The following is a 72,089-nucleotide window of genomic DNA, read 5'->3' on the forward strand; positions in this document are numbered from 1 at the left end:
TGGCACTGCATGGAAGTCCTTTACTGTTCTTCATTTTTCTTTTATCCATATAAGCTTCTCTGATTCCTTGTTCTCTCTTGCTCTCTTTGTTGCAGAATCTAAGTTTTAATTTAGAACAACAACAAAGTGCTGATATCAATTTTACTGAAGGATTATCATGTTATAAATATTTCTAAATCACCCTGTCCTTGTGCTTACCTTAGCCCATTGGACAGAGAAAACACAAGTATTTTTGAGCTGCTTCTCATTTAGGGTTTTATGTTTACTAAGAAGCCTCTGAGCTCTCAAGATAGGAAGGTAGGTGACACAGGGGTTAGAGCCCTAGAATTGGAATCAGAAAGGCCTAAGTTCAAATCAGGCTTCAGAGAATGACTAGGTGTGTGGCCCTGGACAAATCACTTAAACCCTCTTTACCTCAGGTTTCTCATGTATAAAAAGAGGCTGATAATAGCACCTACCTCACCTGGTTATATTGTAGAGGTAAAATGAGACCATATTTGTCAAGTACTTTATAACTGTTTAAGCTATCTGTATTCCATGGGCTCTGGCAACTCTGAAATTCTGTGGTTTTAGGGCCATTCCTATTTCTCACCTTTTATGATGTAAGGGCTTTCTTACTTATGATATCCTTCTGCCCAGTTCTCACGTTCTCAGCTCTATGGCTATTGCCAGGCCACACTCCCAGTGTAATTACACTGGCTGTCACAATATGTTTTCTTAGACTCTGAACATCTTCTACTTTCCTGATAAACAGTCCCTCTCATCTCATGTTCTTGGACCTCATCCAGATTAAACTTCTTTGCCATCTGCTGTCTGCCTGCATTTTTTCATCTTTAACATGGGACCAACAAAAGCCCCAATCTTACAGGATTACAGTGGGGAATCAAATGATACAACAGACAGAAAGTGCTTCATAAAATTTAAAAGCTAGATAATAGTTGATATAGTTGTTGTCGATGTGGATGACATAAAAAGTGCAACACACAATTCAGAAACTTTTTAAAAATACTGACTAGAATAGTCATGAGACCAACTAAGAAGGACTTCGACTGATTTATGGAAGCATAAAGGAGGGATGAGCCATGATCGAGTAAGAAAGTTACAGACTTACCTGAGCTCTCCCAAATTTTCCTTCAAAGTGTTAAAATAATGCCTCAAAAGGAATTCTAAAGAGGTAGAAGAAACAAAAAGAAACAGATTGGGTGAAACAATTTTCTGGTCCAAGACAACTTAGAAGGTTACCATACAACGTGTCTCTCATAGGTGAGACCATAGCTCACTCCAGCACAGGCCACACCCAGGCAAGCCAGAAGTAGAACTCAGGGATGATTGAATTGATGATGACAGGGGGTTCCAGAGCTCTTAACCCACAGACAGTAAATGGGTAATACAAGTGATCAGAAGGTGATTAAAAGAGAGTCTTTGCTAGCACCGAAAGCAGCACTGTTGTCTATTGTGCATACACAATGCTGCATTTCAATCCCAGGGCAAGGAAAAGCACTATCAGGAGAGGAGGGCTATGGTCACACCTACATGTTGGAAAAGAGTGCTTGTGGTTGCTCATGAATCAGAGCACAGGAAAGGAAAGTTGTGACCACACCTCTCCTTAGATCATACCACCCTGGAAGAACAAAAAAATTGTAGATATTTAGAACCACCTCAGACAACAGCAGCATGAAACACCTAAAGGTAGATCAGTGGAATAGGTGAGGTACACATGACACAGTAGTCAATGACTATAGTAATCTACTATTTGATAAACCCAAAGACTCCAGTTTCTGGGATAAGAACTCACTATTTGACAAAAACTAGGCACAGACCAACATCTTATACCCCATGCCAAGATAAAGTCCAAATGGGTATTCAGTTTAGATATAAAGGCTGATACTATAAGAAAACTAGGAGAGCAAGGAATTGTTTACCTGTAACATTTATGGAGAAGGGAAGAATTTATGATCAAACAAGAGATAGAGGGTATCATGAAATTGAAAAGTTTTTGCATAAACAAAGCCAATGCAACCAAGATTAGAAGGAAGCAGAAAGCTGGAAAATAACTTTTATAACCAGTGTCTCTGATAAAGACCTCATTTCTAAAATACATTGAGAACTAAGTCAAATTTATAAGAATACAAATCATTCCCCAATTGATAAAATGGTCAAAGATATGAATAGGCAGTTTTCAGAGGAAGAAATTAAAGCTATCTATAGTCACATGAAAAAATGCTCTAAATCACTATTGAGTAGAGAGATACAAATCAAAACAACTCTGAGGTACTACATCACACCTATCAGATCGGCTAACATGACAAAAAACAAAGATGATAAATGTTGGAGAAGATGTGGGAGAGTTGGAACGTTAATTTATTGTTGATGGAGCTGTGAGCTGATCCAACCATTTTGGAGAGCAATGTGGAACTATTTCCAAAGTACTATAAAAATGTGTATATCCTTCGACCCAGCAATATCACTTCCAGTACTGTATCCCAAAGATCATAGCATGGGGACAGGACCCACGTGTACAGAAATATTTATAACAGCTTTTTTTGTGTGTGTAGTGGCCAAGAGCTAAAAATTGATGAGATGTCTGTCAATTGGGGAATGGCTGAATAAGTTGTGGTGTATGAATGTAATGGAATACTACTGTGCTTTAGGAAATGATGAGCAGGCAGACTTCAGAAAACCTGAAAAGACTTATACGAACTGATGCTGAGTGAAGTAAGCAGAACCAGAACACTGTACACAGTAACAGTCACATTGTGCAATACTTATTTTGATAGACTTAGCTCTTTTCATCAATGCAAGGACCTAAAACATATCCAAAAGACTCACGATGGAAAATGCTATCCACATCCACAGAGAGAAATACGGAGTCTGAATGCATAGCATTCAGATCATAGCATATTATTTGATCTCTCTCTCTTTTTGGTTATTTTGTTTTGTTTTCATTCTCATTGTTCCTCTCATTCATTCTAGTTCTTCTATACAACATGACTAAAGTGAAAATATATTTAATAAGAATTTATATGTAGAGCTTATATTGGATTGCACACCTTCTTGGGGAGGGAGTCAGAGAAAAGTTAAAATTTATGGAAGTGAATATTGAAAAATAAAAATTAATTAATTAATTTATAAAAAAAGGACACATAAGATAAAACTAGGGGCATGGAAAAAATATACTATGGATCAAAAGAATCCAAAATAAGTAACAGTTGCCATCATGCTACCAGAAAAAGCAAAAATAAATATTCAAAATATAAAAAGGAATAAATAAAGTATTTTGTGCCAAAAATCAGCCATAGACAACAAAAAGCAATATCTGGAATAAACTTATATGCACCATATGACTTACCTTCCAAATCCACATAGGAAACATTATCTATGCTTAAAAAAGACACAGATAGTAACATGATACTTAAAGCAGACTTCTATCTCTTTCTGTAAGTTATAGACAAGCCTAAAAGAAAGATAACAAAAGGGAAAATATGATATTGAACAAATTTCTGAAGAAACTAAACTTAAAAAATTTTTGACATCTTCTGAATGGGACAATGAAAGAATATACATATTTCTCTGCACTACATGGGAATTATAGAGAACTGAACATGTATTAAGGCACAGAGATGTTGCAAACAAATATAAAAAAGGCAGAAATAATTAACATATCCTTTACATATCATAATTCAATAAGGTTAGAGTTTTTTTCCAGTACCAAAAACAAAAGATAATGATCCAAACTAATACTCAGATTTTAAATAATGATTAGGCTAATGCACAAATCACAGTAAAAATGACTATGTAAAGGAAAATGATAATGATGAAAAAATTCCCTAAAATTTCTGTGATGCTCCTAAAACAGTCCTAAGGGAAGGGGGAAATCATATCCTTACAAAAATACATTAACAAAAGAGATTATTAATAAACTGAATATACATTTAAAATTGGATACTAAATAATCCAAACATAAGCATGAAATATGTAAATAGAAACAAAAATCATAGAAATGACAAAAAGCTAGTTTTTAAAAAATCAAAATTAATAAACAGCTAATGTTATTAAAAAGAAGAAAGCAAAACATTAAATCAATATAATATCAAAGAGTAAGGCAAAATCACAGCAAACCCAGAAGAAATAAAAAGAATAGTCAGAACATATACATATGTGTATATATGTATATGTTCTGACTATTCTTTTTATATAAAACATTTATATAATCCAGTTGTACGCTGACAAAAGGGAGAACACAAAAGAAACAAATATCTTCAGAAATATAAACAATCCAAACTATGAGAAGACCAATGAGAAATCATAAGTAACTCAATCTCTGAAAAGTAAATAGGTCTATTTGTAAAAGAACTACCAAAAATATTACTGTATCTGACAGATTAACCAGAAAAATCCATGAGACTTTTAAAGAACAATTAGTACTCATCACTCACAAAATATTTTTAATTAATTTATTTTTAGTTCACAACATCCAATTACATAAGCTTTCAAGTTCCAAATTTTCTTGCCTTCCTCCTCCCCCTTCCCATGACAGCGTGCAATCTGATATAGAATCTACATATCTACATATATATTTACATTAAACAAAATGTTCATTTTTATTATTATTAATTTGTTTTCAGTTTTCAACACTCACTTCCATATGTTTTAAATTTTCTCCCCCTCCCACCTGGGGCTCAGAATATCCTCCTGGTTTTCTGAAGTGAGGCTGTCTGTGACAGCTCCAGTCCTGCACTGGTCCCCTTCAGCCACAGCAAGAGGTACTCCTCTCATCAATCTTCCTAGCCTCCCAAGCTGAGAGACTGCTGTATCCCCTCTGATGATCCCACTATTCCAGGATTGTTCCTGGGGAAATATTCTCTATGTTTTTCAGTGTCAACAAAGAGAAGATGAGAGCACTTACAGTTTACTCTACCATCTTGGCTCCTAAAAGCTCAAGTAGGTGACTTTCAAACATTTAATCTGTGGACTGATAGTCTCAGAAGTGGCTACTGCTGTTACAGGGAGTCCTGTACTTCTCTCTCACTCAGTTCCTCTGGACTCCAGTCCTGGGCTGATATGTTTTAGAATCTGCACTGCTGCTTTGCTCCAGCCCACCCAGGGTCATTCCCACTCTGTTGCAATATGGTGGAGTCCCTACTGGTACAGCCTGTGTGCTCTGCGCTCCCCCAGACCCAGGTAAAAGATCCTTCCTGTAGACCTTCTGGGCTGTCTTGGGCTAGAAATCTGTCACCCTCTGTCTCCTAGTGGATTCTGCCACTCTAAAATTTGTTCAGATTCACTTTTTAGAGGTTTCTGAAGGAATTTGTGGTAGGGCTCAGGTTTGTCATTGCTTTCACTCCACCATTTTGGCTCTAAACAAAATATTCCTAAAAACTGAAAAATAAAGAATCCCATTAAAGTTCTTTTGTATAACAAATATTGTCCTAATACCTAGACTAGTGAAAGGTGAAACTTGGAAAGAAAACTATAGACCAATATTATAAATGGATGTTGACTCAAAAATTAAAAAACAAATAAACAAACATAAAATCCTATCAAATATGTTACAATGATTTATCCAAAAAATCAATTATTAGGATCAAGTGGGATTTATGCTAGGGATGCAATGATGGTTAGATATTAAGACCAATCATGTTCAAACTTTAAACATCCCAAACCATATGATCACTGTGAGCACCTGGCTATTGCCAAAGCAGTCAGGGTTCATTTGAACTATTTTTCTTCTGGTTAGGAAGAAATTGCCCATTTTGTTTCTTATGCTCTGTGTCCAGTTATAAACAACAAATATTTCTGGGTCACCAAAGTCTTCTCTGATGTTTGTGTTGCTGGCGTATTGCAAGATTTGGTGAAAATGGTTTTTTAAATTAATTTATTTATTTTTAGTTTTCAACATTCATTTCCATAAGATTTTGAGTTCCAAATTTTCTTACCCTCCTTTTCCAACCCCTCCTCAAGACAACATTCAATCAGATATAGACTCTACTTACACATTCATATTTAGTTTACATTAGTCATGATGCAAAGAAAAATTAGAACTAATGGGAAGAACTGTGAGAAGGATGAAACATAGCAAAACAACAAAAGAAAAGGAAAGCAAATAGTATGCTTCCATCCACATTCAGACTCCAAAGTTCTTTCTTTGGATGTGGATAGCATTTTCCATCATGAGTCTTTTGGAGTTTTCTCAGATTCTTACATTGCTGAGAAGAGCTAAGTCTGTCAAAGTCAGTCATTGTACAATGTGATTACTACTGTGTAAAATGTTCTCATGGTTCTGTTCATTTCTCTCAACTTCAGTTCGTATAATTATGTTTTTCCAGGGTTTTCTGAAGTCAGTCTGGTCATCATTTCTTATGCACAATAGTATTACATTCATATACCACAGCTTGTTCAGCCATTCCCCAATTGATGGACATCCCCTCAATTTCTAATTCTCGACCATCACAAAAAGAGCTGCTATAAATATTTTTGTACATGTAGGTCCTTTTCATATTTTTATGATCTCTTTGGGATACAGACCTAAAAATGGTATTGCTGGGTCAAAGGGTATGCATAGTTTCATACCCTTTGGGCATAATTCCAAATTGCTCTCCAGAATAGTTAGTTGGATCCATTCACAACTCCACCAACAATGTTGCAATTTTACCACATTTATCATGTTCATGTTTTGTCATGTTAGCCAATATGATAGGTATGATGCCATAACTGAAAAGTTGTTTTAATTTGCATTTCTCTAATCAATAGTGATTTAGAGCATTTTTTTCATATGACTATAGATAACACTAATTTCTTCCCTTGAAAAACTGCCTGTTCATATCCTTTGACTATCAATCGGGGAATGACTTGTCTTCTTATAAATTTGACTCAGTTCTCCACATATTTTAAAAATGAGGGCTTTATCAGAGATACTGGTTGTAAAAATTCTTTCCCAGTTTTCTACTTCCCTCCTAATCTTCATTGCATTGGCTTTGTTTGTGCAAAAACTTTCAATTTAATGCAATGAAAATTAAATATTTTGCATTTCATAATGTTCTCTATCTCTTGTTTGTTCATAAATTCTTCCATTCTCCATAAATCTGACATAAAAACAATTCCTTGCTCTTCTAGTTTGCTTATAATATCAGCCTTTATATCTAAATCATGTTTGGTGAGAGCTTTTGATCCCCTTGTGGAGACAGGGCACACAATTCTTCTACAGACAGGGCTAAAGAACAGCGTGGGGCAGAGAGGAGGGAAGATCTTATGAGAATCTAATTAGGAACAGTCACATGTAAGAGAGATGTAATATTAATAATCCCCAGGGATTTCCAAGTTTCCAAAAAAAGAAGCCTCACCTTAGGTGCACAATAATTAGGGCAGAGGAGTCAGGAGAATTGGAGGTCGAGTACTGCCTTAGGCATTCCCTTGCTATGTGGCTTTGGGAATATCACCTGAATATTTTCTGTCTCAATTTCCTCAGCTATAAAATAAGAATAATAAAATCACTTTCATAAAAGAGATACTCTAATAATCAAATGAGCAAATATGTGTAAAATGTTTTGGAAATCTTAACAGCACTATATAAATAAGAGCAGTAACTGCTATCACTGGTACTGGTGCTATTTACCTCTATTACAACAATGACGATGATGATGGATGATGATGACAATGATAGTGATGATGACTACTACAGCTGACCATAATATTACTATTTACATCCCGGTAGGTCTAATTGAAATAAACCATTCATGCAAATACCAACGTGAGTCTGGGAAAAATACAAATATTCAACAGTATCCTTAGACATTCTTGTTCTGCCTAGAGCCACAGCTGCCTCTTATACCATCTTTAGGAGGATACCACAGTCTTGGCTCAACAAAGGACTGCTACATGCTGAAAACCACCCCTCTACTGTCTTAGGGAAAAAAGGAAGATTCTGAAGAAGGGAGAAATGCCTGTGTATTAGTCTGAAATGGATCATCCAAATTCAACGTGTTCACAATAAATTTCACAAGAGAATATATTTTTCTTCTCCTCAAATTTTTCCATCCTCTGAATTTCCCTCTCACTATCTGGGACATCAACACCACTTCAGCCACCCTGAGCTGCAACATTAGAGACATCTCATGACAAGGGAGCTTACACTTCATCTTGCCTGGAACCTCCACCTTGCTTTGTAATCACCTTCTCTCCTTAGTTTCTCAAGTTCATCCAGGTTGTCTTGTTTTCCCTTACTATAATGTAAGCTCACTTAGGGCTGAAACCGGTTTTCTTGCTTATTTTTCAAACCCTTCACTTAGAACAGTCCGTCGCATGTAGTTAACACTCAATAAATGCCATAAATCAAATAATTCCTCCCATCTCTCTCTCTCTCCCTCCCTCCCTCCCTCTCTCCCTCCTTCCCTCCCTCTCTCCTTTCATCCCTTGCTCCCTTTTGACAACCAGTCTCTGTGATAAAGGCCGCATTTCCAAAATATAGAGAAAACTGAATCGAATATATAAGAACATAAGTCATTCCCCAGTTGATGAATGGTCAAAGAATATAAACAGACAGTTTTCAGAGGAAGAAATTAAAGTTATCTATAGTCATATGAAAAATGTTCTAAATCACTATTGATTACAGAAATGAAAATCAAAACAGCTCTGAGGTACCACATCACACTTATCAGATTGGCTAACATGACAAAACAGGAAAATGATAAGTGCTGGAGAAGATGTTGGGAAATTGGAACACTAATGCATTGTTGATGGAATTGTGAACTGATCCAACCATTCTGGAGAGCAATTTGGAATTACGTCCAAAGGATTGTAAAACTGCATACCCTTTGACTCAGCAATATCACTTCTAGGTCTGTATCCCAAAGAAATACAAATGGGGACAGGACCCACATGCACAAAAAATAGTTGTAGCAGCTCTTTTTGTGGCAGCAAAGAATTAGAAATTGAGAGGATGCCCATTAATTGGGGAATGGCTGAACAAGTTGTGGTATATGAATAGAATGGAATACTACTGTTCCATAAGAAATAATGAACAGGCAGAATTCAGAAAAACCTGGACTTATATGAACTGATGCTGAATGGAGGGAGCAGAACCAGGAGAACATTGTACGTGGTAACAGCCACATTGTGCTATGACTAACTTTGATAGACATCTCTTCTTAGCAATGCAAGGATGTAAGACAACTACAAAAGACTCAAGATGGAAAATGCTATCCACATTCAGAGAAAGAACTATGGAGTCTGAACGTAGATTGAAGCATATTATTTGCCGCTGCCACCCCACCCCCTCTCTTGCTGTTTCTTCTGTCTCATGGTTTCTCTCATTGGTTCTAAATCCTCTTCACAATTATGGCTAATATGAAAATAGATTTAATATAAATGTTTATGTAGAGCCTATATCAAATTACACACTGTCTTGAGACTGGTAGAGGTGAGAGACGAGGAGAAAATTTGGAATTCAAACTCTAACAGAAGTGAATGTTGAAAACTAAAAATAAATAAATGATTTTTTTTAAAAAACATGCTACTAGCTTTATGTTTTACTTCTTTCTATTTCGTTAATCTGTACTTTTCGGGGGCAGAGCCAAGATGGTTTTTATTTGACTTTTGACCTCTTTGTCAAGGTAGTTCTCTGCTTCCAGTGGGGGTGAGGGGGTGATCCTCCCACAATCTGTGGGTCTAGACCTCCAGAAATGGCCACTACCACTGCCACTGCTACTGCTGTGGCTGCCACAGGCTCCTCTGCCCCCTCCACTGCCCTGCCACACTACTCTCTCACACAGATCTAAAAGTATTTTTCCACTGATCTTCTTGTCCTTGGTGTTTTGGGGTCAAAAAGTCTGAAAACTGCCACAGCTGTCAGTGATTCAGTCCCCGCCCCCCCCCCCCCCCCCCCCAGCCACCCAAGGTCTGCTCAGGCCCTGTTTGTGCTCACAGCCCATTGTAATTGATGCTTTCTGTTGACCTTCCAGGCTAGAGATTTACGTTACATCATCATTCTGTGGGTTCTGCAGATCCAGAATTTGTTTACAGTCATTTTTTACAAGTATTTGGGGGGTTTTGGGGGAGAGCTCAAGCTCTCTGCTTTTACTCTCATCTTGGCTCCACCCTCAAAAAATTTTAAAGATATAAATTTTCACATAAGTACTGCTATGTCTTCATCCTGAATTTTTGTTTTATTTTTTGCTGTTATTATCTTTAATAAAATTATTGTTCCTATGATTTGTAGCATTCATTGTTTTCATCTTTTTTCAAAGGTATTTTATTGAATATAATTGCATCATTCAGTGGTCACAAAAAGATGCATTTAATATTTGTGCTTTTCTGGATTTATTTTTGAGCATTTTATACAGTTATAAAAGGTACAATAGATAATGAAGTAATATGAATAATAAGCATACATAGGCCAAATGGTATGGAATCCAAATTTCTAAAAGAGAAGTTAAATAAGTTAAAGGTGAAAATATAAAGTAAAATTATAACTCTGGAGAATCTCAAACTTCACCTGTTAAAACTACATAAATCTAACCACAAAATTAACAAGAAAGAAATTAAGGAGGTAAATAGAGTTTTAGGTGATTTGGATATGATAGATCTCTGAAGAAAACTGAATGAGGATAAAAAGAAATATGACTTTTTCCAGAAGACATGGCACTTACACAAAAATTGACAACAATATTAGGGCACAAAAACCTTACAATCAAATGAAGAAAAGCAGAAATATTAATGAATCCTTTTCAGACAATGATGCAATAAAAATTGCATTCAATAAAAGGCCATAGAACAGTAAATTAAAATTAACTGGACACTAAATAATCCAATCTGAAAGAATGAGTAGGTCAAAGAAGAAATCATAGAAATAACAATTTCATCAAAGAGAGAGATAAGAATGAGACAAAACACCAAAAATGTGTGGGATGCTGTTAAAGTAGTACACAGGGGAAAATTTATTTCTCTAAATGTTTGCACCAACAAAATAGAAAAAAACCAAATCAATGAATTGGGCATGCAACTAAAAAAGCCAGAAGAAGAACAAATTAAAAATCCCCAATTAAACACCATATCAGAAATCATGAAAATTAAAGGAGAGATTAGTAAACTGGAAGTAAGAAAACTATTCAATGAATAAACAAAACTAGGAGCTGGTTTTGTGTGGGGAAAAAACTCACAATTAAATAGATTGGTTAATTGGATTTTTTCTAAAAAAGAAGAAAACCAAATTATGAGTATCAAAAATGAAAAGGGTGAATTCACCATTAATGAAATAGAGATAAAACAATCATTAGAACTTATTTTGCTCAATTTTATGACAATAAATGTGACAACCTAAGTGAAATGGATGAGCATTTACCAAAATATAAATTGTCCAGATTAACAGAAGAGAAAATAGAATAAGCTTAAGTAACCCCATTTTAGACAAAGAAGTTGAATAAGCCATCAACGATCCCCTTAAGAAAAAATCCCCAGGACCAGGTGGTTCTCACAGAACAAGTGAGTTCTACCAAATGTTTATAGAAAAATTAAATCTTATATTAGGTAAACTATTGGGAAAAGAGGTGAAAGAGTCTTACTAAATTACTTTTATGACACAAACATAGTGCTGACACCTAAATGAGGAAGAGCAAAAAAAGAGAAAGAAAACTACAGATCCGTTTCCTAAATGAATATTGACACAAAAATTTTAAATAAAATACTAACTAGGACCTTACAGCAATATATTGTAAGGATTATACACTATGATGAGGAGGTATTTATACCAGGAATGTAGGGCTGGTTCGGTATTAGGAAAACTATCAGCATAATTGACTATATCAGTGACACAATCAACAGAAATCATATGATTATCTGAACAGATGCAAAAAAGTTTTTTTTGATAAAATACAGCACATATTCCTACTAAATATACTAGAGAGCATAGGAATAAAGGGCGTTTTCTTCATAAATATAAATAGTATCTTATGATAAGCAGGAACTTGGGAGAGTCACCTGAACACTTTCCAATGAACATAATAAAATCACTTTGATGATAGATTTACTCTAAGAATCCAGTTAGCAAATATGTGTGTGTATACATATGTGTACACACATATATGGTATTTTGGAAATCTTAAAGCACTATATAATGAGAGCTATTTCTATTATCACTGGAGCTGGTGGTATTTATTGCTATGACAAAAATGATGACGATGGATGATGACAACGATGTTGACTACTACTACTGATCATCACCATATTATTATTTATATCCAGCTGAGTCTAATTGAAATAAACCCTTCATTCAAATGCAATGCGAATCTGGAAAACAAAGAACTGTCTCCTTTGAGGCAGTTGTTCTGACTAGAACTATACCTGCCTCTCATACCACTTTTAGGAAAATACCACAGTTTTAGCTCAACAAAGGACTGCTACATGCTACACCCCCCCCCCCCCACCTCACCTCCTACTATCTTACAAAAGGAAAGGAAGAGTCTGAAGAAGGGAGAAATGCCTGCATGTAGTCTGAAATCGATCTTTCGAACTCACCATGTTCGCAATAAATTTCGCATGAGAACATATTTTCCTTCTCCTAAAATCTTTCCATCCTCTGAATTTCCCTATCACTGTCTGGGGCATCAATACCATTTCAGTCACTCTGAGCTACAATATTGGAGACATTTTATGACAAGAGGGCTTACATCTCATCTTGCCTGGAACCTCCACCTTGCTTGGTAATCACTGTCTCCCTTCAGTTTGTCAAATTCCCCCACATTGTCTTCTCTTGCCTTGCTAGAATGTAAGCTCCCTTAGGACTGAGACTGTTTTTTTTTTATTTATACTTATAAACTCATTGCTTAGAACAGTACCTTACATGTAGTGAGCACTCAATAAATTTCATAAATTAAATAATCAAATCTGCCTCCCCACTCTCTTCATCTCTCTCCCTCCTCCCACCCCTTTCCACTTGTCTCTGTCTCTCCATCTCCTACCTGGCATGTCCTTCTGAAAACCAATTCTCAGAAAAAAACTCATGAACAATATATTTTTAAGTTCTCTTTCTATTAACTTCTTCTTCACTTTCATAAACCTCATCAACGCAACAAAAAATCAAGCCCTTATTTATATGTCAAATTGCAAGTTGTAACTACTCAGACTGACAATTTAAGTATTTACTCTTATATTTGTATGTATGTGTCTATATATCTAGCGACCAATCATCGGTGAATCAATAACCCTTAATGGATTGTTTAATTGCCATTGATTTGAATAGCATGGTCTTTTTTGACATCTAGTGTCCAAAAGTGATATTGCAATATCATGAAAGGTTTATAACAGAAAATATTTTTCTATCTCTATAATCTATATACTATGGATCACATGGCCCTCACTCTCCCTCAGCACCCATATCCAATTAGTTGTCAAGTTTTATAATAACTACCTGAATGATACCTCAGACAAGCATCCTTATCTCTCCACTTATATAACATCATTTCTTTTCTTCTTATGAACTGCAAGAGTGTCCTAACTGGGCTCTGTGTCTAAGGTAGGGCAAAAATCACACAGGAAAAATTATCTGTTCTCAAAGAAGACATACACAATAACATAATATTGAAAGCAGGCTTCAATCTCCTTCTATAAGTTTTGAATGAGTCCAAAAGAAAGATAAACAAAAGGGAAAATATGGAAAATGATCAATCATATTCAAACCCAAAAGATCACAAACCATAGGAAAACTCTGAGCCCTCGACTATTGCCAAAGCAGTCAGTGTGCATTTTTTTTCTTCCAGTTAGGATCTTTCCCTTTTGCCCCTGCATTGTTTCATGTGCTCTGTGTCCAGTTATAAACAAAGAATATCTGTGGGTCACCAAAGCCTTATCTGGTGCGTGTGTGATGCTGGTGTATAGCAAGATTTGGTGAGGACATTTTATCCCTTTAGGGAGACAGGACACACAACTCTGCTGCAGTGAGGGCTGAAGAACAAAGAGGGACATAGAAGAGTGAAAACCTGATGAGAATCTAATTAGGAATAGTCACATGTAAGAGAGATGTACTAATAATTTCCCACTCCCTCACCTGGGTATTTCCAAGTTTCCAAAAAGAAGCCCTACCTAAGAAGCATGGTGATTAGGGCACAGGACTTAGAGTCAGAAGGACCTGAGGAGTCTTGTCTTAGGCACTCCCTTGCTATACAACCTTGGGAAAGTCACCCGAACACTTTCTGCCTCAGTTTCCTCATCCGTAAAATAAAGATAATAAAATCAATTTTATGACAGCTTTTCTCTAAGAATAAAATAAGTAAATAAACAGAAAGCACTTTGGAAATCTTAAGCCCTGATCTATTTGACAAATTCCAAGTTGTCACCACTCTGACTGAAAATTTTAGAATTTATTCTTATATATGTATTATGTATGTATATATGTATGTATGTATCTATCAATCAGTTATCATCTATATCTCTATCTTTTGACTGATCAACAATCATTACTGGACTGTTTCATTTCATTGAGTAAAATAACATGGTCTTTTCTTGACAGCTAGTGCCCAAAAGGGATATTGCAATATCCTGAAAGGTTTATAACAGAAAATATTTTTCTATCTCTATAATCTATGTATCACATGGCTCTTACTCTCCCTCAGCTCCCATATCCAATTAGTTGTGAAGTTTTGTAATAACTACCTATCAGGCAAGCATCCTTATCTTTCTACTCATATAATCTCATCTCTTTTCTTCATGTAAACTGCAAGAGTGTCCTAACTGGGCTCCCATGCCTTAAGTCATTTCTCCTTTCCAGCCTCCACTCAGCTGTCAAAGGGATATTCTTGCTGCATGGTTCTGATTTCCTCATATTTATTTGTGGGATTTCCATTTCTTGTTTTTATTGGAGTGTTGAATCTATATGACATATATATATATATGTGTGTGTGTGTATACATACTTGCTGCATGGTTCTGATTTTCTTGTAACTATTTGTAGGATTAGTATTTCATGTATTTATTAACAAGGTTATTTGAGTGTAGGACTGAAATTCTACGTATCCTCTTGCTGAATTTTCTGAAACATTCATTAATTTATGCCAATCCCACACTCAAAGAAGAGGGCATGGTGATGAGTTGAAATGATGGGAGTATACAAGAAAAATTAAGGGGATGAGAAAGATAGATGCATTAGGAGAAAGGGGAGGGGAGAGAGAGAATAGAGTAAAATATCTCACAAGAAAGAAGTGTAAAAGGAAGAGCTTTTACAGCAGGAGAAAGATGGGGCTGACAAGCAATGCTTGAGCCTTACTCGCACTACAATTGGCTTAAAGAGGGAATAATATACACACTCAGCTGGGTATTTAAATCCATATTACCCTAAGTAGGAGGGAACTTGGATAAGAGAAAAATTGGAGGTTGACAGAAAGAAGGGTGGATTAAGGTTTGCACCTGTCAGAGGCTTAAAAAAATTTTGAGGAGGGAGAGAGTGAAAGGAGGAAGAGAGAGAGAATGCTAAACAAGTGATGGAAGGTAATATACAATAAGCACAACTGTGAATGTGAATTGAATGAAACCACCCATAAAATGAAAGCAGAGAGCAGAGTGGATTAAAAACCAGAATGTTTGCTGTTTACAAGAAAGAGACCAGAAGAAGACACACACAGAGTCAAGATAAGGAACTGGAGAAGAATCTAGTATGCTTCACTTGAAGCAAAACAAAGAAGCAAAGACAAGTAAATGACAACAAAAGTACCAGGTGTAATACCGTCATGACTTTAAAGTAAAAGTAAAAACAGACCTAATTAAAAGAGGTAAGCAAAGAAATGACACTTTGCTAAAAGGTATCATAGAGAAACTTCTGGGAGCCAAGATGACAGAGTAAGCAGCAGACCTCTGTCTCTCTTCCATTCTTATCCCCAAACACCCATAAAACAGTGCCCCAGAACTGATCCTGAAACAGCAGAGCCAGTGGAAAGATGGGGTAGACTAGTCTTTTTGATTCAGGAGACTTAGAGGACTGGCAAATAAGGACTGTATCATTCACATTAAAGGGGAGTACAGTTCAGGAAAAGAATCATCCCAGCAAGCCAGCAGCAGGCTCCACCTCAACAAACGAGCAGGAAATCCTGAACTGCAGAGTGGCAGAGCAGACAAACTCTAGCACTAAAACCGTCCATGTGCCTTAACACAGCAGGAAGAATTGACAAATTCTAGCTCAGAGACCCACCACATGTGCTAGAACCCAGGGTGGTCAGGCATCCTCCAGCAACAGACCTCCACATGCTTCAGCACAGCCCCAAAGAAACACAGAAAAACCCCAGCTGCCCTCAGCAAATGGCAGATATCACTATTGGACCCCAGCTCATCACCAGAACCTAGAGCCTCCAGCAGCTGGTACCTGAGGTCCTAGGGCACAAAACTAGTGACCAGGTCCCTGAACCCCAGCAAAAGAAGCTTGAGAAAGTGACCCCTATGATCCAACAGAAGAGACCAACTTTAAAAGACATGGCATAGGCAAAGAAAATTAGCAAAAAGCAAAAAAGAATACTGACCACGTAGAATTATCATGGTGACAGGGAAGATCAAACACAAACTCAGAAGATGACAACATTGTCAGTATACCCAAAGCTGAAACCATAAAGGGGTATATGAACTGGTTTCAAATCCAAAAAGCCTCCTTGGAATACCTTAAGAAAGATTTTAAAAGTCAAATAAGAAAGGTAGAGGAAAAATTGGAGAAGAAATAAGAGGTATGCAAGAGATAGTCAATAGCTTGGAAAAAGAAGGACAAAATTTGAATGTGGAAAATAAGTCCTTAAAAAATACAATTGGCCAAATTGGGGGGGGGGGCAGTGAGAAGAAAACAATTCATTTAAAAGTAGAATTGGCCAAATGAAAAAGGTGGTACAAAAGGTAACTGAAGAAAACAATTCCTTAAAAATTAAAATTGGGCCAGTGGAAGCTAATGACTTTCAAACATTAAGAATCAGTCAAGCAAAATCAAGAGTGAACAAATAAAAGAATACTACACTGGAAAAACAAATGACCTGTAAAATAGGTCCAGGAGATACTATTTAAGAATTGTTGGTCTACCACCAGAAAGACCTCAGTCAAAAAGAAAGCAGCCTAGACAGCATCTTTCAAGAAATTATTAAGGAAAACTGCCCTGACATCCTAGAACCAGAGGGTAGAATAGTCATTGAAAGAATCCACTGATCAACTCCAGAAAGAGATGCCAAAAGGAAAACTCCAAGGAATATCGTGTCTAAATTCCAGAATTATCAAGAAGAAAATACTGCAAGCAGCCAGAAAGAAAATTATATATATATATATTGGAAACAAAGTCAGGATTATGCAGAATTTAGGAGCTTCTACATTAAAGGATGACATGGGCCTGGAAAATGATATTCCAGAAAGTAAAAGAGCTTGGATTACATTCAAGAATCAGCTATCCAGTAAAATTGAGTATAATCTGTTAGGGGGAAAGATGAATATTCAATGATATAAGGGATTTTCAATCATTCCTGATTTAAAAACAAACAAAAAACAGAAATGAGCAGAAAAAAATTGATCTTCAAATATAAGACTTGAGAAGTATAAAAAGATAAACAACAAAGAAAAAAAAGGTATTATGTCAGATGAAGTAAAAACAGCAGGGATAGCAATCCCGATCTCAAAGTAAAAACAAAAACAGATCTAATTAAAAGAGACCATAAAGGAAACTGCATTTTGCTAAAAGGTACCATAGAAAATGAAGTAATATCAATACTAAACATATATGCACTAAGTGGCATAGCATCTAAATTCTTAGAGGAGAAGTTAAGGCAGTTAGAGGAAGAAATAGATAGCAAAACTATAACAGTGGGAGACCTCAACCTCCCCAACTCAAAACAAGATAAATCTAACCACAAAATAAACAAGAAAGAAGTTAAGGAGGTGAATAAAATTTTAGAAAAGTTAGATATGGTAGACTTCTGAGGAAAACTAAATGGGATAGAAAGGAATACGGCCTTTTCTCCATGGTAAATGGGATCTACACAAAACCTGATCATGTTCCTGATCTCTATCAGGGCATAAAACCTCACTATCCAATATGGAAGGGCAGAGATATTAAATGCATTCTTCTCAGATCATGATACTATAAAAATCATACGTAATAAAGGGCTATGGAATGATAGACTAAAAATTAATTGGAAACTAAAGAATCTAATCCTAAAGAATGAGTAGGTCAAACAAAAAAATCATAGAAACAATCAATAATTTCATTCAAGAGAATGACAAAAATGAGACAACATATCAAAACTTATGGGATGCAGCCAAAGCGGTTCTTATAGGAAATTTTATATTTCTCAATGCTTACATGAATAAAATAGAGAACAAAGAGATCAATGAATTGAGCATGCAAGTAAAAAAAACTAGAAAAAGAACAAATTAAAAATCCCCAATTATATACCAAATTAGAAATTCTGAAAATCAAAGGAGAAATTAATAAAATCACAATTAAGAAAATTATTGAACCAATAAATAAAACTAAGAGATGGTTTTATTTAAAAAAAGTAATAGGAAAACTATCAGCAAAATTGACCAAATTAATAAAAAAAAATGAACAGAAATCATAATCTTAATAGATGCACAAAAAACCTTTTGACAAAATACATCTTTCATTCCTATTAAAAACCCTGGAGAGTATAAGAATCAATGGAGTTTTCCTTAAAAATGATAAAGCAGCATCCATCTAAAACTATCAACAAGCATTATGTGTATTGGGGATAAAATGGAATATTTCCAGTAAGATCAGGGATGAAACAATGACGTCCTCTCCTCTCCTCTCCCCCCCTCCTCTTCTGTGTTCTCCTCTTCTTTCCTTTCCTTTCTTTTCCTTTCCCAAAACCTTAAACCTTACTGTACTCTATACATTGCACCCATACATTGGACAACACCAGGCCCCCTGCTCAAGCTCCACTTAAGGGTTGTTTTCTGGACCCTCCTTCCTGTCTTAAGAGTGATTATCAATAGTAACTGTTGTTTCCCTCAAAGCCTGATGTCGTTATTTTTCTTTGCCTCATTAAAGGGGCCATACCTTGACTACTTCTTAAACAAGCTTATTCACTGAATGGGCATCACCTCACCCTAAGTGAGTACCTGAATAGACCTTGGCCTAAAAGGGTCAAGGTCTCCCAGTGCATCCTGGGCCATCTCCAGTCATCCTGATGAATATCTAGTCACTGGATTCAGATGGCTATGGAGGAAAAGTGAGACTGGTGACCTGCACAGACCTCTCTCACTCAAAACAAAGTCAAGTGCAAATCATGTCATCATTTCTCTGATGACCTGGTCTTCTTTGGCAAGGGAGGATGAGTACAACAACCACTGGATCTGTATCCCACAGAAATCAAAAAAGGAAAAGGATCTATATGCACAAGATAATTTATAGCAGCTCTTTTTAGGGTGGAAAAACCTGGAAAGGCTTACATGAACTGAGGCAAAGTGAAGTGAGCAAAACTAGGAGAATATTATATAAAATAATAGCATTACTGTACAATGATCAACTATGAATGACTGCTATTTTCAGTAACACAATGATGCCAGAAGATTATGAAAGACTTGGGATGAAATGTGATATCCACCTCCAGAGAAAGAACTGATGGAATCTGAATGCAGAACGAAAGATGCTTTTAAAAAATTCTTTATTTTTTGAGGGGGTTAATATGTGTTTTTATTCACAATACAGGTAATGTAGAAATATGCTTTGTATGACTATTCATGTATAAACTTTATCAAATTTCTTATCTTCTCTAGGATGGGTAAGGGGAAGGAGGGAGAGAATTTGGAACTCAAAATTTTTCTTTAGTATATATTTTATTTTAATTTTTCAGTTCTTAATATTCACTTCCACAAGAATTTGAAATTAAATTTTTTCCCCATCTCTCCCCAACCTCCACCCCAGGACAGCATCCACCCCCTCCTCAGCCTATCCTCCATTCTCTTACCCACCCTTCTTCCATCCCCAGTCCCCTCTATTTTCCTGTAGGACAAAATAGGTTTCTATGCTCCATTGCCTGAATAGCTTCCAGTTGCCTGCTAAAACAATTTTTAACATTCATTCTTAAAGCTTTGAGCTCCATATTCTCTCCCTCCCTCCCCACCCACTCTCATTGAGAAAACAAGCAATTTAATACAAGTCATACATGTGTAACAATGGAAAACACTTCCATAATACTTACGTTGTAAAAGACTAACCACGTTTCCCTCTGTCCTATCCTGCCCTTCCATTCTCTCCCTTGACCTCTCCTCCCACAATAGTGTTTGCTTCTCATTATGCCATTCCCCAATTTGCTATCCCTTTTATTATCTTCCCTCTCCTATCCCCTTTGCCCTTGCCTTCCTGCAGGGCAAAATAGATTTCCATATCCAATTGAGTCTGTGTTATTCCCTCCTTAAGTCAAATCCTGTGAGAGTAAGTCTCAATTTTTTTCCTTTCCCCTCCCCTTTCTTCCCCTCCATTGCAAAAGCTCTTTCTTGTCTCTTTTCTGTGAGATGATTTGCTACATTCTACCTCTCCCTTTCTCTTACTCCTAGTACATTCCATTCAACAGTAAATTTTATTTTTTTAGGTATTCTCCCTTCATATTCACCTCACCCTGTACCCTTTGTCTATATATATGTGTGTGTATATATATATATATATATATATATATATATATATATATATATATATATATATATATATATATATATGTGTGTGTGTGTGTGTGTGTGTGTATATATATATATATACACATGCACATATATATATACACCTATGCATATATAATATATGCAAACATACATACCCATAGAAACTTACAAATATATACAATATATAATTATATAACTACCCTAATATTGAAAAAGATCTCAAGAGTTACAAATAACATCTTTCCATGTAGAAATATAAACAGTTCAACTTTAATGAGTTCCTTAAGGCTTTTCTTTCCTGTTTACCTTTTAATGTTTCTCTTGATTATTATATTTGAAGGTCAAATTTTCTATTCAGCTCTGGTCTTTTCAACAAGAATGTTTAGAAGTCCTCTATTTCATCGAAATTCCACTTTCCCCTGAAGTATTATACTCAGTTTGCTGGGTAGGTGGTTCTTGGTTTTAAACCTATCTGCTTTGACCTCTGGAATATCATGTTCGAAGCACTTCAATCCCTTAGTGTAGAAGCTGCTAAATCCTATGTTATCCTGATTGTATTTCCACAATACTTGAATTTTTTCTTTCTGGCTGCTTGTAATATTTTCTCCTTGATCTGGAAACTCTGGAATTTGTCTACAATATTCCTAGGAGTTTTCATTTAGGGATCTCTTTCAGGAGGTGATTGGTGAATTCTTTCTATTTATATTTTACCTACTTGTTTTAGAATGTCAGGGCTGATTTCCTTGATAATTTATTGGAAGATGATGTCTAGGCTCTTTTTTGATCATGGTTTTTTAAAATTATCTCTCGAATCTATTTTCCAGGTCAGTTGGTATTTCAATGAGTTATTTCTCTTTTTAATTTTTTAAATTTATTTATTTTCATTTTCTATAATGACTTCCATATATCTTAGATTTTCCCCCTCCCTCCCCCACCTTTCCCAATTCTTCCCCCCTCCCTCCCTGAGATGGCATACAATCTTATATAGGTTCTACACATACATTCTTATTAAATACATTTTCACGTTGTATAGAAGAATTAAAATGAATGGGAGCAACCATGAAAACAAAATAAAACATAATGTAACACAGGAGACAATGGTCTGCTTCATTCTGTGATCCAGTTCCATAGCTCTGTCTCTGGATGTGGAAGGGATTTTGCCTCAAGAGTCCTTTGGGAACTTTTTAGATCCTTGCATTGTGCGAAGGGCTAAGTCTACCAGAAAAATTCCTCACACACTCTGGTTGTTGTTGTGTACAAAGTTCTCCTGGTTCTGCCCCTTTCACTCAGCATCAGTTCATACAAGTCCTTCCAGGCCTCTCCAAAGTCTTCCTAGTCATCATTTCTTATAGCACAAATATTCCATTACATTCATATACCACAACTTGTTCAGCCATTCTCAAATTGATGGGCATCTCCTCAATCTCCAGTTTTTGGCAACTACAAAGACAGGTGTTATAAATATTTTTGTACATGTGGAACTCTTTCCCATTATTATGAACTCCTTGGGATAGAGTCCCAGAAGTGATATTGCTGGGTCAAAGGGTATGCACATTTTTGTAGCCCTTTGGGCATAGTTCCAAATTGCTCTCCAGAATGGTTGGATCAGTCCCCAGCTCTACTAGCAATGAATTAGTGTTCCAACTCTCCCACATCTTCTCCAACATTTATCACCTTCCTGTTTTGTCATGTTAGCCAGTCTGATAGGTGTGATGTGGTGCCTCAGAGTTGTTTAGCTTTTCATCTCTCTAACTGATAGTGATTTAGAGCATTTTTTCATATGACTATAAATAGCTTTAATTTCTTCCTTTGAAAACTGCCTGTTCATATCCTTCGATTATTTATCAGTTGGAGAATGACTTGTATTCTTGTACATTTGACTCAGTTCTTTATATATTTTAGAAATGAGGCTTTTATCACAGACACTAGCTGCAAAAATTCTTTCCCAGTTTTCTTCTTCCCTCCTAATCTTGGTTGTATTGGGTTTGTTTGTGGAAAAACTTTTCAGTGTAATGTAACCAAAATTATCCATTTTGCACTTCATAATGTTCTCTATCTCTTGTTTAGTTAAAAATTCCTCTATTCTCCATAAATCAGACAAATACACTACTCCTTGCTCCCCTAATTTGTTTATAGTTTCAGTCTTTATACCTAGATCATGTATCCATTTGGACTTTATTCTTATGTACCATTTCAGGCATTGGTCAATGCCCAGTTTCCACCACACTGTTATCCCGTTTTCCCAGCAATTTTTGTTAAACAGTGAGTTCTTATCCCAGAAGGTGGGGTCTTTAGGTTCGTCAAACAGTAGATTGCTGTATTCGTTGACTATTGTGTCTTGATTGCCTAACCTATTCCACTAGTCTATCCCTCTCTTTCCGAGCCAGTACAAAGTGGTTTTGATGATTACTGCTTTATAATACAATTTGAGATCTGGTAGGGCTAGGCCACCTTCCCTGGCATTTGTTTTCATTACTTTCCTTGATATTCTGGATCTTTTGTTCTTTCAGATGAATTTTGATATTATTTTTTCTAGCTCTAGAAAATAATTATCTGGTAGTTTGATTGGTATGGCACTGAATAGGTAAATTATTTTAGGTAGGATTGTGATTTTCATTATATTAGCTCAGCCTCCCCACGAGCAACTGATGTTTTCCACTTACTTAGATCTGACTTCGTTTGTGTGAAAAGTGTTTTGTAATTGTGTTCACATAGTCCCTGGGTTTATTTTGGCAGGTAGACTCCCAGATATTTTATAAAGTGTGCTGTAGCTTTAAATGGGGTTTCTCTTTCTATCTCTTGCTGTTGGGCTGTGCTAGTAATATGTAAAAATGCAGATGAATTATGTGGGTTTATTTTGAAACCTGTAACTTTGTCAGAGTTGTTTATTATTTCAAGAAGCTTTTTACTTGATTCTCTGAGATTCTCTAAGTATATCATCATATCATCTGCAAAGAGTGATAACTTAGTTTCTTCATTGCCTAGTCTTATTCCTCTAATTTCTTTTTCTTCCCATTGCTAGAGTTAACATTTCTAGTACCATATTGAATAACAGTGGTGATAATCCACTGAGATATTTCATATTGTCTTCTATTTTTTCATTGTTTTGGTTTTGTTTTATAATTTCTTGGTTTATCATAAAGTTATTAGCTTCTATCTGCTCCATTATAATTTTTAAAGAACTGTTTTCTTTAGTGAGCTTTTGACCCTCCTTTACCATTTGCCAGTTCTGCTTTTCAAAGCATTCTTCTCCTAATTGTCTTTGTGGACCTCTTTTGCCATTTGGGTTAGTCTATTTTTGAAGGTGTTATTTTCTTCAGCATTTTTGGGGGTCTCCTTTAGCAAGCTGTTGACTCACTTTTCATGATTTTCTTGCATCACTCTCATTTCCCTTTCCAATTTTTCCTCCATCTCTCTTATTTGATCTTCAAAATACTTTTTGAGCTCTTCCATGGCCTGAGACCACTGCATATTTTTTGGAGGTTTTGGATGTAGAAGCCTTGACTTTCATGTGTTCCTCTGATGGTATGCTTTGTTCTTCCTCACCTGAAAAGATGGAAGAAAACACTTTTGTCACCAAGAAATTAACCTTCTCTAGTCTTATTTTTTCCCTTTTTTGGCCTTTCCTCAGCCAGTTACTTGACTTTTGAGTCCTTCGTGAAGTGAAGGCTATATTCTAGGGACCTGTAAGTTCTCAATTCCTCCAAGATGGCCAATCAAGGGACAGGTGTTTACTCCTCTCCTGGTCTGTGCTCTGATCTGTGAGCAACCACAAGCATTCTTTTCTGCCCCAGAATTCTGAGTAGGATTTCTTCTCCACAGCCATCACCAGCTCCACCACGTCCTCACCCCTGGACTGCTCAGAACTCAGACTGAATTCTCAGAATTGAGACCCAGATCAGTCACTTGATTCACCCAGGGTCTTTAGACCGAGGGTTCCAGAAGTTGATGCTACTGCCACCCTGAGGCAAGGCTCTGGCCAGACTGCACTCCCCTCTCACCCAGGTGAAAGAGTTTTCTTACTGACCTTTGAAGCTATCTTTGGCATTTGTGGGTTGAGAAATCTGAGAACTGCAGCTGCTACCCATGATTCCATGCCCTGGAGCCTGTTCCAGTCCTGTTTGTGGTGTACCCAGCAGCCCTCATGGGGTTGTGCTCTCCTCTCCCCCCAAGCCCGGTTCAATAGACCTTTCCTGTCAGTTTTCCAGGATCCATTGGGCTGGAAATCTCTTTCACTCTGTTGTTTTGGGGCTTCTGCTGCTCTAGAATTTGTTTAGAGTCATTTTTATAGGTATTTTATGCGCTATGGGGAGAGAGCTAGGATAGTTCCATCTTTCTGTTATGCCATCTTGGCTCTACTCTGAACTCAAACTTTAAAAAAAATACAAATACTAAAATACTGTTTTTACATGTAGTTGGAATAAATAATTTTAAAAAACAGTCTTGATTCCATGGTAAAGTATTAATGTTTCCCATTCAGTGGAGCAAAACTCTTGGAATACAAATACTAGAAAATTGCTGATCTTTGCTTTGATGTTAATTTTAGGAATAAATATCAAAAGTTGGATTGAGATGTTACCAGGGTCAAATCAGATACTTGTTGAATGCTTACTTATGTGCCTAGGTAGAGTAGAAAAAACCTAAATTCCTGAACATACAAAATGAATAAATAAAATGAATGAGGTAATCTTGTAATAAGTTGCTAAGCTGGATCCAATTTCAATGTTCCTGCCATTGGAGCAGTTTCTCCATTTCCCTCCCACTCTAGCACTCAAATCTGTATAAAGCTTCTATTTTCTCCTTTCAGTCATTGATAGTCTTCTCAAATGTGGCATCTCCACCTGCTACTTCAATTCCCTCCCCACTAGTCTTTGCTTTCAGCCCTTATGTAAGTCTACAAAATCACAGTTCTAAATGTACAGCTTGAAGTGACCTAAGAGGTTAACTATTCCACTCACTACATTTTGAAGTGGAGGAAACTGAGAACCAGAGAGGTCAAGTAAACTTGCCTCAATTTATTCTAAAAATTGTTGATCTAGAGCTGGCAAGGTCCCCAGAGTTAATCTTGTTTAATCCTCTCAATTTACAGAGGAAGAAACTGAGGCTTAGGGAATAGAAGTGACTTCCTCAATTTCATACTAAAGATTCTAGCTGAAAGGGATGTCCCAGATCATCTAATCAAACCTACTGAATTGACAGATTAAAAGACTGAAGACAAGAAAGGTGAAATGACTTTCACAGCTAGCAAGTGGGTGAAGTTGAGTATTTGTCACTCTGAAAGTCAGGGAAAATTCAGATCATCATTTGTTCAATGCAATCAAATACAATAAACATCTTATGTTCAAAAAGCATTTCTTAAGCATGTGTCAAGTGATGGAAATGCAAAAAGGGGGGGAATTTTTTTTTCCCTCAACAAGTTCACAATCTGATGGGAAAGACACAAAGTTAATGAATATAATTAGAAAGAAGATAAATGGGGAATAATTAAGACAGGAAAGTCACTAAAATTAACAGTGGTTGGAAAAAGCTTCCTATAGATGATGGAATTTTAATAGAGACTTCAAAAACTCAGAAAAGTCAGTAGGCACATATGAGGGAGGACAGTATTCTAAGCAAGAGGGACAGCCAGAGAAAATGCCAGGAACTGAGAGATGGAATGCTTGATCATTGAAAAGTAGGAAGGCTGATGTCATCACATCAAAGAGTACATGGCAAGAGTAAAGTGTATGAAGACTGAAAAGATAAGAGGGAGCTAGGTTGGGAAAATTACTTACATGCAAAAAATAGAGGATTTTGTATTTGATCCTAGAGATTGCATGTTAGAGACATTCTTGATAAACAAAAGGTATTAAGAAAAATTTATTACAGCAGAATTCAGAGGAATTGAACACTTTGGTCAAAGTTGACTCCACCCCTCTTCAGGGGGAGAGAGTGCCCTCTATGTTCATTCCCCCTGAATTAATGGGTAGCTTCCAAGTAAGGCTACTGGAAGACTACAATTTGTTCAGACCAGTGTAAGCCATTTATACTCTTCTGAATTTTGGACTCTGTGCCACACCATCCACTGGCCACTGACTTCGTGTTCTCCTCTCTGACAGGCTCTCCCTCAAACAGTTCATCCAGCCTATAGACAAGTTGCTGACCTTTAATCTGATCATGCTAGGCCACAAGTCTGATCACTGAAAGCTGTGGAAACACAACTTCTTCCTTGTTTCCCACGTTACAGAAAAGCACTGGAATTTACTGAGTAGACAGGTGACATGGTCAGACTTGTGCTTCTGGAAAACTTCTTTGTTAACTAAATGGAGGCTGGAATGGAGTGGAAAGAGATATTTAAGGCAGAAACCCACCAGCAGGCCATTGCAATAGACCAGGAGTGACATGATTATGACCGTAACCAGAGTAGTGGAAGAATGAGAAGAGAAAAGAGGGTACACTACAGAGAAGGGAGAAAAATTAGAGAAGTTACAGAGCTTGACAACAGATTGGATATTGGGGTGAAAAATAATGAGGAGTCAACTTCAACTTTTCAGTGTCTCTCCAATACTTCTCCTCTTCTCTGTCACTAACACCGCTGGGCCAGGCACTCCTCACTTCATTCTTTGATGACAAGAGCCTGCACTACACTATTCCTTGTTCCTCTAGTTTGTCCATGGTATCAATCTTTATACCTAGATTGTGTACCCATTTGGACTTTATTCTTGTGTACAGTGTCAGGCAAGGGTCTATGCTTAGTTTCTGCCACACTGTTACATGGGAAACATCTGTTGCATGGGGCACAGAGCAGAGCCCAGCCTAGCCTTGGCCACCCAGCGTGGTGTGGCTCTGGGAGGAGGACACCCTGGGGGTGGAATCTCCAGTCCCAGTATCAGCGGTTTGCAGACCCCTCAACCCACAGGTGCCAAAGGTCAGCGATGGGGTTTTTTCAGCTGGCCGAGAAGGGAGAAGGGCCTTCCCATAGCTCTGGCCTTAGGCAGCAGCCACAGAGGCCACGTTGGGTAGGTTGTAGCAGTTCCCACTGCAGGCCCTACAGCAGCCCACATCCACTGTTGGATTGTAAAACCCCTGGGGGCACTGAGCAGCTGATTATTACCTCAGCCCTGTGTAGAGGCCCTGAGGGAGCTGATCTTTGTCTCACACTGAATGGTGGCCCTGCTCCCATAGCTTAACTGAATCTCAGCCCCCCAATGCTGGTTTGGAGGAACTGGATTCCAGGTGGCTGTGGAGAGGAAACTCTGCTAAGATTCTGGGCACAAAAATCTCTCCCTGCTCCCAGACCAGTGTACATGCTTGATTGTGCCACCTTGGAGGAACTGAGATCTTACAGAATCCCAGAGGATGCCCTACTCTTAACAAAGGACCCAAAAGTCAAGTAACTCATTGGAAAAATGCCCAAAAATGGGGAAAAAATAAGACTATAGAAGGTTACTTTCTTGGGGAACAGATATCTTCTCCCATCCCTTCAGATGAGGAAGAACAATGCTTATCATTAGGGAAAGACATAAAAGTCAAGGCTTCTGTATCCCAAACATCCAAAATAAATATTCAGTGGTCTCAGGCTATGAAAGAGCTCAAAAAGGATTCTGAAAATCAAGTAAGAGAGGTGGAGGAAAAATTAGGAAGAGAAATGAGGGAGATGCAAGAAAAGCATGAAAAGTGGGTCAACACCTTGCTAAAGGAGACCCAAAAAAATGCTGAAGAAAATAACACCTTTAAAAATAGGCTAACTCAATGGGCAAAACAGGCACAAAAAGCCAATGAGGAGAAGAATGCTTTAAAAAGCAGAATTACCCACATGGAAAAGGAGGTTCAAAAGCTCACTGAAGAAAATAGTTCTTTAAAAATGAGAATGGAACAGATGGAGGCTAATGACTTTATGAGAAAGCAAGAAATCACAAAACAAAACCAAAAGAATAAAAAAATGGAAGATAAAGTGAAAAAATCTCATTGGAAAAACAATTGACCTGGAAACATCATCTTTCATGAAATTATCAAGGAAAACTTCCCTGATATTCTAGAACCAGGGGGCAAAATAAATATTGAAAGAATCCACCAATCACCGCCTGAAAGAGATCCAAAAAAAAGAAACTCCTAGGAACATTGTGGCCAAATTCCAGAGTTCACAGGTTAAGGAGAAAATATTGTAATTAGCTAGAAAGAAACAATTCAAGTATTGTGGAAATACAATTAGGATAGCACAAGATCTAGCAGCTTCTACATTAAGGGATCGAAGGGAGTGGAATATGATATTCCAGAAATGAAAGGAACTAGGACTAAAACCAAGAATCACCTACCAAGCAAAACTGAATATAATACTTCAGGGGAAAAATGGTCTTTCAATGAAACAGAGGACTTTGAATCATTCTTGATGAAAAGACCAGAGCTGAAAAGAAAATGTGACTTTCAAACACAAGAATCAAGAAAAGCATGAAAAGGTAAACAGCAAAGAGAAGTCATAAGGGACTTACTGAAGTTGAACTGTTTACATGCCTACATAGAAAGACAATATTTGTAACTCTTGAAACTTTTTTCAGCATCTGGGTAGTTGGTGGGATTACACACACACACACACACACACACACACACACAGAGACAGAGACAGAGAGACAGAGAGCACAGGGTGAATTGAATAGGATGAGATCATACCTTAAAAAATGAAATTAAGCGGTGAGAGAGAAATATATTAGGAGGAGAAAGGGAGAAATAGAATGGGCCAAATTATCTCTCATAAAAGAGACAAGTAAAAGACTTTTCAGTGGAGGGGGAAAGGGGAGAGGTGAGAGAGAAAACATGAAGCTTACTCTCATCACATTCAACTAGAGAAAGGAATAAAATGCACACTCATTTTGGTATGAAAACCTATCTTACAATACAGGAAAGTGGGGGAGAAGAGGATAAGCAGGGTGGGGGGATGATGGAAGGGAGGGCAATGGGAGGAGGGAGCAACTAGAAGTCAACATTCTTGGGGAGGGACAAGGTCAAAAGAGAGAATAGAAGAAATGGGGGGCAGGATAGGACAGAGGGAATTATAGTTAGTCTTACACAACATGACTATTATGGAAGTCATTTGCAAAACTACACAGATAAGGCCTATATTGAATTGCTTGCATTCCCAGTGGGGATGGGTGGGGAGGGAGGGAGGAAGAGAAGATGGAACTCAAACTTTGGGGAACAACTGTTCGGTACTGTTCTTCCATACAACTAGGAAACGAGAAATACAGATAATGTGGTACAGAAAGTTATCTTGCCATACAGGACAAAAGAGAAGATGGGGATAAGGGAAGGGAGGGATGTTAGAAGGGAGGGCAGATTGATGATAGGGGTAATTAGAATGCTTGGTGTTTTGGGGTGGAGGGAGGGGAGAAATGGGGAGAAAATTTGGAACCCAAAATTTTGTGGAAATGAATGTCAAAAACTTAAATGAATAAACTTAAATATATATGTGAAACCAAAAAAAATTTTTTTTAATATGTTTCAGTTTTTTATTATTTTTTATTTAAGTGTTTTCTGGGCATTTTTAAGCCAATTACTAGACTTCTGAAATCTTTATCAAGAGGAGAGTCCTAATGCTCCCCCTCACTCCAGGAGCTTGCTCAGGGCTGAGGTTCAAATCAGCTGCTCAATTCCCCCAGGATCTTTAGGAGGGGAAGGGCCACCAGCACTGCTGCTGCTACCTGGGTGGGGGGAGACCCTGCTGCCCTCTCACCCAATTGGGAAAGTCCTCCTATTGACATTTGAAGCTTTTTTTGGCATTTGTGGGTTGAGGGATCTGAGACCCTCCCTGCTGGGGATTCTGACCCAGAGCAGACCTGTTCTGACCCTGTTCTGTTCCTGTCCCTCCCGGTGCTGTATGGCCAGGGATGGACTCCACTCGGTTCAGCATGCTGTGGGATAGACCTTTCCTGTCGGCCTTCCAGGTTGTCTTTGGCTGGAAATCTCTTTCACTTTGTAATTCTGTGGCTTCAGCTGTTCTAGAATTTGTTGAGAGTCATTTTTTACACGTATTTTATAAGCTGTGGGGAAAAAAACTAGTGTATGTGTGTCTTTTTACTCAGCCATCTTGGCTCCACCCCCACCCCCACCCCCGGATTAGTCTATTTTTAAAGGTGTTATTTTCTTCACCATTTTTTGAGTCTCCTTTACCAAGCTATTGACTCGATTTTCATGATATTTTTGCATCTCTCTCAATTCTCTTCTCAATTTTTCCTCCACCTATCTTACTTGATTTTCAAAGTCCTTTTTGACCTCTTCTATGATCTGAGACCATTGCATAATTTTTCTGGAGGTTTTTGATGCAGAAGCCTTGACTTTGCTGTCTTCCACTGATGATATGCTTTGTGACTGGAAAGAGATCAAATGGATACATGATCTAGGTATATAAAGACTGATATTATAAACAAATCGGGGGAGTAAGGAATATTGTATTTGTCTGATTTATGGAGAATGGAGGAACTTTTGACTGAACAAGAGATATAAAACATTATGAAGTGCAAAATGGATAATTTTTATTACATTAAATTGAAAAGCTTTTGCACAAACAAACCCAATGCAACCAAGATAAGGATGGAAGTAGAAAACTGGGAAAGAATTTTTGGAAATGGAGAGCAATTTGGAAATATGACCAAAGGGCTACAAAAATGTTCGTACCCTTTTACACAGCAATACCGCTTATAGGACTGTAGTTACAAGAGATTGTAAAAATGGGAAAGGGTCCCACATGTACAAAAATATTTATAGCAGCTCTCTTTGTGGTGGCCAAAAACTGGAAATCAAGGGGAAGCCCATCAATTTGGGAATGGCTGAATAAATTGTGGTATATGAATGTAATTGAAAACTATTGTTCTATATGAAATGATGAACAGGAAGACTTCAGAGAGATCTGGAAAGACTTATATGAACTGATGCTGAGTGATAGGAGCAAAACCAGGAGAACTTTGTACATAGCAACAACTATAACATGCAAGGAATTTTTCTGGTAGAATTAGCACTTCATTGCAATGCAAGGAGTTAAAGAATTTCCAATGGTCTCTTAAGGCAAAATGCCTTCCACGTTCAGAGAAAGAATTATGGAATTAGATAGCAGAATGAAGCAGATCATTTTCTTTTGTATTGTGTTTTGGTCTGTTTTATAATTTCTCCTATTCATTTTAATTCTTCTCTGCAACATGACTAAGGTGAAAATGCATTTAGCAAGAATGTTCTTGTAGAACCTATGTAAAACTGTGTGCCATCTCAGGGAAGGATTAGGGAGGTAGGGGGAAAGGGGAGGAGGGAGGGGAAAAATCTAAGATATATGGAAGTGATTGTAGAACACTGAAAAAAAGTAAAATAATAAAAAGAGTTCTGCTCTCTCTGCTTGAAGCTATGCTATGCTCCCCTGCAGTTATACATTGAATATTAGGTCGTTTTATCCTGTACACTAGGCTTCTATGACCCAGTGCACACTTTGGGTTGTTTGTTTCTTTTTTTTTTTGTCTAATTCCAATAATTTGTTCTGACAATTTGCCTACTGTAACCTGGGGCATATTGTGGGTATATTTTAACGTAGATTTCCTTGTGCTTTTCTTCCTCTGGATATGCCTTTGTCTGCAGAGTGTGGGTGGATTGACATGAGGGTTTCCATCCAGAGTATAAGGTAAACCTTCCCCCCCTGCTGTGAAGGCTTGCCTATGGATGGGATTTTATGGAAGATTCTCCTTCACTTTCCCTGACTCTAGATTTTAGGTGATTCTCCTGCCTCTATTGCTTTCTAGGTTTGGAGTGGCATCAATCTGAGTAGACTTAACATGAGTGGAAAGAGTTGTGCTCTCTCTGCTAGAGTCCATCTTTGGGTCCTCTACTGTGAATGTTTGAATTCTGGTTGGATTTGGCGTATATATTTGCCTTTTGTGACCCAGGCTCAGGTTACACTTTGGGGTTATTTAACATTCACCAGTTGTTGGATTCAAATCTAGGAACATTGTAATCTAACGTTTCTGTTTATTTCATTAACCTCTGAGAGGCGGAGCCAAGATGCTGGAGTAGAAGGCTCATAACTCATAAAATACCTGTCAAAAATGACTTTCAACAAATTCTATAGCAGCAGAAGTGACAAAATGACACTTGGAAAGGTCTATCACAGTTTGCTTGGAGCAGAGCACAGCTCAGCCTCGGCCACAAGGCCTGGACAGGACAGGAGTGAGAATCAGGGCATGGAATCACAGGTAGTAGTCAAGGTTCCCAGATTTCTCAACTCACAAATGTCAAAGACAGTTTCAAAAGTCAGTAAGAAAGCTATTTCACCTGGGTGAGATGGGGGCAAGGTCTGACCCCAGCTCCGGTCGCAGGGTGGCAGCAGCTTCCACTTTTGGAGGCGTTGGTCTAAAAACCCTAGGAGATAATAGCAGCTAAACTGGGTCTCATTCCTGTGTGGCAGTCCTGAAGTGAGGAAGAGCACTGGCATGGTATAGGTGGTAGTGCCTGTGGACAAGGAATCCTACTCACATATCCTGTGCAGAAAAGAGAGCTTGTAGTTGCTCACAGTCCACAGAATGGCCAAGCAGAGGAGTAAACTCTTCCTCAATTGCGCAATCTTGGAGGAAGTGAGAACTTACAGATCGCTAGCGAATACCCCCTACTGGACAAAGGACTCAAAAGTCAAGTAACTGGCTGTAAAAACCCAAAAAAGGGGAAAATATAAGACTATGGAAAGTTATTTTCATGGAGACCAGATATTACCTTCAATTCTTCAGGATGAGGAAGAACAAAGCATACCACAAAAAATCACGAAAAATACAGACCCAGGAAAAAAAGAAAATCGCCCAAAAAATACCATTCAGGAGACAAGCCTTCACAGCAGCAGGATATAACTTTGACTCTGGGTTTGATGCCCTTACATCACTCGATCAACATTCTGCAGAAATTACAAATTGCATTAGTGGAAAAGTAGAACAGAATTGGAGAAACATGTCCCCAAGGGACGTGCTGGGTCACAAAAGGCAAAGGTAAAAGCCAAAACAGCCAAATACTCAAGGTATCACAGCAGGGGGCCCTTGGATGGCCTCAACAAGAGAGAGTAGACCTCTATCCTTCACATTCAGTCTGGGCAGGCCAATGGCACACCAAAGCTAGAGAACATCAGGGCAGAAAAATCGCCAAAAATCTAGACTGAGGGAAAGACAAAGGTAATCTTCCATGAAATCCAATTCATGGGACAGCCCTTCACATCAGGGGGGCCAACCAAAAATTCTATGCCAGAATCACCAACATCTATACACTGACACTCGGCAGACTGTACAAAGTGCAAAGCAGGAAAGGCACAAGCAAATCTAGTCTCAGGGACCCTCTTAGCATGTCCCAAATTACCTTAGGCAAATGGGCAGTCAAAATTCCCCCAGAGTTCAAGCCTACACAGGAAGAAATATCGGGACTGCCACTAGCAGAGACAAAAGAACACTTTCCGATACTGCATGTCTACCCAGGATGGTGCCACTGCTTACCTGGAAAGGAAAAAAGGGCAGGAGAATGTCCTCAAATCTAGAAAAAGACAAATAAAAGAGAATTGTCCCACCAAACCTTCCAAGGCAGCCACCTTCACAGCAGGGGGCGAGCCTCTGTGCTCTAGCCCCTCCATCCACCAACACTCTCTTGAACTTACAATCTGCTAACCTGCCACTTGCCCAGTTTTGCATATTGTTTCAAGTCGTTTTGTAGGTGACTTTCTGGCATTTTCTAAGCATATCATCACATCATCTAGAAAGAGGGATAACTTACTTTCTTCTTTACCTATTGGAATTCCTTGCATTTCTTTTTCTTCTCCTATTGAGACAGCTAAATTTCTGGTAGCACATTTAACAAGAGGGGTGGTAACAGATAGCCGTGCTTCACCACTGACCTTATGCGAAACGCCTCTCGCTTCTGCCCCTTGCTTGGAATGCCTGTAGAAGGTTGTAGGGAGATACTGCTTATTATTTTATGGAAAGTTCTATCTATTTCTATGTTCCCCAGTGCTGTCCATAGGAATGGCTGTTGTATTTTGTCAAAAGCTTTTCTGCATCTCTGGAGATAATCAGGGCGTTTCTCTTAGTTTATGGTTGATATGGTAAAGAGTGCCAAGAGTTGTCCTCATATTGAACCAGCCCTGCATTCCTTGAAGGAATTCTACCTGGTCATAATGTATTATTCTGGTGATTACTTGCTGCATTCTTTTTGTTCAAATCTTATTGAAAATTTTTGCATCTATATTCATTAGAGAAATTGGTCTCGATTTTCTTTGTCTGTTTTGTTTCTTCCTGCTTAAGTATCCAACCCACACTTGCATCTTAAAAGCAATTGGGGAGGATTCCTTCTTCCTGAATTTTACCAAATAGCCTATATTGTATTAGAATTACCTGCTCTGTAAGCGTTTGATAGAATTCATTTGTGAATTCATCAGGCCCTGGAGAGTTTATTGTAGGGAGTTCATTGATATCTTGTGGAATTTCTTTTTCTGAGAGGGCTTGTTTGAATGTTCAGCTTCCTCTTCAGTTACTCTCCTCAAGTTGTGTCTTGGGAAATAATCATCCATCTCATTTAGACTGTCGAATTCATGGGTACGTACACTTGGGCTAGGTAATTTCGTACTATTGTTTTAATTACCTCCTCATTGAATGGGAGTACACTCTTTTCACTGTTGTTATTAGTAATTTGGTTTTCTCCTTTTTTTTTTATCAAATTGAGAAAAGCTTTATCAATTTTACTGGTTTGCTCATACAACCAACTCCTACTATTACTTATTAGTTCAATAGTTTTCTTAATTTCAGTTTAATAGTCTCCCCTTGGTACTGACCTGGGGATTGTCATTTTGTTCTGTTTTTCAAGTTGGTCAGCTGCATCCCCAATTTTTTGACCTCCTCTTTCTCTACTTTATTCATGCAGGCACTGAGAGACATAAAACTTCCCCTAAGAACTGCTGTTGCAGTATGCCCTAAGATTTCCAGGGGGTCCATTCCTGACATTCTCTTGAATGAAGTTGTGGATTGTAGCCCTCATCTCCCTGGATAGCAGAACTCTTTCCATTCCCTTTAAGTCTGCTCAGAATCATGCCACTCCATACCTGAAAAGGAACAGAAGCAGGAGAATGGCCTGACATCTAGAAATACGCATCGAGAAGGAGAATTCTCTAAAAAATGTCTTCTCTGCCAGTCATGTTAACAGCAGGGGGTCAACAAGGCCCTCTGGCACACATTCCCTCACCTCCATCCACCAACCCTCTGCACAACTTGCAACGTCCAGTGAAGGAAAGCAGAGTAGAATGAGGTCAAATCACACAGAAAGCTTTCCCTGGGGCACAAATGGCAGATACAGAGCCCCCATCTATCAAGGATTCAGTAAGGAACCTTAGAGGATCCAAGGATTGGCTGCAGGAGACAGCACAACTCTTTCCTTTCACTTCAAGTCTGCTCAGGGCAAGGCCACTGCATACCTAGGGAGCAGCAGAGGCATGAAAACCAACAAAATACAGACCCAGGAAAACCAAAGGAGAATCTTCCATAAAATCCCATCCCTGGGAAAGGCCCTCCCCCTGGGTGGCCTACCCCCAATTCTGTGCCACAATCCCCAACATCTATCCACTGACACTGGACAGACCGTAGAAAGTGCAAAGTAGGAAAGGCACAAGCAAATCTAGTCTCAGGGACCCTCTTAGCATGTCCCAAATAACCTTAGGCAAATGGGCAGTGAAAATACCCCTAGAGTTCAAGCCTTCAGAGGAAGAGATGTGGGGACTGCCACTAGTAGAGAGAAAAGAACACTTTCCTCATACTGCATGTCTACCCAGGATGGTGCCACTGCTTACCTGGAAAGCAAAAAGGGCAGCCAAATGTCCTCAAATCCAGAAACACACATATGAAGGAGAGTTGTCTCACCAAATACCTTCCATGGGATAGACCTTCACAGCAGGGGGTCACCCACTATTCTCTAGCACAGAATACAGCACCTCCTTACACCAACACTGTGTAGAACTTACAATCTGCTGACCTACAACTTTCCCAATTTTGTTTATTGTTTCAAATAGTTTTTTATATACTTAAAATGCAAATTTTTAAAAGGTTTCATTGCTTTTACTTAGCTACCATTCAAAAATTCATGGTAATGTTCCCAGTTTCCCACTACTGTCTTTTTATTTCTTTGAACTGTCCAAAGACCCAAATGAATTCCTTTCAATTTTCTCAATTACTAATCCTTTTGCTAACTGTGGAAACCAGAGCAAGAAAACAATTCTTTTCCTATCAATTAGTTAAATTTGTTAAATATCAACTTTTCTTTGGATGTTACATTGATCGGGGAAAGGAAACATGCAGCAAATGTGAGAGTTCACTGCTTTAAAAATTCCTAAATCTTTTCTATTTCAGTGGGATTAAGACCCTTTTTGAAATTTCCTTTTGAAAGCTCCAAAACCCTTTCTTTTCCTGACTTTAAATCTATCTTCCATAATTCTTTCCCTAATTTACCGTTGTGTTATTGAGACAGTTTGGGACTAAACAAATGATTTCAATGTGAGTTTTACTGTGTTATCATTTACCTTAACAACTGATTTAAATGGCAGGAATATCACTAAATCTCACTTACTTTCAGTTTTCTCTTTTTGGGGAGAGAGCCGAGGGGTACTTTGGGATTCACCTTCAATGTAGGAGGCCTAATCAGGACTTGCTTGGTGCCTTCAGTTTGGTTTTTAAACACAGTAAGAAACAGAAGGGTAAATGAAATCCAATTCTACCCACTTTTATTCTTTTCTGAAGATGGTCTAAAATTTCCCCATTCCACCTTCTAAAAATAAAAATCCCTTCCCGCAGTAAACTACCCCAATATGAAGTACAGCTTTTAAGTAGACCTTTATTCTACACTAAAATTATAACCAATTTCACAGACTGATTCCCCAAAACTTCAGACTTAGAGTTTGAGTAACTGAAACAATTTCTGGCTTTACAGATGTGCTTCTTTTTTAAATTCTGAGTTGTGAGTTTATTCAAGAGCTTACAAGTGTTTTAATCTCAGTTTTCACCATAGTATTTCCAAATTTTCCTTATTTTACATCTTCCTTGAATTCCTATTTCATGGAATCTCTCCTGAACATATCTCATGACTAATAACACACTCCTTAAAATGCAAACTGCAGCTTTAAATCGATCCATTAATGAATAATTGATCCATGAATATTCATTTTCATTAAACTCTAAAGAGCTTGCTAGTATCCCATGAACTCATCCAAATACTTCATAATGTATAAATCCAAATTAAATTGCTCTTTTCACAAATTGGGATTTCAATACATTTTTGTATCTTAGTTTTCGATTAATTTCTGTATTTGTCTTTCATCTCAACAATGTCCAACATGGCCAGTGTGGAAAGAGAAAAAAGAGAGATCTGTCCTCTTTTCAGGATTTTTTTCTTGGAAAGATATTTTTAAACAACCAATTTCTCTTGGTTGATAATGCCAAAAGAAAAGACATAGATAAAACACATAGGTTAGCTATGGGTTAGCTTGAAGAACAGACACTTCGCACAGACGAAACAGACACTTGTTTCCCATTCTCTGAAAGATTTTCCTAGTTGTAGAAGGCCCCTTTCCATCTGAAGTAAAGAACCCACTATTCCTAAAGTTAGTTTCATCATTTACTAAGTGAACACACACACTTACACACACACTCACACACAACATATATCAAGACACAACATTAAATCAGGCTGAAACTTCTGTTCTCCTCTAAGATATTTTGAAGTGAAGGTCTTACCTGTCTTCTCTACTAAGTAAGGTACTTATTATCATTTTACAACTGGGGTCCTGCTGTCAGCCAAAGATAATTCTTCTGTTTCCTAATTATGTTAATGCCTTTGGAATCTCACTAAAAAAATGCAACTTATTAACAATACAAAATTTCTTTAATCTAATTTGCCAAATAGCTTCATCCATTTAAAACTTACTTTTTATTCAGAATAAGTCTCTAATAGATAGAAAAGCTGGTTAAAGTTCCATTCCTCTAGAATTTTTGCCAAAGCCTAATCACAGGAAGAAAATCTGAGAATAATGAAGACTTTAGCAATATTAGTTCAGGTGTTTTAAGCTGATTTTCGATGACTGTACAATAGAATTCCCTAACTTTCTAAGTCATCAAACCTTCCGTGTTTGGCCAAAACAATCTCCTAAACTCTTTCTCTTCTCAAGCCAATTTTAAACAGTTTATAGCCCTTTCTTTAGTCCTCCCCAGACAGGGAGTCCAGTCTTCTCCCAATGGGGACCCTGTAAGATGCAGTTCTTCTCCTATGCCTGACCCCATCTTTCCTGGGGGCACCTCCAATGAGGAGTGACACTCCTCAGAGGAGCTTCTCCTGAGAGACTTGGACTAGGTCCCTGAGGGACCCGCCCTTTGGCTCATTCCACCTGAGAAATTCCCCACTGAAGATGCTTAGAGTTGGTCCCACTTTGATTATGGGTCATGGCAGGCAATATTCTATCCTCCTGAGATCTGTCTATTTGGAAGTCCTTTTCCTACAGCTGGCACTGTAATACTCAGGGATCCATCTTGACAAATTCTCCAAAACTTCCAGTTCTTAATTTCTGGATTTAACCTCTAGGGTCCTAAGACCAGTCAACTAGGGCCTTAAGGTCCTTTATAAGTGAATGTTCAGCAACATTTACACCAGCTTTCCTTTAAAACTTGCTATTAAAAGTTAGTTCTGATTGTCAGTGACAGACTTAATTTTAAGTATATAAATGATGTAACCTTAATCACTAAATGAAAGGGAGCCTTCTCCTTTCCTCAAAGCTGTAAAAACTAAAATGAGCTTTTTTCTCAGGTCAGAAGAGGTTAGGATTATTTCCAAGGTGGACACCTGCCTTGACAAGTTACTACTGAGGTGGGCAATGGATCTCCTAGGGCTATATAGCATCAGACCTGAACTACTGCTCCCTTCAGTGGGGAATCAGTTTCCTAAATCCTACCCTTCAAGGGGCTGGGCAAAGGTCCTCTAGATGGGTTCTTCACTGAAATGAGTTCCATCTCGGTGACTAAGAGAGATTTCTCTACTGATGAGAAAAATGATTTAATTACTCCTCGATAAAAGAAATAAAGGCAAAAACACCTACTTTTAAACACTTCTAACAGGAAGCTTTAAAATTAGCTAGGGAGCTAGCTGCATGAAAATGAGGAACCAGCAATTCAATCTCTAACAATATCAAAGTAAATGAAGGAGAAAGGGAAAAAGTTGCCTATCTTTGAAAAGTTTAAATCATGGCCATATACATCTTTATAAAAATTGAATCTGAGTTCTTCAGAGCTTATGAATGTAGAGAGATTAGTCATGAATTTTATCCTTCTGAAAGAAAATGAATTTAGAGGGGCGGAGCCAAGATGGCGAAGTAGAAAGACGCACATACACATAGCTCCAAACCCACAAACCACAGAACGGCTAGAGGGGACTAACCCAGGGCGAATTCTGCACCCAGAGACCACGGAATATTGGAGCGAGGGAGATTTCTGTTCCGGAGAGACCTGCAAACCTCTCACGGGGGGTCCTTCACGCTGTGGACTGGGCGCCGGGACAGGGAGCAGAGGGCAGCCCTGCCGCGGCCACGGCACCGTGAGGAAAAGATCCGAGAGGGCTACGGGGACGGGATCTCCAGCGGCCACGCGGGTCCGCCCACCCACAGAGGGACCTGCAAACCTCTTGCAAAAGGTCCATCGCGCTGCAGACGCGGAGCCCAGCCCGGACCTGCGGCGGTGGCCGCGGCTCCGAGAGGTACAGATCCGAGAAGGCTCCAGAGACGGGATCTCCAGTGGCGGCACTAGCCCCCCCACCAACAGGTGACTGATGGGGATAGGTGAGAGAGTGTCTTTGGCGGGTCAAGAGGGGAGTGGGGTGCCCCCATGGCTCAGGCCCCCCCAGGAGATAGAAGCTGAGAGGCGGCTACAGACAGGGGCTCCCCAAAAGGGCGGGAGCCTGGATCCATTGTGGATGGTCTGTGCATAAACCCCCTGAGGGAACTGAGCCAGAGAGGTGGCCCTGCCCCTGACCACCTGGACTTAATTCTCGCACTGAACAGCAGCCCTGCCCCCACCAAAAATCCTAAGGCGGGAAGCAGCATTTGAATCTCAGTCCCCAAACGCTGGCCGGGAGGACCAGGAGGCGAGGTGGGTGTGAGGAGAGCATTCAGAGGTCATGTCACTGGTTGGGGAGAATGCCAAGAAAAGGGAAAAGAAATAAAACCATTGAAGGGTATTTTCTCGGAGAAAAGACACTTCCTCCCTTCCTTTCTGATGGGGAGGAACAATGCTTGCCATCAGGCAAAGACACAGAAATCGAGGATTCTGTGTCCCAGCCCACCCAATGGGCTCGGGCCATGGAAGAGCTCAAGAGGAATTTTGAAAATCAAGTTAGAGAGGTGGAGGAAAGACTTGGAAGGGAAATGAGAGGGATGAGGGAGAAGCATGAAAAGCAGATCAGCTCCCTGCTAAAGGAGAACCAAAAAAATCTTGAAGAAATTGGCACCCTGAGAACTAGCCTAACTCAGTTGGCAAGGGAGGTGCAAGGGGCCAATGAGGAGAAGAATGCTTTCAAAAGCAGAATTAGCCAAATGGAAAAGGAGATTCAAAAGCTCACTGAAGAAAATAGATCTTTCAAAACTGGAATGGTACAGATGGACGCTAAGGACTTTATGAGAAAGAAAGATATCTCAGAACATACCGCGCAGATTCGAAAAATGGAAGATAATGTGAAATATCTTATTGGAAAAACAACTGACCTGGAAAATAGAATCAGGAGAGACAATGTAAAAATTCTGGGACTACCTGAAAACCATGATCAAAAGAAGAGCCTAGACATCATCCTCCACGAAATTATCAAGGAAAACTGCCCTGAGATTCTAGAACCAGAAGGCAAAATAAATATTCAAGGAATCCGCAGAACACCGCATGAAAGAGATCCAAAAAGAGAAACTCCCAGGAGCATTGTGGTCAAATTACAGAATTCCCAGGTGAAAGAGAAAATATTGCAAGCAGCTAGAAAGAAACAATTCAAGTATTGTGGAAATACAATCAGGATAGCACAAGATCTGGCACCCTCTACATTGAGAGATAGAAGGGAATGGAATAGGATATTCCAGAAGTCAAAGGAACTAGGACTGAAGCCAAGAATCACCTACCCAGCAAAACTGAGTATAATACTTCAGGAGAAAAAATGGTCTTTCAATGAAATAGAGGACTTGCAAATTTTCCTGATGAAAAGACCAGAGCTGGAAAGAAAATTTGACTTTCTAACACAAGAATGAAGAGAACCATGAAAAGGTGAACAGCAAAGAGAAGTCATAAGGGACTTACTAAAGTTGAACTGTTTACATTCCTACATGGAAAGACAATATTTGTAACTCTTGAAACATTTCAGTATCTGGGTACTGGGTGGGAGCACACACACACACACATGCACACATACATAGAGACAGAGTGCACAGAGTGAATTGAAGAGGATGGGATCATATCTTTAAAAAAAAAATGAAATCAAGCAGTGAGAGAGAAATATTGGGAGGAGAAAGGCAGAAGTTATATGGGGCAAATTATCTCTCATAAAACAGGCAAGCAAAAGACTTATTAGTGGTTGGATAAAGAGGGGAGGCAAGAGAAAAACATGAGGTCTACTCTCATCACAATCCACTAAAGGAAAGAATATAATGCACACTCATTTTGATAGGAAAACCTATCTCATAATACAGGAGAGTGGGAGACAGGGGCACAAGCAGGGTGGGGGGGAGGATAGAGGGGAGGGCATGGGGAGGAGAATGCAATACGAGGTCAACACTCATGGGGAGGGAAAGGACCATAAGAAAATAGAAGTAATGGGGGACAGGATAGGATGGAGGGAAATATAGTTAGTCCTATACAACACAACTAGTATGGAAATCATTTGTAAAACTAAACAGATATGGCCTATATTGAATTGCCTGTCTTCCAAGGGGAAGGGGTGGAGAGGGAGGGAGCTAAAGAAGTTGGAACTCAAAGTGTTAGGACCAAATGTAATGTTCTTACCACTGGGTAACAAGAAATACAGGTTAATGGGTCAAGAAAGCTATCTGGCCCTACAGGACAAAAGAGAAGACGGAGACAAGGGCAGGGAGGGAGGATAGAGGAGAGAGCAGATAGGTCACAGGGGTAATTAGAAAGCTTGGGTCTGGGGGGGGGAGGGGATAAAAGGGGAGAAAATTTGTAACCCAAAATTGTGTGAAAATAAATGTTAAAAGTTAAATAAAAAAAAAAGAAAGAAAATGAATTTAGGATAAATCTAGACAGACTCATCAATCTTCAACTTAGAGAGATTTACTTCAGGTTTAGAGAATTTGGGTACAGAGAGTTAGGGAAGTCCAACTGCCTAGGGACAATGTCCCTGGGGGAGCCATCAGCAAAAATTCATCTGGTGTGCACATCCATTCTGGGTCCTTTCAGGGGCTGGCCTAAAGAGGTTGAGGTCCACACATTACTAGGTAAATAAGTAGTACAGATTACATTGCTTTAAATTTCATTAAATTTACATTACTTCAAAGGTTTAAAGCTTGAAGCCCACTATAAGGACTTATTTATACCTATAAATATCAGATTGAGTTAATATTAATTCGAAAAGAGTGGGCATCCAAATGAATAAGTTCTAACATAGGCTAATGGTGATATTCTTTGTAAATTTTCCCAGTGGTGGTCTCATGCATGGGCATCCCGTATTTTTATCTGCTGTTTAAATTCAATCTTCTCCTTCTCCTTCACTTCTTCCTTCTTCATCTTCTTCTTCTCCTTCTTCTAAATTGACAGCTTGAAAAGGCAGTACTGTTTTGTCAGGGTCTGGAATTTGGAGTACTTTAATTAATGGATCTAGAGGAGGAGAGCTCATGTTCCATGGAGTGAGTAGGATGAACTGGTGTTGTGGCTGGCAATGTGCTATCCTGAGGATTATATCCATGGCAGTTTTTCGGTGGCTCTTATCCATGTAGATATCAAATGAATCCAGACATTTGAAAGGTGATTCTGTGATGGACCATAAAGTAAGGATGAATAAAAAGTGGGAAAAAGAATGTATGTCTCCTGAGAAATCTTGGATGTCACTGAAAGCAGTGGTGTTCCCTTTTCCAGGCTGGACTGTTATAGAGAGTGTCTCATTCCCGTGATCTAAGTGCATTTCCCCACAGAAGGACCACTGAGTTAATAAGTCATGAAAGTACAATTTGCATCGTAAAGAAAGACTCTTTCTATGCTTCAAGTAGATTGCATATCTCTGGGTTGATTTTACTTTCAGTGTTTTAAGAAACTCTGCCAAATTCTTCAATTGCCCAGCTAGAACACGACGACTTTCTTTTACTTCTTTGTATTTCTTCCTCATTTGTTCTTGGCTTCCATGAGTGCGGATTTCTGATTGGATAAGCTTTTCTAACATATTCATTTCTTCACGAAGAACAGAGACAGTTGTTGTAACTTCTTTACGCTTGGAGCAGATGCTCTTGGCCTTATCAGTCTCCTTCTTAAGTAGCTTCTGCTTGATGGTCAGCTCTTCTTCATTCACGTGGAAAGAATTCAAGTGTTGCTCCAGCCTATTGTTATAATGCATCACTAATTGGCGGCTGGTAATCACTTCTAAAGCAGCCTGGTTTTGTTCTGATATGCAGGATTTGGCGAATTGTGCAACTTGATTACTTTTCGACTTCAAGACTTCACGTCTCCATTCAGCACCTCTTTTCAATTGCCAGAAAATCAGTCTCTCTGCCTTTTGAGCATCCATCTCTTCCTCAATCTCCTTCATCTCTTCTCTAATTTGTTGAACCTCCTCTTCTAGAAGTGAGATATGTATCAAATGATGCTTCGCTTCATCCTCAAAGGCTTTTATTTCTGAAGTGATATGTATCACTCTGATCTTTATTTCTTTTAAATGTTGAGAGTGACTATTAATCGTTTCTCGATTCTTCCTGGCATCCTTTTCAAGGCAAGATTTGTGTTGCTGAAATGCTAACAGCTGTGCCATTTTATTTTCTATTTCTTTCTCCAAGTTACTTATTTCCATTTCAATATCACCCAAGTAAGTAGGCCGTGATCCTTCACAAGAATAATAGCGTTTCTCATAGACTTTATCACCACAGGCAGTGAAAACTTTGCTACAGTTCTTGGGGGGTTCCTGACCTTGCATCACTCTACGGGCCAAAGAGTTACTTTTAATGAGCAGCACTGACTCTATGGCCCTCATTTCAATCAAAGTATTGACCACCACTGGATTGTCTATTTCCAAAGCTGTGAGAACTGTTGGAAATTCAGGGTGATTGGCCACTCTGTCTGTGACATCATACAACTCGCACTCAAATGCTGACACGATTATCTGTGGCTGTGAAGAGCCTAATGGGTAAAACTTTTTCATCAGCTCTTGAAGGATTTGCTCATCTTTGTGGTTGTCACAAACAAAAGCAAGAAGGAGGTCATTTAAGCAGGACTCAATAGCCAAAGCAAATTCAGGGTCTCGGAGACGCAGGCAAGCTCCGAGTGGGCCTATAGGTTTAAAAGTAAAGTCCCCTCGTCTATGCGCATCATCCACTGCTTCAAGAAGGGCCGGAATCTGGGGTCCAAATCGTTTCAGTGGCTCAGATTTACACTCCTTCCAGTGGTTTAGCTGTTGTTTTTCCTCATGCAGTCTTTCTTGCACATACGACTCTTCTTTTCTAATTTGAGAATGTTCTTTGTCACCTTCTTCCATAGCTTGATGGAGTTGTTTTATGTCTTGAACTAGTGACATTTCTCGGTCACTAAAATTCTTTAATTTTTCCTTCAACGTGGAAATGGTTTCCCGATTTTCCCAATCTTCTCGTTCTATTCTCTTATTCAGATATTCAATTTTCTTATAATACTGTAATGTCATTTTATTTAAATTACTCAATTTATTTTGGGAACAAAGGTAGAAAGCCTCTGCTTGCCTATAGGCCTTCTCTTTCTGCCTGATCTCTTCTTCTGCCTCAATGTATCTGGGCTCTAATGTAGTGGCTTCTTCATCAAAGTCTCGCACTTTCTCAAGAAAGTGTCTATACTTCCTTTCTGATGCTTGAAGTTTGGTCTTTGAGTCGTCTAGTTTCTGATTTAATAGCACAGTATGTTGCTTTCCAGTATTTATATTGCTGATCATCTTATCAAGTTCTCTTTCTCTCTCACTCACTACTGCCCAAGCTATTTCATGTTGTAAGTCTTCCAATTTCTCCTTCAGGGTATCAATTCTCTGAAAATGCTCCTCTATGGCTATGCACTGATATCTGAGCTTCTCTAATTGTTCTTTTTTTTGGTCTATCTCAAGCTGGGTCCTGACTTTTTTCTCCAAAAGTTGTGAGTGCTCTTCTCGCCTTTGTTGAAGTCCAGTAACTTTCAGAAAGAATTTGTATCTGTCACCATCATGTAAGGTCTGCAACAGCTGCCTGCCTGTGTCTTGTAGTAAAATAGACACTGGACTATCCACCTGTATTCTAAAATGATCAAGAATGGCCATAAGCTCTGATTGCTCTGAAGAAACTAGCCTGCCTGCTTGGTTGTATAGTTTGTAACTTGCAGTACCATCTACACTGATGCACAGCTGCACTGTTATGGAGTGCCCATAGACTTGAGATTTAAAAGTTCTCTGCCCCCTGTTACATAACGTGATGGAGATGTTGGCTGAAAGCTTTCTATCTCTCACAAGCTCTCTCAAAGATGATCCTAATGATTTTCCACCAAGACCAACAACTAGAGCTGTCAGCAATGCCTTCTTGTTCGCATGCTCTACCACAAAGTTGACATGGGACCCAAATTTCACTGGTCCGAGTTTGGCATGGCACATAAAGTTCTCCAACTGGATACTCTCAATGACGCCAGCTTCTGCTGGGGTCAAATGAGGAGCAGCAGCTAATTTAGAAACAGCGTAGAAGAAGATCCTCTCCCTGTCTTCATTCACATCACCCCATGGAGCTGGCCTTGCATTTTGCTGCCCTGCTGAAGTTGGGGGTGTGTGGCCCCCTCTTCTCATAGCCATTGGCCCACCTGGATGAGAAAATCCTTCTAATTCTCCTTACTCTCTTCCTGTTCCTGTGCCTCCTCCCTACTTCCCCTTCCCTCTTCTCCTCTTCCTTCTTCTTGCTCCCTTCTCATCCTCAAACTCCCTCTTTCCCTACCCTCCTCCCAAGCCTCCTCTGCTCTTCATCACCCTCCTCCCTTCAGCCTCCTCCTCCCTAGCTCCCTTGCCTCTCCTCTCCTCCTCCTCCCTTTTGTCCTCCATCCTCCTCCATGATGCCTCCTCCTCCCTCTCTCCCTTCCTGCCTCTCCTTCCCCTCCCCTTCCACTCTTCCCTCCTCCTTACCCTCCCCCTCCCCCTCCTCTCTCCTCTCCTCCTTCCCTTCCTTCTTTCCTGTTTCCTCTTCCCTTGCCCCTCCTCTCTCCCCTCCTCCCTCCCCTCCCCCTCCTCTCTTCTGTCCTCCTTCCCTCTCTCTCTCGCACCTCATCCTCCCTCCCTACCTTCCTGCCTCCCCTTCCCCTCCCCCTCCACTCTCTCCTCCTTCCTACCCAACCCCTCTGCCTCCTCCTCCCCAAGGAGGCTCTATCCCAGGGTGACTCCGTCACCTTACAGAGTTCCATTCAGGACCCCTGACCCCCTCTAGAGCAGCCTCCTCTCAGCGGCTACGCCCAGCACCCAGTGGAGGCTTTGTGAAGGAGGCCGGTCCACTCCTCCTCTTCCTCAAGGACACCGGTCCCCGCCTCGTCCCCCTCAAGGACGCCTGTCCCTGCTTCCTCCTCCCCCCAAAGAAGGCTCTATCCCAGGGTGACTGTTACCCTAAGGAGTTCCCTTCAGGACCCCGGACCCCCTCTACAGCAGCCTCCTCTCAGCGGCTACGCCCAGCATCCAGTGGAGACTGTGGGAAGGAGTCTGGTCCCCGTCTCCTCCTTCTCCCCAAGGAGGCTCTATCCCCAGGTGACTGTCACCCTACAGAGTTCCCTTCAGGTCCCCCGACCCCCTTGACACCAGCCTCCTCTCAGAAGGTACGCCCAGCACCCAGTGGAGGCTGTGGGAAGGAGGCTGATCCCCTTCTCCTCCTCCTCCCCAAGGAGGCTCTATACCAGGGTGACCGTCACCTTACAGAGTTCCCTTCAGGACTCCTGACCACCTCTACACCAGCCTCCTCTCAGAAGGTACGCCCAGCACCCAGTGGAGGCTGTGGGAAGGAGGCCAGTCCCCTTCTCCTCCTCCTCCTCCCTAAGGAAGCTCTATCCCAGGGTGACTCTGTCGCCTTAGAGAGTTCCCTTCAGGACCCCTGACCCCCTCTACACCAGCCTCCTCTCAGGGGATACGACCAGCACTCAGTGGAGGCTGTGGAAAGGAGGCCGGTCCCAGCCTCCTCCTCCTCAAGGACGCTGGTCCCCTCTGCCTCCTTCTCCCCAAAGAGGCTCTATCCCAGGGTGACTCCGTCACCTTACAGAGTTCCCTTCAAGACCCCCGACCCCCTCTAGAGCAGCCTCCTCTCAGAGGGTATGCCCAGGACCCAGTGGAGGCTGTGGGAAGGAGTCCAGTGCTCGCTTCCTCCTCCTCAATAACACCGGTCCCCGCCTCCTCCTCACCACCATGACCTGCCTCCCAAGCTACCTCAGAGGCCAAGGCCAGGTCCACCTCACCATTCACCTTGACACGCTCCGCTCCGCAGCCGCAAGACCCTGACTCAGAGCCTGTGGAACACACTGAGCCACAAGCCTTCTTTAGCTACTATGGCAACTAAAGAGGCTGGTACTGTTGCACCTGCATAATTATGACGCACCCCAGGTGGGCGGAGCCAGAGGTGAGGGGTGCGCCTGCGCAGAACCCTCCCTATGCCCCACCCCCCAGGCCACTCCCACTTCCCTTCCCCCACAAGTTTCCCTGGGGCCCAGGAAGAATGGGTGGGCGCCTTGTGCTCCCTGCTGTGCCTCCTTCCCGGCCCAGGCCTCCTGTGTCCCCAGTGTAGGCAGTTTTCAGATGAAGAAGTCAAAGCTATTCATAACCATACAAAAAAATATGCTAAACCAGCACTGATTAGAGAAATGCAAATGATGTCACCTCCAAGAGACCAAGTTGGCTCTTGTGACAGAGAAGGAAGATGACAAATGTGGGAGAAGACAGGCGAACACTGGAACATTCCTTGCCTGTTGGTGGAGTTGTGAACTAACCCAGCCATGCTGCAGAGTAACTGGGAGCTGTGCCCAAAGGGCGGTGAACTGTGCACACCCACTGATCCCACCATGCCAGTACGAGGCCTGCATCCCAAAGACGTCATAACAAAGGAAAAGAGCTCCATGGACACAAACAGTTATCGCAGCTCTTTCTGTGCTGGCAAAGAAGTGTGCACTGAAGGGATGCCCATCAAGTGTGCAATGGCTGAAAAAAGCTGTGTCACAGAATACTATTTGTCTATGAGAAATAAGGAGGAGGCAGACTTCAGAAACACCTGGAAAGACTGATGTGAACTCATGTTTACTGAAGGGAGCAGAAGCAGGAGAATGCTGAACATAGGAACAAGAGCGTTGGGCTACCATGGTGGACTTAGCTGTTCTCAGCAACACAGAAACCCAAGACCATTCGAAAAGACTCAGGATGCAGAACACTACCCACAGTCAGAGAAAGAACTGACAGAGCCCGAATACAGATGAAACCATGCTATTTGCACTTTGGGGGGATTTTGTGTTTTTTTTCTTATGGTTCTACTTCTTCTTTCACAACATGATTAATGTGGAAATATATTGTCTATAATGGCACATCTATAACCTGCATCAGATCATTTGCTGTCCTGGGGAAGAGACAAAGACAAAAATGTGAAACTTAAAATCTTTCCAAAAATTGAGGTTGAAAACTGTCTTTATATATAATGGAAAATAAAATACTCTTTCTTTTCTACATTGTACATTGAGTACATTATATTTCACTAGAGGGACCTAGAGAAAAGAACTCTTTCCATTCACTTTAACTCTGCACAAAACAATGACACTACATACCTAAAAAGAAACAGAGGCAGAACAGTGTCCAGTGGATTGCCACGAGCACACACAACACAACTTTTCCCCATGCTGCATGCCTCCCCATGATGGTGCACTGCTTCCATGGAAAACAAAAGGGGCAGCAGAATGTCCTCAAATCCAGAAACAGGCCTACGAAGGAGAATTGTCTAACAAAATACCTTCCTAGGCATAGGGGGCCAGCCACTCTACTCTAGCACACATTACTGCACTTCCATCCATGGACACACTGCAGAACTCACAAACGGCAGTAGTAGAAAAGGGCAGCAGAATCCGAGGAAAGTCCGCCCAAAGTGTGAGCTGGGTTGCTAAAATCTAAGGCACAAGTCAAAACAGTGAATTATTCAATATATCACTGCTGAGGAACCAAGGATGGTCCCAAGGTGACAGAGCAGACCTCTTTCCCCTCACTTGCAGTCAGGTCAGGGTGATGCCACAGGATGGCTAGAGATCAGCAGGGCAGGAAAATCAGCAAAAATCTAGAGCCAGGCAGAGAAGGAGAATCCTCCATGAAATTCCATTAATGACACAGCCCTTCACAGCAGGGGTCCTCACTATATACTCTGGAGAGAAACCTTTCCATCACTCCCCACACAATCTGCAGACTGTAGGACATCCAGAGGAGGAAAAGCACAAGCAGATCCACGCAAAAATACACCCGCTATATGCCCCAGACAGGAATAGAGGAATGGGTACCATAGAACCCCCTAGAATTCAACCATTCCCAGTAAGGAAAGGGAGGATTGCCTCTAGGAGACAGTACAGAACTCTTTGCAAATGGCTTGGCTGTCAACACGATGACACTGTCACTGCTCATGGGCAGGAGAGTGGCTTGAAATCTAGAAAAAGGCAAGGAGAAGGAGAATTCTCCAAAACATATCATGGAGGGGAGGGTCTTTCACTGCGGAGGGGCACAACGTGCCCCCTGGGCCTGATTCCCTAACCTCCTGCCACCACCACTCTGCACAACTTACAGACTGGAGTAGTGGAAAAGGAGAAAAGAACTGGAGAAAAATGCCCCCAAAGGGTGCCCAGGCTCACAGAGCCTAAGGTACAAGCCACAAGGGCCCAGTACTCAATGTATCACTGCAGAGGGCCTAGGATGGCCTCAAAATGACAGAGCAGATCTCTTTTCCCTCCTGTTCAGCCAGGTCAGGGCCTTGCCACAGGTTAGGTAGAGTGCAGCAAGGCAGAAAAATCATCAAACATCTAGACTCAGGCAAAGAAGGAGAATCTTCCATGAAATTCCGTTCATGGCACAGCCCTTCACAGCAGGGAGGCTTACTATATACTCTTGACACTAAACTTCCCTTCACTCCCCCCACAATCTGCACACTGTGGGACAACCAGAGGAAGAAAAGCATAAGCAGATCCAGGCAAAAATATACTTGTAGTATGTTCCAGATGTTCCAGACCCCAATAGGGGAATGGTCAGCATAGAACCACCTAGAATTCATCCATTCCCAGTAAGGAAAGGGAGGATTGCCTCTAGGAGAGAGTACAGAACCCTTTCCCACACTGCATGCTTGTCAACTCAATGCCTCGGCTTAAATGCAGAAGGTCAGGGGCAAGAGAATGGTCTGAAATGTAGGAACAGGCCACGAGAAGGTGAATTCTCCTAAAGATATCATGCATGGGAGGGACCATCGTTGCCAAAAGAGACACAAAGCTTGAGCTGTGTCACAGAAGGCTAATCGGGAGGCCACATCTATCTGGAAATCAATAAGGGACATCAGAGGGGCCTGGAGAGCAGAAGTCCTTCCACTCACTTGAAATCTGATAGGATAGAGGCCAGTTCCTCCCTGGAAAGTAGCAGAGGGCCGAGAATGGCCTGAAATGTAGAAACAGGGACATCCAAGGAGAATCTTGCATCAAATTCCATCCACAGGACAGGGCTTGTATTCTGCATAGAAGCCCTCATGTCAGTCCACCCACAATCGCAGCAAAAGTTCTCCCTGCTTCACTAAGGGCCAATCTGGAGACCCCATCTATCTGTAATTCAATGAGGGACAGCAGAGGGATGTAGAGAGCAGAACTCTTTCCCCTCACTTTAGCTCTACTGAGAATGCTGCCACTCCATACCTGGAAAGCTAGAGAGGCAGGGGAATGTCCTGAAATCTTGTAGTAGTCAAAGGAGAATCCTCTAGAGCATATCTTTCCTGGGAGAGGCTTTCACAGCAGAGTGGCTGTCACTGCCCTCTGGGAAAGATTCCCTCACCTCCATCTATCAGTACTCTGGAGAACATACAAACTCCTGTGCTGGAGAAGGAGAGTAGAAATGCATCCTAAAGGGTGCCCTGGATCTCCAACGCCTAAAGTACAAGCCTGAAGGGAGAAGTGTTCAACGTATCACAGCAGAGGGGCTTAGGATACCCTCAAGATGGGAGAGAGGATCTCTTTACATTCACTTTGAGTCTGCTCAGGGTGATGCCAGGGTATAGCTGGAGAGCTCCAGGTCAGAAAAATCATGAGAATTCTGGAGCCAGGCAAAGAGAAGGAGAATCTTCCATGCAGTCCCATCCATGTGACAGGCCTTCACAGCTGTGGGGTCTACCCTAAATTCGGTGCTGCTCTCCCAACACCTGTCCACCAACACTCTACTGAGAGCAGAAAATGTGAAGCGGGAGAAGCACAGGCAAATCTACACTCACAGACCCACATAACACGTCCCAGGTCACCTTAGGCAAATGGTCCAACGAAATCCCCCATTCATTAAACATTCACAGGAAGAGAGGGGAGGATTCCCACTAGCACACACAACACAACTTTTCCCCATGCTGCATGCCTCCCCATGATGGTGCACTGCTTCCATGGAAAACAAAAGGGGCAGCAGAATGTCCTCAAATCCAGAAACAGGCCTACGAAGGAGAATTGTCTAACAAAATACCTTCCTAGGCATAGGGGGCCAGCCACTCTACTCTAGCACACATTACTGCACTTCCATCCACGAACACTCTGCACCTCTTACAAAGTGTAGTGGAGGAGAATCAGTACAGCATTAGGCCAAAACACACACAAAGCTTTCACCAGGGCACAAATTCCAAATTGAGAGGGCACATCTGTCAAGGATTCAATAATAAACTTTAGAGGGGCTGAGGATTGGGTGTAGCAGAGAGATCTCTTCTCGCTCACTTTCAGTCTGCTCAGTACAATGGCACTGTTAGAGCAGCACAGGCTGGACCATCACCAAAAAATTCTATCCATGGGACAGGCCTTCACAGCAGAGGGTCTTGCCTTGTAATTATTCTCTCTACTCACTTTAAGTCTGCTCTTGACGATGTCCCTCCCTACGGGGAAAGCATCAGAAGCAGGAGAATCACCTAAAATATAGGGCCAGGCAAAGAGAAGGAGAATCTTCCATAAAATCCCATCTGTAGTACATGCCTTCATAGCAATGGGGCTTGTCTTATATTCTACCCAGATACCCTCATATCAGTTCAGCAGCATTCTCCAGATAGTAGAAAGTCCAAAGGAGGAAAAGCCTAAACAAATCCAGGCTACAATACCACCACAAAATGCCCCTGGTGAAAATACTTAAACAATCATCCCAAACACACCTGGTATTCAATTATTCAGAGCCAGGGGGCTGATGATTGGCTATGGCAGAGAATGCAGAAATCTTTCCCCACGCTGCATGTTTACCTCAGGCAATGCCTCTGCTTAAAGGGATAATAGTTGCAAAAATTCTTTTACTGTTTTCTGCTTCCCTCCTAATCTCAGTTGCATTGGGTTTGTTTATGCAAAAACTTTTCAATTTCCTATAATCAAAATTATCCATTTTGCACTCCATAACGTTTTCAATCTCTTGTTTATTCAATAATTTCTCCATAAATGTGATACACTATTCCTTGCTCCACTAATTTGTTTATAGTATCAGTCTTTATTCTTAGATCATGTACCCATTTGTACCTTATTCTTGTGTACTTAGGCAGGCATTGGTCTATGCCCAGTTTTTGCCACGTTGTCATCCAGTTTTCCCAGCAATTTTTGTCAAACAGTGAGTTCTTATCCCAGAAGCTGGGATCCTTGGGTTTATCAAAAAGTAGATTGCTGTATTCATTGCCTACTACATCTTGAGTACCTCACCTATACCCCTCTGTTTCTTAGCAGGACCAAGTGGTTTTGATAATTACTGCTTTAAAATACAATTTGAGATCTAGTAGGGCTAGGCCACCTTCCCTAGAATTTCTTTTCTTTAGTTCCCTTGATATTCTGGACCTTTTGTTCTTCCAGATGAACTTTGATATTATGTTTTTTCTAGCTCTAGAAAATAATTATCTGGTAGTCTGATGGCAATGGCACTGATAAGTAAATTAATTTAGGTAGAATTGTCATTTTTATTATATTAGCTCAGCCTCCAAACCATCAACTGATGTTTTTATACCTACTTAGATCTGACTTTACTTGTGCCAAAAATGTTTTGTAATTGTGTTCATACAGTCCCTGGCAGGTAGACTCCCAGATATTTTGTAGTGTCTATCCTAGCTTTAAATGGGATTTCTCTTTCTATCTCTTGCTGTTCAGCTTTGTTAGCAATATATAGACATGCAACTGATTTCTGTGGGTTTATTTTGTAATTTGCAACTTTGCCGAAGTTGTTTACTATTTCAAGTGGTTTTTTCACTTGATTCTCTGGGATTCTCTAAGCATATCATCATATCATCTGCAAAGAGTGATAACTTAGTTTCTTCTTTACCTATTCTAATTCCTTCAATTTCTTTTTCTTCTCTCATTGCTACAGCTAACATTTCTAGTATCATACTGAATAACAGTGGTGATAATGGACATCCTTCTTTCACCCCTGATCTTATTGGAAATGCATCGAGCTTATCCCCAGTACACATGATGCTTGCTGATGGTTTTAGTTAGATACTGTCTATTTATTTTATGGAAGGTTCCACTTATTCCTATGTTCTCCAGTGTTTTCAATAGAAATGGGCATTGTATTCTCTCAAAACCTTTTTCTGTATCTATTGAGATAATCCTATGGTTTCTTTTAGTTTTGTTGTTGATATGATCAATAATGCTGATAGTTTTCCTAATACCGAACCAGTCTTGCATTCCTGGTATCAATCTTACCTGATCATAATGTATTATTATTGTATTCTTGTATTGTATTCTTTTTGCTAATATCTTATTTAAAATTTTTGCATCTCTATTCATAGGAGAAATTGGTCTCTAATTTTCCCTACTTTGGTTCTTCTGTTTTAGGTATCAGAACCATATTTGTATCATAAAAAGTATTTGGTAGGACTCCTTCTTCACCAGTTTTCCCAAATAGTCTATATAGTATTGGAATTAACTGTTCTTTAAACTGCACCATACAACGTGTGAGGTGTTTAGTTATTGTTGAATGTCCTGTACCATTTGTTCTCTATTATTTGATCCTTTCTGTGTCCTCTAATATCTTTTGCTTATCAAGTCCCTTAACTAATATGTCATCTATAAATTGCTGTCAAAAGAAGGTTCCCAAATCCATTTCACCTAGGTCTTCTCTGCAGAGACTACAGAAGAATAGTCGTTTTTACATCTTGACAATTCTTGGCTTATAAGTCACACAAACAGGTAGTAGGACATATTGGATCTGCAGGGCCACAGTTTTTTAGGTTTTCATTTAGGCAACGCAAATATCAGCCCCATTAGGAACAAACCACCAACCAGATTTCATAGGGCTTTCCAGTAAGCATGTCTTAAACTCATGCTCTGTGACAAGGCTCCTTCCCTCTGCCCATTTAGAAGTTGTCTGTTTCCTGATAAAGTGGCTGGCTGGCAAGCCTACAAATCCCTTTCAGTTAATCAACACTATCTTCCAGAAAACATGATGTGGGTATTTGAGTCTCAAGTGTGAGGAACACTGGGGTCAAGCTAAGTCAACCCAAGAGCAGAGAGAAGGCCCTAGTGGACCACCAGTGTGTTCCTCATAGGTCTAGCTATGGGCATTACCTGGTTACACGCAACTTCGGATTGATTGATGGGGAACTTAGTTGTTCACCAATTAATTTTGTTCATAACTGAAGATGTAGGTGAGAGGGTTATAAGTGCCCAACCTACAAGAAAAACCACAGAAGCAGAGTTCTGAATAAAATGAAGTTGACCCCAGACCTTCCTCATGATCTGAGATACTCCCTTCTTCTAAAACTTTGTTTTTATAGGGGCTGACATGCAAATCTGCAAAAGAGGCATGGAAAAATACAGAATCTCATTGGGAGATAGACATTGCTCTTGAGGGCTAAAAGTGACATATTAGTGGGAGGTGGGGGGTGTCTCAGGATGGGTGAAGCATGGGACATCTCCACTAAGTGCTCATAGGATGGTTACCTGCTCATGTTGGATGAGAGAATGGTATGAAAGTACAGAAATAAATTAAGGAACTTTACAAAGCATCAAGGCATCCTGCCCAGGCTGAATTTGGACACTGAATTTGTGCAAAACAGTGTGGAAATATCTTTGTCAGCATTCTTGTAGTTGCACCAGTGAACCTCAAAATTTGATCAACAAGTAGCGAACATTACATTAAAGTTGCCCACTATAAGAACCTATCTATTTTCATATGATTTATGTAAAATTAATACAGATTGAATTAGAGTAGGGGTGCAAATAAATTATTTCTCACATTGTGGGCCCCCCACCCCTGATCTAAAGTTTGTTCCAATCCAAAGGCATGGATATAATGTTAATGTGATACCCATAGCAGCTCCTATGAATACACATATGTATTTCCAGGATAGATTCGCAAAATATAATAAACTCTCTTCCTCAAAGGCAGAACCAAAATATTTATTTCAAATAACACTTAGCATACCAGGAGGTCAGATTTAGCAAGGTATTCAAAACAATCCACAGAGCATCTACATTTTAAGAATTCTCCCAGTTGGGCCCCCCCACAAACAAGTTCCCCTAGGCAGAAGTCTTCCCTCTGCCCACTCATGCTCTCTTTTCTCACTACAACCTTCCGTTTCAGGTAATATTCTGTTGGCAAGCTCCTCCCATAACAGGCTCCCTGTGACTCAGCTTCTATGTATCCCAACTGTGAGCTGGGCTAGAGCTCAAAGCAGGTCACACAGGCCTATTAAGGGATGGGGAAGATCTTCCTATTCCATTAACATTATCTTGGAGGGCAGTCCTCCATGAGTGCTGCAAAACCAGAAGGGGGCAGTTCCCTTACTAAGGTGCAAAGATGACATTAGAGAAAAGGGAAATGGGCACAACTTATAACATACTGATTATGTTCCACTTGATTAAACATTAACTCATAATATATTAAATATACAAGCAATATCTGAGGTGATTCACTAGCCAAGAACTCCAAGGGACAAGTACCCCCTAGCCAAACATGCCCTACTAGACATGAAAGTTGGGGGACCATAGGGAATTTGTTCAAGTGAAAGTACTGTTTGCCCTATGTACCAGTTCTGGAAATCTTCTGAAAACAATTCAAGTACTTCTGACAAACAGACATGCTATTATGGTGATGAGAAGCAACATCCCTGCACAACACAAAGAGTGGAGGAAAACAAGCAATCGGTTGAGTTTCATAAACAAAGGAATTATCAGTCATTCCTGTCACTGGTGGAACAAAAACCAAAGTAAAAGGAGGATTCGAGGTTCCAGTCACTGCAGGCTCAGGAACAGGTGGATCAGGAACATTTTGTGGAGGCGATGATGATGATGATCATGTCATGCTTCCCCAAACAGAAGACAGAGTGTGAGAGGGGGTTGATGGTGGAAGACAGATTCAATAACCCTCATGAAGATTTCACGACATTCAGCAAGAGTTACAGCTTTCTGGGTACTGAGGTGCACACCCTTAAGGTGAACCCTTTACAGGCGACACAAAGCATAACTGAGCCAAGAAGCAAGATTTGTGGAACAATTGTTGGTGAAGTGCCACATGGGGCTGTTTGGCGTCCTTGAAGCAGTCTTAAAAAAAAAGTGTCCACAACTATCACAAAACAGAGCCCCATAGCAATAGCCTACAGCAAACCCACCACGAATTCCATAAAGAAAAATCAACTGTTGTGGAACAAGTCTCTTCTTCCCATCTCATCCAGCCCGCCAGTCTCTGATGTGGTCTGATGTGGTCTGATGTGGTCTGATGTGGTCTGATGTGGTCCTGTGATGGTCCTCTGGAAATCTCTACTCTTCGGAAGCCTGGAATGAGTGGGACTGCAGAGCAGCAGCAGCAGTAGATCAGCTTCTCCAGATCAGGGTACTTGGAGAGTGCATTCTCTGTTAAAAATCTCTGACAAAGGAACTCTTAATACAATTCAAGTTTGCTATTACAATAACCTGATCAGGATGTGGGAACCATAAAACCATAACAGCACTAATATGAACACCACTAGACCAGAGAATTTACATTTTTACATTAGCAAATTCAAATAAGAACTGAAAATTTAAAAAAATTCTGAACCAAAATTTTATATTTGGCATTATTACCTAATGTTACCTATGCTCTATTACCTAATATTACCGATACCATACCTATAATATATGTATATTTACCTAATCTTATGACAACTATTAAAACCAACTGAAAAAATTTCACTCTAGCTATTTTCTTTGAGCCGCTTATCCCCTCTCAGGAGGATGAGATTCTGCTACGGAACGATCAACAGAATACCTTTTGTAAAAGATGGTGTCTCCTGATACACAACTCAATACATTTAAAAGCTGCTAAAATAATTTCAATTGTAGTAAAAAAAAAAAAAGAATTCTGTGATGGGATGTATAAATATATCATGTAGCCAATTTCATGACAGTGTAGGTCAAAGAACTTATTTCCAATAAAACGTTTGCCTTTCAAGACATGCTCAATATCCAGGTGGTAATAATAAACCCAAATAAAATTGCTTTTTCCCATCTTGGTAACACTAGATATTCTAACATTCTTTTCTTCAAAACAAAACTGAAAATGTTTGTTTCAGGTTTAACACTTAATAGAACAACAGTTTGGTCCCATAAACTGTTCCATCAATATCCAATTATTCTCACATTAATTTTAGGAAGGAGCAAAATTTTAAGCTAAATAGCTCAAATCGTGTACCTCTATCTTATTATAAAAGCCCACATGTGCTCCAGTATTAACCTAGCTTAACAAAGACCTATGAAAGGAATCATTATATAGAGAACACACAATTCACCTGAAACTTCAGAGAATTTTCATTGTTGCATCATGAGGACTCGAATAGGAAAATGAGTCTTTGTTTCTCTTAATATTAGTAGAGCTATTTTCCAAATAATTTTTACGTGTAAAATTCTGAATCCAAGTTTGAAAATTACATCACATTTTTCACTGACACCTCTTACTCCTCATATTATCATAATGAAAGAATGTTACAGAGCGATCTCTTATAAGTTAAATAACCCATCAATCTTAAGGCTTAAGTCTCTAGTATTTGTGATTTGAATGACAACTCAAGGTGATCCTTCCTTCACTATACTAGCAAAAATTACTTTTTACAAATCACCCATAGGATTCATCTTCTTTTACTATTTTACTACTATTTGCTATGTGAGGAAAAAGGCAGGGACAGAGCAGCATTAGTTCTGTTTACTTTCAGGTATGAGTCATAGGCAGGCAATTGTATGACAGGACGTCCCAGCCAGGCTCAGAATTAACCAGGTGGAGTAACATCGTTTGCCAAGATGGGGATAGGTCAAGAGAATCCTCCCTTCACCTTTGCAAGGTCATTATCTCGACTTTCCCAAGGACAGGCATCCACCTGTGGCAGTCTTCAGACTTCACAGGCATTTCCCATGAACAGCTTTATGAGGGGTCAGACACTTATACCTGGATTCGAGACTTAGAAAAACAGCAAGTTAAAGTTCCAAGAGACTCTTCCTCAAGCAGTAAAATTTCACTAATTACAGTTCAGGGGTAGATAAGTTATTTTTTCTCACATATTAGTCACATAATTGCATTTAGAAATTTTCATTTTTTCGTAAATCCCATGTGTTTACAATTATCACTTACAAATCTCCTTTCTTCATCTATTCACAACTATCATTCCTCCCTTGGTCTGCAGATAAAGCCAAAGGGAAAACATTACAACCATTTCTAGAATACAATGAGATGGGATCCTCACCAGAGTCCATGTAGACAAATGTGTCACATCAGTTTCCTCGGTGAAAGCTCAAGTGTATCAGAGCAGTCATGCAGACCCTAGAGACCTGTTTAACCTCGTATTGCTGTTTTCACATTTTCAGCACTAGTTGGTACACAGTGAACAGTTGGTTCAAAATAATAGCATCAAAAGAGACAATTACATGAGTTTTCAAAGATCCCAAGTGACACGCACTTATATTTAAAAGTTTCATGTCTCCTCTTTGCATGGGAGAGATGCTAGTTTCTCGACTGACAGAGCTGCAGAGTTTCACAAGGCTCTGTCAGCACGACTAAGGCACCTCACAGACAGAGATCTCCTAAGAGGCTTTCACCATGCTTTTGTCCCAACAGTAAGTCATTTACTATTATTACTATTATTTTCTGGTATTTTTAAAAGGCATAAACAAAATATACTTTGAACATCATAAGACAAATATAATGTCACCGTACTCAGATTGAAAAGAAGAACAAACTTGTTTTAACAGTTCTCTTAGTCTTCTGGTATTTAAAACATCACAAAATCAGGTGATAATCCTGAAGTTAAATACCTTTCATACTAATCAATTCATAAAGAATTTTATTTGGCATTTTCATGCTCAACAGAGTAGTTTTATGTAGCGCCTATCACATGCCAGGTTTTTTCTATGTCTTGAACGTTGCTTAAGGCCATTTTTAGTAAGACTTTAAAATGCTTTCCTTATAATTTCTCAATTTTGTTTTTGTGAACATTCCATGCCAATTAGAAAAAGCCCTTATAAATGTTACTTTTGCTAGGGCATCGTGTTCAACTGTATTCTTACAAGGCCCGAACACTCCAGTGCTCATCCTTTACACAAGCCAGCCATTGTGTTAAGTACTTCACAACTATGTGTTTTTTCCAACAACCCTGGGAGATAAGTGTAAATACTGATTATCCCCTTGTACATACCAAGCTTGATTAAATTCTTCTAATTTACTCTACCAAAATTTTCAACTCAAGCAATTATTAATTTATAATGACTATTGAAAGTAGTAGTGAAAGTACTGAAACTCAATTTTTTACAAGGGTTCATTGCTTTTACTTAGCTCCCGTTCAAAAATTCATGTTCCCATTACTGTCTTTTTATTTCTTTGAACTGCCCAAAGAGCCCAAACAATTCCTTTCAATTTTCTCAATTACTAATCCTTTTGCTAACTATGGAAACCAGAGCAAGAAAACAATTCTTTTCCTATCAATTAGTTAAGATCTGTTAAATTTCAACTTGTTTTGGGATGTTATATTGATTGGGGAAAGGAGACATGCAGCAAATGGCAGAGGGCCATTGCTTTAAAAATTCCTAAATCTTTTCTATTTCAGTGGGATTAAGACCCTTTCTCAAATTTCCTTTTCAAAGCTCCAAAACCCTTTCCTTTCAAACCTTGACTTTAATTCTATCTTCAATAACTCTTTCCTTAACTTACCATAGTCTTACTGAGACAATTTGGGACTAAACAAATTATCTCAATGTGAGTTTTACTGTGTTATCATTTACCTAAACAACTGATTTAAATGGGAGGAATATCACTAAATCTCACTTACTTTCAGTTTTCTTTTTTTGGGGGGAGAGCCAAGGGGTACTTTGGGATTCACCTTCAATGTAGGAGGCCTAATCAGAACTTGCTTGGCGCCTTCAGGTTGGTTTTTCAAACACAGTAAGGAACAGAAGGGTAAATGAAATCCAGTTCTACCCACTTTTATGCTTTTCTGAAGATGGTCTAAAATTTCCTCATTCCACCTTCTAAAAATAAAAAACCCTTCCTGCAGTAAGCTATCCCAACATGAAGTACAGCTTTTAAGTAGACCTTTATTCTACACTAAAATTATAATCAATTTCACAGACTGATTCCCCAAAACTTCAGACTTAGAGCTTGGCTAATTGAAACAATTTCTGGCTTTACAAATGTGCTTCTTTTAAAATTCTGAGTTGTGAAATTATTACAAGACCTTACAAGTGTTTTAATCTAATTTTTCCCATACTATTTCCAAAGTTTTTCTTATTTTACATCTTCCCTGAATTCCTATTTCATGGAATCTCTCCTGAACATATCTCATGACTAATAAGACACTCCTTAAAATGCAAACTGCAGCTTTAAATTGATATGTTAGTGAGTAACTGATCCTTGAATATTCATTTTCATTAAACTCTACAGAGTTTGCTAGTATCCCATGAGCTCATCCAAGTACTTTATAATGTATAAATCCAAATTAAATTACTCTTTTCACAAATTGGGATTTCAATACATTTTTGTATCTTAGTTTTCGATTAATTTCTGTATTTGTCTTTCATCTCAGCAATGTCCAACATGGCCAGTGTGGAAAGAGAAAAAAGAGAGATCTGTCCTCTTTTCAGGATTTTTTTCTTGGAAAGATATTTTTAAACAACCAATTTCTCTTGGTTGATAATGCCAAAAGAAAAGACATAGGTAAAAACACATATGTTAGCTATGGGTTAGCCTGAAGAACAGACACTTCGCACAGACGAAACAGACACGTTTCCCATTCTCTGAAAGATTTTCCTAGTTGTAGAAGGCCCCTTTCCATCTGAAGTAAAGAGCCCACTATTCCTAAAGTTAGTTTCATCATTTACTAAGTGAATACACACACACTCACACAGAGCATATAACAAGATACAACATTAAATCAGGCTGAAACTTCTGTTCTCCTCTAAGATATTTTGAAACGAAGGTCTTACCTGTCTCTTCTACTAAGTATGGAACTTATGACCATTTTACAACTGGGGTCCTGCTGTCAGTCAAAGATAATTCTTCTGTTTCCTAATTATGTTAATGCCTTCAGAATCTCACAAAAATGCAATTTATTAACAATACAAAACTTCTTTAGTCTAATTTCCCAAATGGCTTCATCCATTTAAAATGTACTTTTAATTTAGAATAGGTCTCTAATTTAAAGTTCCATTCCTCTAGAATTTTTGTCAAAGCATAATCAAAGGAAGAAAATCTGAGAATAATGGAAGACTTTAGCAATATCAGTAGTTCAGGTGTTCTAAGGTGATTTTGGATGATTGTGCAATAGAATTCCCTAACTTCCTAAATGATCAAACGTTCCATGTTTGGCCAAAACAATCTCCTAAACTTTTTCTCTTCTCAAACCAATTTTAAACAGTTTATAGCCCTTTCTTTAGTCCTCCCCAGACAGGGAGTCCAGTCTTGTCCCAATGGAAAGCCTGGAAGATGCATTTCTCCTCTTATGCCTGACCCCATTCTTCCTGGGGGCACCTCTAATCAGGAGTGACACTCCTCAGAGGAGCTTCTCATGAGAGAATTGGACTAGGTCCCTGAGGGACCCGCCCTTTGGCTCATTCCACCTGAGAAATTCCCCACTGAAGATGCTTAGAGTTGGCCCCACTTCGATTATGGGTCATGGCAGGCAATCTTCTATTCTCCTGAGTTCTGTCCATATGGAAGTCCTTTTCCTACAGCCAGCACTGCAGGGATTCATTTTGACAAATTCTCCAAAACTTCCAGTTCTTAATTTCTGGATTTAACCTCTAGGGTCCTAAGATCAGTTCACTAGGGCCTTAAAGTCCTTTATAAGTGAAAGGTCAGGAAAATTTACACCAGCTTTCCTTTAAAACTTGCTATTAAAAGTTAGTTCTGATTGTCAGTGACAGACTTAATTTTAAGTATATAAGTGACATAGCCTTACTCACTGTGAAAGGGAGTGAAAGGGAGCCTTCTCCTTTCCTCATTGCTGTGAAACTAAAATGAGCCTTCTTCTCAGGTCAGAATAGGTTAGGATTGTTTCCAGGGTGAGCACTTGCCTTGACAAGTTACTACTGAGGTGGGCAATGGATCTCCTAGGGCTATATAGCATCAGACCTGAATTACTGCTCCCTTCAGTGGGGAATCAGTTTCCTAAATCCTACCCTTCAAGGGGCTGGTCAAAGGTCCTCTAGATGGGTTCTTCATTGAAATGAGTTCCATCTCAATGACTAGGAGAGATTTCTCTACTGATGACAAAAATGATTTAATTACTCCTTGAATAAAAAAATAAAGGCAAAAACATCTGTTTTTAAACACTGCTAACAGGTTTGTACCTTAGTCTTTGGAGAACCAGGGCATCCTTTGGGGGCATTTTTCTGCAATTCTGCTCTGCTTCTCCAGGGCCCTTCAGGACTTTGCCCTGGTCTGGGCATCCTATATTTTTATCAGTTGTTTAAATTAAATTTTCTCCTCCTCCTCCTCCCTCTTCTTCTTCTTCATCTTCTTCTTCCTCATCTTCTTCTTCTTCTTCCTCTTCTTCTTCTTCTTCTTCCTCTTCTTCTTCTTCTAAATTGACAGCTTGGAAAGGCAGCATTGTTTTGTCAGTGTCTGGAACTTGGAGTGTTTTAATTAATGGAGTTGGAGGAAAAGAGTTCATGTTCTGTGGAGTGAAGAGGATGAACTGGTGGTCTTGCTGGCAATGTGCTATTCTGAGGATTATATCCATGGCAGTTTTTCGATGGCTCTTATCCATGTAGATATCAAATGAATCCAGACATCTGAAAGGTGATTCCGTGATGGACCATAAAGTAAGGATGAATAAAAAGTTGGAAAAAGAATTTCTATCTCCTGAGAAATCTTGGATGTCACTGAAAGCAGTGGTGTTTCCTTCTCCGGGCTGGACTGTTATAGAAAGTGTCTCATTTTCATGATCCAAGTGCATTTCCCCACAGAAGGACCACTGAGTTACTAAGTTGTGAAAGTACAATTTGCATCGTAAAGAAAGACTCTTTCTACGCTTCAGGTAGATTGCATATCTCTGGGTTGATTTTACTTCCAGTGTTTTAACAAACTCTGCCAAGTTCTTCACTTTCTCAGCTAGATCACGACAACTTTCTTTCACTTCTTTGTATTGCCTCCTCATTTCTTCTTGGCTTCCATGAGTGTGGATTTCTGATTGGATAAGCTTTCTTAACATATTCATTTCTTCACGAAGAACAGAGACAGTTGTTGTAACTTCTTTACGCTTGGAGCAGATGCTCTTGGCCTTAGCAGTCTCCCTCTCAAGTAGCATCTGCATGATGGTCAGCTCTTCTTCATTCACTTCGAGAGAACTCAAGTGTTCCTCCAGCCTATCTTCATAATGCATCACTGATTGGTGGTGGGTCATCACTTCTAAAGCACTCTCGTTTTGTTTTTGCATGAAGGATTCGATGCATTCTGCAATTTCATCAGATTTCACCTTCAACACTTCATGTCTCCATTCAGCATATATTTTCAATTGCCTCAAATTCTCTCTCTCTGCCTCTCGAGTGTGCATCTCTTTCTCAATCTCTTTCATCTCTTCTTTAATTTGTTGAACCTCCTCTTCTAGAAGTGAGAGATATACCAACTGACGTTTCTCTTCATCCTCAACGTCTTTTATTTCTGAAGTGATATGTATCACTCTGATCTTTATTTCTTTTAAATGTTGAGAGTGACTATTAATCGTTTCTCGATTCTTCCTGGCATCCTTTTCAAGGCAAGATTTGTGTTGCTGAAATGCTAACAACTGTGCCATTTTATTTTCTATTTCTTTCTCCAAGTTACTTATTTCCATTTCAATATCACCCAAGTAAGTAGGCCGTGATTCTTCACAAGAATAATAGCGTTTCTCATAGACTTTATCACCACAGGCAGTGAAAACTTTGCTACAGTTCTTGGGGGGTTCCTGACCTTGCATCACTCTACGGGCCAAAGAGTTACTTTTAATGAGCAGCACTGACTCTATGGCCCTCATTTCAATCAAAGTATTGACCACCACTGGATTGTCTATTTCCAAAGCTGTGAGAACTGTTGGAAATTCAGGGTGATTGGCCACTCTGTCTGTGACATCATACAACTCGCACTCAAATGCTGACACGATTATCTGTGGCTGTGAAGAGCCTAATGGGTAAAACTTTTTCATCAGCTCTTGAAGGATTTGCTCATCTTTGTGGTTGTCACAAACAAAGGCAAGAAGGAGGCCATTTAAGCAGGACTCAATAGCCAAAGCAAATTCAGGGTCTCGGAGACGCAGGCAAGCTCCGAGTGGGCCTATAGGTTTAAAAGTAAAGTCCCCTCGTCTATGCGCATCATCCACTGCTTCAAGAAGGGCCGGAATCTGGGGTCCAAATCGTTTCAGTGGCTCAGATTTACACTCCTTCCAGTGGTTTAGCTGTTGTTTTTCCTCATGTAGTATTTCTTGCACATACGACTCTTCTTTTCTAATTTGAGAATGTTCTCTGTTGCCTTTTTCTATAGCTTGATGGAGATGTTTTATATCTTGAACTAGTGACATTTCTTGGTCATTAAAATTCTTTAATTTTTCCTTCAACATGGGAATGGTTTCCTGTTTTTCCAAGTCTGCTAATTCTAGACTCTTGTTCACATCTTCAATTTTCTTAGAAAACTGTTCTGCCATTTTATCTAAATTGTTTAATTCATTCTGGAAAGAAATGCAGAAAACCTCCAATTGCCTAAAGGCCTTGTCTGTTCTCTTGATTTCTTCTTCTGCCTCCATGCATCTGGGCTCTAGTGCAGCAGCTTCTTCATGTAACTTTTGCACATTCTCACAAATGGTTCTATACTCCCCCTGTGATGCATGAAGTTTGGCCTTTGAGGCCTCTAGTTTCTGATTTAATAGCACAGTCGATTGGTCTCCAATATGGATCTCATTGACCATATCATAAAATTCTTTTTCCACTTCACTCACCAGAGCCCAGGCCAATTCATGTTGTAAGTCTTCTAATTTATCCGTCAAGGCAACCATTCTCTGAAGATGCTCCTCTATGGCTTTGCCCTGACATTTGAGCTTCTCAAACTGTTCTTTCTTTTGGTCCATCTCAAGCTGGATCCTGGCTTTTCTATCCAAAATTTCCGAGTGCTCGTCTCGCCTTTGTTGAAGTCCAGTCACTTTTAGAAAGAATTTGTATCTGTCACCATCATGTGAGATCTGCAACAGTTGCCTGCCTGTGTCTTGTGGTAAAATAGACAAGGGATTATCCACCTGTATTCTAAAATGATCAAGAATGGCCATAAGATCTGATTGCTCTGAAGAAACTAGGCTGCCTGCTTGGTCATTTATATGGTAAACTGAAGTACCATTTACATTGATGAATAGCTTCACCGTTATGGAGTTCCCATAGAGTTCAGATTTGAAAGCTGCATGCCCTCTATTACGTAATGTGATAGAGATGAGGGCTGAAAGCTCTCTATCTTTCAGAAATTCTCTCAAAGATGACCCTAACGATTTTCCACCGAGACCAACAACTAGAGCCGTCAGCAATGCCTTCCTGTTCGCGTGCCCTACCACAAAGTTGACATGGGAACCAAATTTCACTGGTCCAAGTTTGGCATGGCACATGAAGTTCTCCAGCTGGATACTCTCAATGATGCCAGCTTCTGCTGGGGTCAAATGAGGAGCAGCAGCTCCCTGAGAAACACTGTGGAAGAGGAACCTCTCCCTGTCCTCATTCACCTCACCTTGTGGCCCTGGCCTTCCGTTTTGCTGCCCTCCTGCAGGTGGGGGGGTGGGGCCCCCTCTTCTCATAGCCATTGCCACACCTGGAAGAGAAGAACCTTCTAATTATTCCTACTCCCTTCCTGTTCCTGCCCCTCCTCCCTCTTTTCCTCCCTACTTCCTCTTCCCTCTCCTCCCTTTTCTTTTTTCTCACTCCCTTATCGTCCCTGTCCTCCCTTTGGTCCCCTTCTCCCTCCCCCCTTCCCTTCCTTCCTGCCTCCCCTTCCCTCCTCCTCCTCTTTCCAGTCCTCTCTCCCCTCCCCCTCCTCTCTCCGCCTCCCTACCCACCCCTCCCCCTCCCCTCTCTTCTCCCCACCCCCTCCTCTTCCTCCTCCCCAAGGAGGCTTAATCCCACGGTGACTCTGTCACACTACAGAGTTCCCTTCTGGACCCCCAACGCCCTCTACAGCAGCCTTCTCTCAGAGGCTATGCCCAGCACTCAGTGGAGGCTGTTGGAAGGAGGCCAGTCCCTGTCTCTTCCTCCTCAAGGATGCCGGTCCCCGCCTCGCCCCCCCAGGGACACCAGTCCCCGCTTCCTCCTCCCCCCAAGGAGGCTCTATCCCAGGGTGGCACTGTCAACCTACAGACTTCCCTTCAGGTCCCCCGACCCCCTCCAGAGAAGCCTCCTCTCAGAAGGAATGCCCAGCACCGAGTGGAGGCTGTGGGAAGGAGGCTGGTCTCAGCCTCCTCCTCCTCAAGGATGCTGGTGCCCTCCGCCTCCTCCTCTCCAAAGAAGCTCTATCCCAAGGTGGCTCTGTCACCCTACAAAGTTCCCTTCAGGACCCCTGACCTCCTCTAGAGCAGCCTCCTCTCAGAGGGTACACCGAGCACCCAGTGGAGGCTGTGGGAAGGAGGCCGGTCCCCTCTGCCTCCTCCTCCCCAAGGAGGCTCTATCCCAAGGTGACTCTGTCACTCTACAAAGTTCCCTTCAATACCCCTGACACCCTGTAGAGCAGCCTTCTCTAAGCAGCTACGCCCAGCACCCAGTGGAGGTTGTGGGAAGGAGGCCGGCCCCCTTCTCCTCCTCCTCCCCAAGGATGCTCTATCCCAAGGTGACTCTGTCACCCTACAGTGTTCCCTTCAGGTCCCCTGACCCCCTCTACACCAGCCTCCTCTCAGAGGCTATGCCCAGCACAGAGTGGAGGCTGTGGGAAGGAGGCTGGTCCCAGCCTCCTCCTCAAGGACGCTGGTGCCCTCTGCCTCCTCTTCTCCAAAGAGGCTCTATCCCAAGGTGACTCTGTCACCCTACAAAGTTCCCTTCAGGACCCCTGACCTCCTCTAGAGCAGCCTCCTCTCAGAGGGCACACCGAGCACCCAGTGGAGGCTGTGGGAAGGAGGCCGGTCCCCTTCTCCTCCTCCTCCCCAAGGAGGCTCTATCCCAGCGTGACTCCGTCACCTTACAAAGTTCCCTTCAGGACCCCTGAGCCCCTCTAAACCAGCCTCCTCTCAGAGGCTATGCCCAGCACCCAGTGGAGGCTGTAGGAAGGAGGCTGGTCCCAGCCTCCTCCTCCTCAAGGACGCTGGTGCCCTCTGCCTCCTCCTCTCCAAAGAGAATCTATCCCAAGGTAACTCTGTCACCCTACAAAGTTCCCTTCAGGACCCCTGACCACCTCTAGAGCAGCCTCCTCTCAGAGGATACGCCCAGCACCCAGTGGAGGCTGTGGGAAGGATGCCAGTCCCGTTCTCCTCCTCCTCCCTAAGGAAACTCTATCCCAGGGTGACTCTGTCACCTTAGAGAGTTCCCTTCAGGACCTCCGACCCTACGCCCAGCACCCAGTGGAGGCTGTGGGAAGGAGGCTGGTCTCCTTCTCCTCCTCCTCCCCAAGGAGGCTCTATACCAGGGTGACTTTGTCACCCTACAGAGTTCCCTTCAGGTCCCCTGACCACCTCTACACCAGCCTCCTCTCAGAAGGTACGCCCAACACCCAGTGGAGGCTGTGGGAAGGAGGCCGGTCCCCTTCTCCTCCTCCTCCCTAAGGAAGCTCTATCCCAGGGTGACTCTGTCGCCTTAGAGAGTTCCCTTCAGGACCCCGACCCCCTCGACACCAGCCTCCTCTCAGAGGCTACACCCAGCACCCAGTGGAGGCTGTGGGAAGGAGGCCAGTCCCGTTCTTCTCCTCCTCCCTAAGGAAACTCTATCCCAGGGTGACTCTGTCACCTTAGAGAGTTCCCTTCAGGACCCCCGACCCTATGCCCAGCACCCAGTGGAGGCTGTGGGAAGGAGGCTGGTCTCCTTCTCCTCCTCCTCCCCAAGGAGGCTCTATACCAGGGTGACTTCGTCAACCTACAGAGTTCCCTTCAGGTCCCCTGAAAACCTCTACACCAGCCTCCTCTCAGAAGGTACGCCCAGCACCCAGTGGAGGCTGTGGGAAGGAGGCCGGCCCCCTTCTCCTCCTCCTCCCCAAGGAGGCTCTATCCCAAGGTGACTCTGTCAACCTACAGAGTTCCCTTCAGGTCCCCTGACCCCCTCTGCACCAGCCTCCTCTCAGAGGCTATGCCCAGCACCGAGTGGAGGCTGTGGGAAGGAGGCTGGTCCCAGCCTCCTCCTCCTCAAGGACGCTGGTGCCCTCTGCCTCCTCCTCTCCAAAAGAAGCTCTATCCCAAGGTGGCTCTGTCACCCTACAAAGTTCCCTTCAGGACCCCTGACCTCCTCTAGAGCAGCCTCCTCTCAGAGGGTACACCGAGCACCCAGTGGAGGCTGTGGGAAGGAGGCCGATCCTCTTCTCCTCCTCCTCCCCAAGGAGGCTCTATCCCAGCGTGACTCCATCACCTTACAAAGTTCCCTTCAGGACCCCCGAGCCCCTCTAAACCAGCCTCTTCTCAGAGGCTATGCCCAGCACCCAGTGGAGGCTGTAGGAAGGAGGCTGGTCCCAGCCTCCTGCTCCTTGATGATGCCAGTCCCCTCTGCCTCCTCCTCCCCAAAGAGACTCTATCCCAAGGTGACTCTGTCACCCTACAAAGTTCCCTTCAGGACCCCTGACCGCCTCTAGAGCAGCCTCCTCTCAGAGGATACGCCCAGCACCCAGTGGAGGCTGTGGGAAGGAGGCCGGTCCCCTTCTCCTCCTCCTCCTCAAGGAAGCTCTATACCAGGGTGACTTCGTCACCCTACAGAGTTCCCTTCAGGTCCCCTGCCCACCTCTACACCAGCCTCCTCTCAGAAGGTACTCCCAGCACCCAGTGGAGGCCGTGGGAAGGAGGCCGGTCCCCTTCTCCTCCTCCTCCCTAAGGAAGCTCTATCCCAGGGTGACTCTGTCGCCTTAGAGAGTTCCTTCAGGACCCCGACCCCCTCGACAGCAGCCTCCTCTCAGAGACTACGCCCAGCACCCAGTGGAGGCTGTGGGAAGGAGGCCGGTCCCCTTCTCCTCCTCCTCCCTAAGGAAGCTCTATCCCAGGGTGACTCTGTCACCTTAGCGAGTTCCCTTCAGGACCCCAAACCCCTCGACACCAGCCTCCTCTCAGAAGGTATGCCCAGCACCCAGTGGAGGCTGTGGGAAGGAGGCTGGTCCCCTTCTCCTCCTCCTCCCCAAGGAGGCTCTATACCAGGGTGACTTCGTCACCTTACAGAGTTCCCTTCAGGACCCCTGACCACCTCTACACCAGCCTCCTCTCAGAAGGTACGCCCAGCATCCAGTGGAGGTTGTGGGAAGGAGGCTGGTCCCAGCCTCCTCCTCCTCAAGGACGCTGGTGCCCTCTGCCTCCTCCTCCCCAAAGAGGCTCTATTCCAAGGTGACTCTGTCACCCTACAAAGTTCTCTTCAGGACCCCTGACCCCCTCTACACCAGCCTCCTCTCAGAGGCTACGCCCAGCATCCAGTGGAGGCTGTTGGAAGGAGGCCGGTCCCTTTCTCCTCCTCCTCCCTAAGGAAGCTCTATCCCAGGGTGACTCTGTCACCTTAGGGAGTTCCCTTCAGGACCCCCGACCCCCTGGACACCAGCCTCCTCTCAGAGGCTACGCCCAGCACCCAGTGGAGGCTGTGGGAAGGAGGCCGGTCCTCTCTGCCTCCTCCTCCCCAAGGAGGCTCTATCCCAAGGTGACTCTGTCACCCTACAGAGTTCCCTTCAGGTCCCCTGACCCCCTCTACACCAGCCTCCTCTCAGAGGTTATGCCCAGCACCGAGTGGAGGCTGTGGGAAGGAGGCTGGTCCCAGCCTCCTCCTCCTCAAGGACGCTGGTTGCCCTCCGCCTCCTCCTCTCCAAAGAGGCTCTATCCCAAGGTGACTCTGTCACCCTACAAAGTTCCCTTCAGGACCCCTGACCTCCTCTAGAGCAGCCTCCTCTCAGAGGGTACACCGAGCACCCAGTGGAGGCTGTGGGAAGGAGGCCGGTCCCCTTCTCCTCCTCCTCCCCAAGGAGGCTGTATCCCAGCGTGACTCCGTCACCTTACAAAGTTCCCTTCAGGACCCCCGAGCCCCTCTAAAACCAGCCTCCTCTCAGAGGCTATGCCCAGCACCCAGTGGAGGCTGTAGGAAGGAGGCTGGTCCCAGCCTCCTGCTCCTCGAGGATGCCACTCCCCTCTGCCTCCTTCTCCCCAAAGAGACTCTATCCCAAGGTGACTCTGTCACCCTACAAAGTTCCCTTCAGGACCCCTGACCGCCTCTAGAGCAGCCTCCTCTCAGAGGATACGCCCAGCACCCAGTGTATGCTGTGGGAAGGAGGCTGGTCCCTTTCTCCTCCTCCTCCCTAAAGAAGCTCTATCCCAGGGTGACTCTGTCACCTCAGAGAGTTCCCTTCAGGACCCCCGACCCCCTGGACACCAGCCTCCTCTCAGAGGCTACGCCCAGCACCCAGTGGAGGCTGTGGGAAGGAGGCCGGTCCCCTCTGCCTCCTCCTCCCCAAGGA

At 41.1% G+C, this 72,089-nt stretch overlaps 2 pseudogenes; both read right to left on the bottom strand.

Moving 5' to 3' along the window:
* Window positions 1–34,003: 34,003 nt before the first annotated feature.
* Window positions 34,004–46,448, bottom strand: LOC140516279 (structural maintenance of chromosomes protein 6 pseudogene; annotated as a pseudogene).
* A 17,034-nt stretch (window positions 46,449–63,482) lies between these two features.
* The window catches only part of LOC140515432 (structural maintenance of chromosomes protein 6 pseudogene), a 10,219-nt pseudogene continuing 1,612 nt past the window's right edge, over window positions 63,483–72,089 (bottom strand).

The sequence above is a fragment of the Notamacropus eugenii genome, chromosome X (assembly GCF_028372415.1).
Source record: "Notamacropus eugenii isolate mMacEug1 chromosome X, mMacEug1.pri_v2, whole genome shotgun sequence".
Classification (NCBI taxonomy): domain Eukaryota; kingdom Metazoa; phylum Chordata; class Mammalia; order Diprotodontia; family Macropodidae; genus Notamacropus; species Notamacropus eugenii.